Source organism: Saccoglossus kowalevskii, chromosome 17, assembly GCF_978046115.1.
Source record: "Saccoglossus kowalevskii chromosome 17, keSacKowa6.1, whole genome shotgun sequence".
NCBI classification, from domain to species: domain Eukaryota; kingdom Metazoa; phylum Hemichordata; class Enteropneusta; family Harrimaniidae; genus Saccoglossus; species Saccoglossus kowalevskii.
Window position 1 is genome coordinate 13812981 of NC_140657.1, and position 56265 is coordinate 13869245.

Below are 56265 nucleotides of genomic sequence, written 5' to 3' on the forward strand. Positions count from 1 at the left end.
GCTCTGTGTAAACTGTGGTGCTCATATAAGGCTGTATGTGCACTGTGGTGCTCATATAAGGCTGTATGTGCACTGTGGTACTCCCATAAGGCTCTGTGTGCACTGTGGTACTCCCATAAGGCTCTGTGTGCACTGTGGTACTCCCATAAGGCTCTGTGTACACTGTGGTAGTCATATAAGGCTGTATGTGCACTGTGGTACTTCCATAAGGCTCTGTGTGCACTGTAGTACTCAAATAAGGCTCTGTGTGCACTGTGATACTGCCATAAGACTATCTGTGCACTTTAGTACTCCAATAAGACTCTGTGTACACTGTGGTACTCATATAAGGCTGTATGTGCACTGTGGTACTCCCATAAGGCTCTGTGTGCAGTGTAGTACTCAAATATGGCTCTGTGTGCACTGTGGTACTCACATAAGACTATCTGTGCACTTTAGTACTCCAATAAGACTCTGTGTACACTGCGGTACTCATATATGGCTGTATGTGCACTGTGGTACTCCCATAAGGCTCTGTGTGCAGTGTAGTACTCAAATAAGGCTCTGTGTGCACTGTGGTACTCCCATAAGACTATCTGTGCACTTTAGTACTCCAATAAGACTCTGTGTACACTGTGGTACTCATATAAGGCTGTATGTGCACTGTGGTACTCCCATAAGGCTCTGTGTGCAGTGTAGTACTCAAATAAGGCTCTGTGTGCACTGTGGTACTCTCATAAGGCTCTGTGTGCACTGTAGTACTCAAATAAGGCTCTGTGTGCACTGTGGTACTCCCATAAGACTATCTGTGCACTTTAGTACTCCAATAAGACTCTGTGTACACTGCGGTACTCATATATGGCTGTATGTGCACTGTGGTACTCCCATAAGGCTCTGTGTACACTGTGGTACTCCCATAAGGCTCTGTGTACACTGTGGTACTCTTATAAATCTGTATATGCACTGTGGTATTCCCAATAAGGCTCTGTGTGCACTGTGGTACTCCCATAAGACTCTGTGTGCATTGTAGTACTCATATAAGGCTGTATGTGCACTGTGGTACTTCAATAAGGCTCTGTGTAAACTGTGGTGCTCATATAAGGCTGTATGTGCACTGTGGTGCTCATATAAGGCTGTATGTGCACTGTGGTACTCCCATAAGGCTCTGTGTGCACTGTGGTACTCCCATAAGGCTCTGTGTGCACTGTGGTACTCCCATAAGGCTGTATGTACACTGTGGTACTCATATAAGGCTGTATGTGCACTGTGGTACTCCCATAAGGCTCTGTGTGCACTGTGGTACTCCCATAAGACTCTGTGTGCATTGTAGTACTCATATAAGGCTGTATGTGCACTGTGGTACTCCCATAAGGCTCTGTGTGCAGTGTAGTACTCAAATATGGCTCTGTGTGCACTGTGGTGCTCCCATAAGACTCTGTGTGCATTGTAGTACTCATATAAGGCTGTATGTGCACTGTGGTACTCCCATAAGGCTCTGTGTGCAGTGTAGTACTCAAATATGGCTCTGTGTGCACTGTGGTACTCAAATAAGACTATCTGTGCACTGTGGTACTCCCATAAGGCTCTGTGTGCACTGTGGTACTCCCATAAGACTATCTGTGCACTTTAGTACTCCAATAAGACTCTGTGTACACTGTGGTACTCATATAAGGCTGTATGTGCACTGTGGTACTCCCATAAGGCTCTGTGTGCAGTGTAGTACTCAAATAAGGCTCTGTGTGCACTGTGGTACTCTCATAAGGCTCTGTGTGCACTGTAGTACTCAAATAAGGCTCTGTGTGCACTGTGGTACTCCCATAAGACTATCTGTGCACTTTAGTACTCCAATAAGACTCTGTGTACACTGCGGTACTCATATATGGCTGTATGTGCACTGTGGTACTCCCATAAGGCTCTGTGTACACTGTGGTACTCCCATAAGGCTCTGTGTACACTGTGGTACTCTTATAAATCTGTATATGCACTGTGGTATTCCCAATAAGGCTCTGTGTGCACTGTGGTACTCCCATAAGACTCTGTGTGCATTGTAGTACTCATATAAGGCTGTATGTGCACTGTGGTACTTCAATAAGGCTCTGTGTAAACTGTGGTGCTCATATAAGGCTGTATGTGCACTGTGGTGCTCATATAAGGCTGTATGTGCACTGTGGTACTCCCATAAGGCTCTGTGTGCACTGTGGTACTCCCATAAGGCTCTGTGTGCACTGTGGTACTCCCATAAGGCTGTATGTACACTGTGGTACTCATATAAGGCTGTATGTGCACTGTGGTACTCCCATAAGGCTCTGTGTGCACTGTGGTACTCCCATAAGACTCTGTGTGCATTGTAGTACTCATATAAGGCTGTATGTGCACTGTGGTACTCCCATAAGGCTGTGTGTGCAGTGTAGTACTCAAATATGGCTCTGTGTGCACTGTGGTGCTCCCATAAGACTCTGTGTGCATTGTAGTACTCATATAAGGCTGTATGTGCACTGTGGTACTCCCATAAGGCTCTGTGTGCAGTGTAGTACTCAAATATGGCTCTGTGTGCACTGTGGTACTCAAATAAGACTATCTGTGCACTGTGGTACTCCCATAAGGCTCTGTGTGCACTGTGGTGCTCCCATAAGACTATCTGTGTACTTTAGTACTCCAATAAGGCTCTGTGTACACTGTGGTAGTCATATAAGGCTGTATGTGCACTGTGGTACTCCCATAAGGCCCTGTGTGCACTGTAGTACTCAAATAAGACTCTGTGTGCACTGTGGTACTCATATAAGGCTGTATGTGCACTGTGGTACTCTCATAAGGCTCTGTGTGCACTGTAGTACTCCAATAAGACTCTGTGTACACTGTGGTACTCATATATGGCTGTATGTGCACTGTGGTACTCCCATAAGGCTCTGTGTACACTGTGGTACTCATATAAGGCTGTATGTGCACTGTGGTACTCTCATAAGGCTCTGTGTGCAGTGTAGTACTCAAATAAGGCTCTGTGTGCACTGTGATACTCCCATAAGACTATCTGTGCACTTTAGTACTCCAATAAGACTCTGTGTACACTGCGGTACTCATATATGGCTGTATGTGCACTGTGGTACTCCCATAAGGCTCTGTGTACACTGTGGTGCTCATATAAGGCTGTATGTGCACTGTGGTACTCCCATAAGACTATCTGTGCACTGTGGTACTCCCATAAGGCTCTGTGTACACTGTGGTACTCTTATAAATCTGTATATGCACTGTGGTATTCCCAATAAGGCTCTGTGTGCACTGTGGTACTCCCATAAGACTCTGTGTGCATTGTAGTACTCATATAAGGCTGTATGTGCACTGTGGAACTCCCATAAGGCTCTGTGTGCAGTGTAGTACTCAAATATGGCTCTGTGTGCACTGTGGTGCTCCCATAAGACTCTGTGTGCATTGTAGTACTCATATAAGGCTGTATGTGCACTGTGGTACTCCCATAAGGCTCTGTGTGCAGTGTAGTACTCAAATATGGCTCTGTGTGCACTGTGGTACTCAAATAAGGCTGTATGTGCACTGTGGTATTCCCATAAGGCTCTGTGTGCACTGTGGTACTCCCATAAGGCTCTGTGTGCACTGTGGTGCTCCCATAAGACTATCTGTGTACTTTAGTACTCCAATAAGACTCTGTGTGCACTGTGGTACTCATATAAGGCTGTATGTGCACTGTGGTACTCCCATAAGGCTCTGTGTGCACTGTAGTACTCAAATAAGGCTCTGTGTGCACTGTGGTACTCCCATAAGGCTCTGTGTGCACTTTAGTACTCCAATAAGACTCTGTGTGCACTGTAGTACTCCCATAAGACTATCTGTGCACTTTAGTACTCCAATAAGACTCCGTGTACACTGTGGTACTCATATAAGGCTGTATGTGCACTGTGGTACTCCCATAAGGCTCTGTGTGCACTGTGGTACTCCCATAAGGCTGTATGTGCACTGTGGTAATCCCATAAGGCTGTATGTGCACTGTGGTACTCCCATAAGGCTCTGTGTGCACTGTAGTACTCAAATAAGGCTCTGTGTGCACTGTAGTACTCACATAAGGATCTGTGTGATCTGTGGTACTCACATAAGGATCTGTGTGCTCTGTGGTACTCAAATAAGGATCTGTGTGCACTGTGGTACTCACATAAGGATCTGTGTGCTCTGTGGTACGCACATAAGGATATGTGTGCTCTGTGGTACTCACATAAGGATCTGTGTGTTCTGTGGTACGCTCACGAGGCTGTATGTAAATTGGTCATCTTTCTGCTTAAAAGACTGTTTACACAATAGTTTGTTTTTTGTGACATTACTCGACTTTCAGTAAGTTTCACCGTCATGTTGTGTGGTATCACCAGGCCTTTGCATTTTGTATTGTTTTCAACGTTATTGTATTCAGGGTTCCGGATTTCCTTCATACACGTGGACTCGTATTATTACAGCGTTGACTTTCTAATACAGTTCCACAGTTCCACATACACGTCGACTTGATAAGTAAGTAGCGGGCGAAACAAGGATAACATGCCATAGATTCCAGGGTCCGCGGCAGGTCACGCAGTGATAAATGCCAAAGAAAGTTTAAAATGAGCATTTTAAGGCAAATGATGGATGCGTCCCTGATAATTTAATCAAATTAAATTTATAATTAACTATTGATTTCATAAGATCAGTTTGCAACGACCAAATGACAAACGTTTGACAACGGATCAGAGTAACCAGGGAACGAGTGTGTTTTTTTTTAATTAAATAAGGGCGACTGTAGTAAGGTATTACTTTTCAATTTTAATTATAGTCGCCATCAATAACGCATTCGTTATCGCGTTTGGCAGAGAGCGAGATCGGTTAAGAAGACGACAGGGAAAAAACTCGCCAACCGCTTTATTAGGTTTCTGAATGTGCCAGAATAAATGAAGTTAGTATTGTAAATGTAATAAACATTATCCGGAAACCGACATTCATCATTATACTGTCAATTTCAGCGTGATCCAAAATGACAGAAAATATCAAAACGAACGAGTATGCAATAACGTTAAGTAAATGAAGCTGTAGTCCAATTTAAATAACCGGTCATTAAATTACGGGTGGTGTTTATTCCCCCCGTAGTTTCCCATTAAAATAAAGAGTGCTGTGAGTAGAATCGTCCCATGTCGTCATATGTGATGCCTAAAATGCAGTAATATTTATTAGTTTCCATAATGGAGCTAATGGACGCAACATAGTGTCTCATTTAAAAATTGAAGTGGCTCCCTTTAATTAATTCAATTAAATTGTTGAGATGGCTGTATAAGTTTAATTTAAACTCCGACTCATTTTATATTAGTGTACTTTTTACCAGACAATCTTCCAGGAGCCCAGACAATTGGGCTCGCCCAATTTCATCTCCGACGCACGTATATAATGTACATTGCAATAATATTAATATGCATGTACGGTAATAGCGTACAATGCAATGCAACGTAATCGGGCGCTTGTATAATGTAATAGCCACAGCACGTTGATTTCATACCACGCTCAGAGATCGGCCGATGCGAAACGGTTCGGACTTAGAAGGGGATTGAGCTTTCGAGCAACGTGGGTTCATAACAGCCATGATGCACGATGTATGCTAATAAAAAAAACATGAAATAAAAAAAATGCAGTAGAAAATAATAAAATAAGAATAAGACGGACGACATTTCGGGTTTGTTTCTTCTTCAATGATTGAACCCTAACTCAATGTACGATCGAGTGCGTTTCTTTATCGATTACTTAAATTCTGCACCCATTTAGAGGTTTTATTACTGACATTTTCAGGTAAATTACTTGTTTTTTTATTAAATCTAAGTCTAAATGTAGTTAGAGGTTAGTTTGTTCTACCGTTTACGTGTTCTCTAATGAAATTCACTATTTCAATAGAATATTGGAAACGTTTTATAGACGGGCCTAATGTAATCATCGAAATTCTGTAACCCAATTCATGAAGTGTTTTTATTCTGAACAGACCTCTTGCTTTTTCATTTGCCGTAAAGTGCGGAACGCCGAGTCTACATGATTCTCAATAAACTCCATCCCGAAACGAACATGGACATTTCCAGTTAAAAGATATAATAATGACATCGTGGGGCAAAACATATATTAAGGTCATGAATTGAGAATGTGTTCGTTCGCATATACTTTTATGTTACCTGTGTTTGCCAGTTCATGGAAAGTAGTCCGCGCTTGTTCCTACCATCCACGTCACGTAACGTCAAACACAATTGCATCGCAATTCAACAAGAAAAGATACATTCCATTTTTCACCGCGCCAGTGACATTTGTTACACCGTTGTTACATTCACAGTAATCCGATTAATTTCTTTGAATAGAGAAGGTGGGGAATTTGAATAGAGAAGGTGGGGAATTTGAATAGAGAAGGTGGGGAATTTCTATTGAGGGAGGGGTACTTCATTATATGCTACTGCATACACAGGTGTGTTCAACACATAGTTACTTTTTACGCGCAAGCTAAATAATATTCTACGCAGAGAAAAAAAAATCGTGTTCAACAAGTTTCTCTAGAACGGAGCTCTACATTTAGAGATTGGGTGGCTCCAACCTTTGACTCGAACCGTGCCTTCCGGGGTTCCTTCCTATCGGGATCACTCGTTTTCGTTTATTTTCCGGTAATTTTTGCAATGACGACGTTGCGGTCATTACGTTGTTGATACATGGAAAGTACGTCAGGATTTTAAAAAAGTAAAGGAAAACTTGATACGATAATGCCCGAGGACGTAGACATATTACCATGATTATTTTATACTAAAAAAACACGTTTCACTTTGAATTGAAATCGATCTAGTTAACCCATCGATATCAATAAGCAGACCCAACTAATGATTTGAATGTCCTATTTCTGACACCGGACTATTCAACATGCACCGCATCACTGCTTTATTTTTCGACATGTAGGTCCGCGTGAAACTAGGCTCTAAAGTACTTCGGGATCAATAGTGTATGCCCTAATGTCGCGTTAATCAATTACTAAAATGGTTGCTTACTTCCGAATTGTCAATAACGTTTCAATTGTACGTTATGGGGGATGGCCTAATAGTTGTTATGTGAATGCATGAGACAATCACCTCAATAGACGGATCCAATTTACAGATCTTGAAAGCGAGTGGGGGCTCCGGGGCTCAGTAATGATTACCCCCTCCCCTCTCTGCCTGCTTACGTTACAATATATCTCACCGCGTTACACACGGATATGTCTGTAGAAAATATGTCATTAGCATCTCTACTGACTACGGCGACGTAATTGCGGTAAAATGATGAAGTGCATAGTTCTCAGAATTTCTCCTGCCTGTGCCACGTACGTCACTGAAACTAAAGCTAATTCTTCTACATTCAACTCACATATTTTCTGTTATTTATCTGTTTTGTAGCAAAGACAAATTATGTTTACTCGATGCGCACTCGCATTGCCGTATACGCATACGGCCGAAGCTGATCCTCCTCCGTCTACAACAATACAGTAGTTTCAGTTTACACAGCAAATTGGGCAGCGCAGATGTGTTTACGTGTAACCGTGTCTGCCAAATCCGGGGAAGCGGCAGATTCGGTGATTTTACCGTGTAATAATATATTGACTAGATCATACGATGCCGCTAAACCAACTGTGTAATGTTCTAATTTTTGTACATCGATGCCTAATATGCCCGGTCTTGTCGAGTTCTCACACAATAGACTGCCGGATACAGTTTCCATTTAGAGGGAATATCTGAAACTCGCTAGGGATGGGAGAATCAAAGGGAGGCCATGGTTTTCCGGACGCATCTCTCTGAAGATACGGTTCAATTCATCTCGCACACCGCGAAACGCGATGGGTACATCGGAAACTGACAGGCGATTATTTGGGTAAATAAGCCCGGGGCATGTAAACACCCCGAAAGAAATAAGCAACAGGATGCGATACGAGAGGAGAGTACTGTTACGGATTCCACTAAGTCGAACGGCTGCTGGGTCGCCCTCAACGACTGGAATTAATTAATTAATTCTACTCACGCGCGTTTAAATATTGTAAACTCATTAGGCTAATAAGGTTAATTAAGGATAATACATTTTACAAAGTAAAATTAAGACGTAGAGCAATCAATGAAAAGGTAGATTGTATTCCTATTGACGGAAGTCACGGCGTTAGCTCGCTCGCTTGTTTTCTGCAATATCATTTGCGAAATCCGAACTCGGATGAGCTCGGAGCGCCAACGGCGTCAGCTTCCAGCGACGTCACTCAGCGTTACTTCGAAGTTTGTTATCAATTTTTTGTCGTAAAAAAGGCAGGCAATCAAGAAAGGCCTAAATCAGGGGGTGAAAAATCACGTCTGGCGTACATCATTAGGGCCTGTTTTTTTTTTTTTGCCTGATTCTCTCATTATGTCTCGCTCATTAGCGAACTCATTACTTGTCTTCTTCGAAATCAAACCGAACCAGTCTCAAATTTCCAATTTACCAAATTTGGCAAATTTAATGAATTTATTTCAAAACGTAACAAATAAAATAATGGGTCCGGAAAGCTAGATGGAGGGGGGATGCGGTAGGGAGTTTTGAAGGTGACACCGAGCCGAGGCTGACGAGAAGGTCTGCGAAGAGCGAAATTACTTCACGTTGCGCTAGCTGAATGCGGCTAATGAATGAACGACTATTTGCTTGCCCTTATATCAGTTCGTTACTTCGTATTTCACATAACAAGTTACTAAAATTATCGACAATGCCTCGTTATCGGCAAGAAGCGATTAATTAGGCCCAGTTTATCGTGCAGATCCGCAATTTCTATGGCATATTTTCGATTCTTCCCGAACGGGGGTTGATAACAACGCTTATTGTACAGACCAGCATGAGCTAATCAGTTTCGACTCAGCGCCCATTGTGCAACCAAAACCTGATCACTGTTTACACCTATTCACCGTAAGGGTGGCTGTAATCACATCCACTTCATAATTTGTATTGTCTGGCGTGGTATTTGTAATAACGAACTGGGTAACGTAGATCGTATTTTGCACGCTGACTGCCTTTCCCGATTCTTTGCATTTGTCTTCACGAGCCGCTCGTTTCATATCCCGAAGCAGACCGCCAGTATTAACGGCGTGATCCCGGGTCTTGATGAGCTCTCCAAGTCAATTCAGGCTATTTCCCCCCAAGTTTGCATCGCATAATTAGATTGCATGGCTTAACGAGATCCCATTAAATCCGTGAACAATTAAGCAGTGATTGGTACGATGGAAATATACTACCTCGGCATGTCATACGCCGTATTGCCTTGTCAACTATGGAAGGGGGGGGGGGGGGCAACAAAATCCGTCGACAGTCGAACCCATTATATTGACACCAGCAATTAAAAAAAAACTAAAATCGCGCTGCGAACTAGGAGACTATGAATAATAAGACGAGTCGGTTTTCCCCCGAAGTCTTTTAGATAAAAAAAAATCTTTGAAAATTACGTGGATTTTTAGGAGGGATGCGCACAAACATAAATTCGGAAAGTCCAGAAAAACACGTGGGGGTCAAAGGGTCGGACCGAGTGCCTTGTAACGAAGCCAATCAACTTCGCTCACACAAAATTTATGAAGAAAAATCGTGGTTGATAATTCGGCAAAAAGATGACCTTCCACGAAGGAAGAAGTGTCACCCTGTAATTGGGAGAAATATGCACGATTGTAATGAAGGCAATTAGTTGATAGTTAAAACGTTACCCAGAGCCGCGTGGATTACTGATGTCTTGATGTTGTCAACTCGCAAAACATTCATACCCGTGCACGTCAATGAGCATCCAACAATCCAACAGAATTAACACAATAACACATTTTTACGCACATCGGGGGTGGCAACTTTTTTCCCCAGCCATAACACGCACGAATGCGCCGTCAGATCTGGCAATCCTAAGTATCGGAATCAGCACCAATGATAAAAACAATAAAAAATAAACAATATACGCCACTGCAAAACGCACAGAAGTACAACTCACCTGCGACCAAGCTGCTCGACGATGGAGTGAAGTCAACGTTCTGTTGGTCCATATCGATCTGACACCTTGTCCAACTTGTTCGGCGATGAGGGGGGAGTACCACGTAGCAAGTCACGTGCCCTGCGTATCCCAGTCTGCGTCAGTGTGATCTGCTAACACTATCTCACAGCGCTATCGATATGGTGTCACTTCATTACACGTTACACCAAGATATTCCATTTGTGTGAGAGGGGTGTACCACTGTATAGGGATGTGTAGGGATTTGTCCGTTTGGCTTTTCCTTCACTGAAATTTTACGTGATGCGATATTTGAGAAAGTTCGATGAACAACGGAAGCGAAAATAAAACATAACACCCAAAACAAACATGGACGGAAACACGTGTACATATCAACTGCTTCCATGTCATACAACGCTGCAAGTGGAATTGTTAGTAATGTATTGCAAAATACTTTACTTTAGTAAAGCGAGCATTTAGATTAACTTATATTTATATATATATATATATTTATATTGTTGCACAATAAAAGAACACACGTGTACACAACCAATGTGAGCGTTAGAACTGCGGTATGTTTACATTACATTACGCACCTTGGCAACTGTCGTTGCTGTGGCACTGTGAAATATATCAAATTGTATTAGCATATGTATTAGAGCGTCAAATGAGATTGCGGTGATCGTGTTTTTTTGTAACGCGACATCAAGACAACGCTGTCTCGTCATATGGCGACATCATCGATCATATTCCATGGTATCCATGGTGATACATCAATAAACTGTGTAATTGAATCTGGATCGAATTAAACCAGACAGAGAGGATTACACATTTTCATTGTTTTAAAACATTCAATAAATTTCAGTATCCGTATATTCAAGTGATGATTCGTCTAATATAGTTGCTTTTATTGTATATACTGTAGTTTCAATTCCGGGCACACTTGATACGGGACAGTCCATCCCGTAGTCCAGGGTCGTACTAACGTGGCACTAACGCAGCCTAACTGTAATACACTGCACCAGTCCGTAGCTCGAACTACATGCTCGTCGTTACCTTTTCTTGGGCGTCCACGTGGTCACTGCCATCACGCAACATATTCGATCTCGATTTCTAGCAAATGTCGAACTTTTTTCGACATAAAACATAATATATCATTTAACTGTGTTGTTTGAAACAATGAATATGTTTTGAACTTCGCAGAGAACAGGTCTGTGCTTTTGAAAATTATTGTTGCAGAGTTGGCGTTATTAAAACTATGGATTTCACGGGAATTCATCCCTGTTATAATGTAATAGACCCATTAGCATATGCGTACAAATGACTGCACCCCGAAAATATGAAATGTAAATTCTGATATAAATATACATTTTGAATGAAGCCCTACAACCAGTGTACCCTCTAAGTACAAACAGTTGTTGTGACGGAACTAGATGTACTATTTCACTGGCTCGTCATTATAGTGATCTTGAAAAAACATTTTACTATAGTTTTGTAATTTGATAAAATATAATTCACATTTTATAAAAAATATGTGTAAATACGACGGAAATCAGGGACTACAACGTTTCTGTTTGCGTCTCAAGTCATCTAAATGCAGTCACATACAATGTTACATTTCTTTTTCTTGAAGACCGACCTTCCCAGCAGTAAACAGGACCGGGAGAGAGATTCCATTTTGGGAGATTCCATTTTAAATCGGGACTACTACAAAATCAGCTCTGGTAAAGTCATTCTGCCTACAACCATGTCACTTTTACGCACTTCCATAGTGCCGAATATGACCATGCGTATAGAACGGTGGTCACGAAATCATTATACGCGCAATTTCTTTTTGAGAAAGACAACAAAACATTTACGTTGCTATGTAAACATTCTGTTATCTCTCTAATCGGAGACTTAATCATTCTATTGTTCTCCCTACAAGTATCCCAAAAGTAGTTGTTTTTTTCAGGGGTTTATAGTTCCATGAATGGTCCGAGGAACGGAATCAATAGCTGCCACATTAGCTGAGTTGATTTCCTGTAAAAACTATCAGGGGTAAATTCTCTTCCTCCACGGGGTTCTCCACACGCGTCAGGGGGAAATCTCGTCTCGTCTCTCTATCTCGTCCCCTTGAGGTACGGGATCGGGAAAGTCACTTATACTTTACAGTCAAATAAGACACACACAACGAAATACGTTTCAGCTCTCGTCTTAGTCGGTCAATCGAGCACTCTACCAGACACAGCGCCCTGGGGAAAAGTCCCTAAGACTCTCACAAGGCTGAACCAAGATTCGCCCAAGACTGGACTGCCTTAAGGCTCGCCCCAGGACTGGACTCTCGACTGCGTCTGTCGTGGAGTATTCGCCAAGACCAACTCAAACTCTCTTTATTCATTTTCAAAACTCTAACCAATTACAAAACAGTAAAAGACTCTAGGGCGTAACCTTCAATCATAAAGCCAATCATACTAAGTACTGAATACGTCATATCTTTTGATTAATCGTTCACTACATTAATAACTATGGATACCAACTGTCAGAATCGCGACGGATATCTCGTAATTAGTTCCAAACCACTGAGCCAAGTTCCGTCCAAAACTTCAAATAGACCTGAACGATGACAGACATAACACAGCAATTCGCTAATAATCAGTTAATTAAGTCGGTCAACAGATACGCAAAAACAAATTCATGACACAACATTGGCATTATGATACATATCATTATATATAATATACAAATATATATATATAAATACAAACAAAAACATTAGAAACTGTCGATATGTTACTAAGTGTTTATGGCAATGGCTGCCGGAACGTTAGGCACCCCAAACCCCGGGGTGCAAACATTTGTTTTGCAATGATCGAACAACTAGCGGTCTGGGGTCCTTTTCTAATCGTTCTTACAGTTATGATCATAACATAGCACAGCATAGCGGAGAGCAGCGCAACACAGCATGGCGCAGCACATCATAGCACATCACAGCACCGTAGCACAGCGCAACATAACACAGCACAGCACAGCATAACATAGCACAGTGTAGCATACCAATAGCACATTACAGCATATCATATCCACGGAACTCACAATCATTACGGTGGCAGACGTTCGATCTCCGCAAACAATTTATTTTTACTCGTATATACGCTTGGGACCCAAGCACGCGACGTGGCGCGACCACTGCCACCCTTTAAAACTACCTAATAACATTGTTTGATTACTTTAGAATTAAAGTACGTACTCTAAAAACCAAACATGTCGGTAGTTGTCTTTGTACTTAATTGCAAGACGTCGGGACTCTTTGTGGCAATCTATACCTCTGTTTACCCTTAATGAAACAATATATGGTTAGGATTAGACGGGAATTAGTCCAGGTGTGGTTGACTATTAAATAGGCGCGAAGAGTCGACTGTGCTTATGTTTGAAATGAGACATCTATTGTTCTAAATTAAGCTGTTGGTTTTTAATTTAGAAATGTTGTACAGTGTTTACAAACACTAAATCAAGTTAAGTACGGAATACTAATTACAAATTCAATTAAACTTTACTTACCGAGTGTTTCTTTATACTTCCGGGATACCGCAAAACTGTTTATCGTGACCTTACCGCTGTACTTTTCTAAAGTCAATGTTGTTTTTTTAAATAAATTATACTGCCCGTTACGAGTGCAAGTTCACCACGTGTGTGTGTTTTGGCCCAGACAACCTAGCTTTACAACTTTCCGCTTGGCTGCGACTTAGTGTGGACAGGTGAAATGATTCGAAACAGTGGGAGGCGGGGGGGGGGGGTCAGTATTGTCATGGTCCTGGTATTCTGAACTGGGGTAAATCAGGTCGCGTTTTTCTCATGTTTTTTTTTTTTTTTTCCTGCGACCAGCAGTGGTAAAACGATATTTTTTTTAATTAATACACACAACTGACGAAGAAAAAACGCCCCACTCTCGCATTATAAAATACATTTATGCATGGAACGCCAGAACTGTGATATATTATTACGGTACAGGGGCTGTGCGGTCTTTTTTCACACAGACCAATAACCCCTTCTGGTTTCTGAAGCACTTTTGTTTTTACAATATTAATTATATGGAGTTTTCAGTAGAGAACGGTCTTTCTATACGTACCACAGTACTGTGTTACTGTAACATTAGAGACGACAGACAGAAATATAATGAGTACTACTTATTACCAAGTTGCAAATGCAATGGAATGTCACTTCACACTTCTTGGCAAAATACGTTTTTTTTTGTGAGTATTGATATCACAGATGGGAAGCCGAGTTGGGATGGGGTGGGTGTTGGGGGCGTGGTAAAAATTTGCAACAAATAATGCGACTGTAACAGAAGTCGTCATTGAACAGCCAAACACGTTTGGGTGTGGATGTACCAGTACTTGACATGAAATTTTACTCGATTGGAGTAGAACTGTTATTGTTTTGTTGTGTCCATCGGGGGTTATTTAGTTGATTTAGTTTAATTCCCCACTTGTAGCGCACACTTTCTTGCGTGAATTAGTCCACACATGGTCTACCCATGGTCAATCCATGTTATACCGATAGTCCATATGTGTTCCACCCATGGTTTACCAATAGTTCATCAATGGTCTACTAATGATCTATCAATAGTCCATCCATGGTCCATACATGGTCTACCCATAGTACACCTATGGTTCACCCATAGTCTACTCATGGTACGCCCATTGTACGCCCATGGCCTACCCATAGACCACCTATGGCCTACCAGTACTTTACCCATAGTACACCCATGGTCTATCCATAGTACATCTACGGACCACCCATGGTACACTCATGGTGTACCCATGTCACACCCATGGTTTAACCTTGGCACATCCATGGTCTACTTATGGAACACCCATGGCACACCCATGGCCTACTCATGGCACATCCATGGTCTACTCATAGCACACCCATGGTCTACTCAAAGCACACCCATAGACCACCTACGGTCTACCAGTAGTTTACCCATAGTACACCCATGGTCTACCCGTAGTACATCTACGGACAACCCATGGTACACTCATGATGTATCCATGTCACACCCATGGTTTAACCTTGGCACATTCATGGTCTACTTATGGAACACCCATGGTACACCCATGGCCTACTCATGGCACACCCATAGTTTACTCAAGGCACACCCATGGCACACCCATGGCCGACTCATGGCACATCCATGGTCTACTCATAGCACACCCATGGTCTACTCAAAGCACACCCATAGACCACCTATGGTCTACTAGTAGTTTACCCATAGTACACCCATGTAAACCCATAGTACATCTACGGACCACCCATGGTACACTCATGGTCTACCCATGTCACACCCATGGTTTAACCTTGGCACATCCATGGTCTACTTATGGAACACCCATGGTACACCCATGGCCTACTCAAGGTACACCCATGGCCTACTCATGGCACACCCATGGTACACCCATGGCCTACTCATGGCACATCCATGGTCTACTCATGGCACACCCATGGTACACTCATGGTCTACCCATGTCACACCCATGGTTTAACCTTGGCACATCCATGGTCTACTTATGGAACACCCATGGTACACCCATGGCCTACTCAAGGTACATCCATGGTCTACTCATGGCACACCCATGGTACACCCATGGCCTACTCATGACACACCCATGGCCTACTCCCGGGGGTCTACCCATGGTACACCCATGGCCTACTCAAGGTACATCCATGGTCTACTCATGGCCCACTCATGGTACACCCATGGCCTACTCATGACACACCCATGGCCTACTCCCGGGGGTCTACCCATGGTACACCCATGGCCTACTCAAGGTACATCCATGGTCTACTCATGGCACACCCATGGTACACCCATGGTCTACTCATGGCACACCCATGGTACACCCATGGCCTACTCATGACACACCCATGGCCTACTCCCGGGGGTCTACCCATGGTACACCCATGGCCTACTCAAGGTACATCCATGGTCTACTCATGGCACACCCATGGTACACCCATGGTCTACTCATGGCACACCCATGGTCTACTCATGGCACATCCATGGTCTACTCATGGCACACCCATGGTCTACTCCCGGGGGTCTACTCATGGCACACCCATGGTCTACTCCCGGGGGTCTACTCATGGCACACCCATGGTCTACTCCCGGGGGTCTACTCATGGCACACCCATGGTCTACTCCCGGGGGTCTACTCATGGCACATCCATGGTCTACTCCCGGGGGTCTACTCATGACACACCCATGGCCTACTCAAGATACACCCATGATCTACTCATGGCACACCCATGGTCTATTCATGGCACACCCATGGTCTACTCAAGATACACCCATGATCTACTCATGGCACACCCATGGTCTATTCATGGCACATCCATGGTCTACTCATGGCACACCCATGGTCTACTCCCGGGGGTCTACTCATGGCACACCCATGGTCTACTCAAGATACACCCATGATCTACTCATGGCACACCCATGGTCTATTCATGGCACACCCATGGTCTACTCAAGATACACCCATGATCTACTCATGGCACACCCATGGTCTATTCATGGCACATCCATGGTCTACTCATGGCACACCCATGGTCTACTCCCGGGGGTCTACTCATGACACACCCATGGCCTACTCAAGATACACCCATGATCTACTCATGGCACATCCATGGTCTACTCATGGCACACCCATGGTCTACTCCCGGGGGTCTACTCATGGCACACCCATGGTCTACTCCCGGGGGTCTACTCATGGCACACCCATGGTCTACTCCCGGGGGTCTACTCATGGCACATCCATGGTCTACTCCCGGGGGTCTACTCATGACACACCCATGGCCTACTCAAGATACACCCATGATCTACTCATGGCACACCCATGGTCTATTCATGGCACACCCATGGTCTACTCAAGATACACCCATGATCTACTCATGGCACACCCATGGTCTATTCATGGCACATCCATGGTCTACTCATGGCACACCCATGGTCTACTCCCGGGGGTCTACTCATGGCACACCCATGGTCTACTCAAGATACACCCATGATCTACTCATGGCACACCCATGGTCTATTCATGGCACACCCATGGTCTACTCAAGATACACCCATGATCTACTCATGGCACACCCATGGTCTATTCATGGCACATCCATGGTCTACTCATGGCACACCCATGGTCTACTCCCGGGGGTCTACTCATGACACACCCATGGCCTACTCAAGATACACCCATGATCTACTCATGGCACATCCATGGTCTACTCATGGCACACCCATGGTCTACTCCCGGGGGTCTACTCATGGCACACCCATGGTCTACTCCCGGGGGTCTACTCATGGCACATCCATGGTCTACTCCCGGGGGTCTACTCATGACACACCCATGGCCTACTCAAGATACACCCATGATCTACTCATGGCACACCCATGGTCTATTCATGGCACACCCATGGCCTACTCAAGATACACCCATGATCTACTCATGGCACACCCATGGTCTATTCATGGCACACCCATGGTCTACTCATGGAACACCCATGGTATACTCATGGAACACCCATGGTCTACTCATGGAACACCCAAGGTGTACTCATGGAACACCCATGGTATACTGATGGCACACCCATGGTTCACCAATGGTCCACTAATATTTCGTTTGGTTATTTGAAAATCAGCATGTATAAATTCCGCCATGGATTTTGAATTCTAGATACCCCTTCTCGGAGTTGTAGTATCCAATTTTGTTATCAGTGTCACCTTGTCTTTGCATATTATATATCAAATTCAACATTGGGTCGATAAATAGATTATAAATCTACCAAATATACAACTACCGTTATCATAAAAGTAATTTATGTGAGCGACATTATAATCATATCGCCCTCGATGGCCGGGGTGGAGAGGGAGTGGGTAACTCGCATCGCTGTGCAATGGCTCTTATAGTAATATACTTTTTTTAACACAGTTTCTGACGGCCACGATTCCTATACAGTTAATTTCGGATCCATATCGCGCTTATTCAAAAAAAATCCCGACATCTGACTTTATTACAAATGAACGTGTCCTGTATTCAATGTTTTGATTGTGTGATTTTGTATATATATTGTTATAATATATTGACCGCGCGAATATCATAGCTTTGTGATTGTCCAATATCATGCCAGGTCACTCGTGGTGTGAAATATCAATAACATATTTATGAAAAGCACGCTATATTAATAATTTAATTAGTATATAACATAGCATAGTAATAGTAGTTTCTATGAATAATTTCCAGTGATTGATTACATTTGCTCAGCATTCTGGGATTGATGAATTACAATTTGTATCATGTACAATATTTCCAATATGTAATTAATTACAAAAATAATTAATTAATCAGTATTAATTATGCATCTCGGCTATCCAGGATACTTACATAATTACAAATGGTCTTTATATGGCGGTTGATCAATTAATCTGTGAATCAACATATTACAACAATGTCTCAGTTTAAGGGGCAATTTGATAACATATCGTTCCAAGATGGGAAAAATAAATGAAATGTGATTGTTTTGATTAGATTAGATTCACTTCTATACATTGCATTGAAATTACCCAAAGGTGCTCACTGTGGGCACGTTGTCCTTATGTAAAGATGGTCGCCGCTATGGGCTGGTGGTCTTTATATCAATTTTAAAAGTAGGCACTGTGGGCAGGTGAACTTTTTATAAACACGGTCGCCGCTATGAGTAGTTGGTCTTTATATAAAAGTTGGGACTCTTGGCAAATGGTCACCATATAAAGATGGTCGCTATGGGTAGTTGGTCTTTAAATAAAAGTGGTCATTGTGGGGAGGTGGTCTTTAAATAAAAGTGGTCGATATGGGCGGTTTGACAGTATTGCATTTTTTTATTTTTAAGATATAATTCAAGAACTTCTTATGATATATTTAATTACATACAGCGGTTAAAATAATCGAATACATGCATATTAAGTATATCATTTACATATTAATTTTATGAATTTCCATAGTATATAACACTGATAACGAAATTCATACAGACTCAGCTATACTATTACGTGATATTTTTTTTTAAAACATTTTTTAATTAATTGGAACTTAATTAATTACTCACTAAACTAATAATTGGATGGATATTTATTGATAGGGCAGGGCGCCGTTCTGCAATTTTAGGCTAATACGAAAATCTGCAAGTGCGTTTTTTTCAAATTGACTCTATTCTAGTGGTATGTGGAAGCTTCAGAGCGATTGTTTCGAATGACATAACTGTATCCAACATATTTATCGCTTTCTAAAGTTTTCGTTATAGGTTAAAATTACGTTTATTGTTTAAACTGGAAATTTTTCTATATTTTTTAAATCATGGCAAAGCGTCATCAGTCAGCTAAGTGCCGTTTTTGAACCTGTCGATTTTGACTGCGTGCTAGTCCTCACTGAAATATGCTTAACCAGCAAAAATCGGAAAGTGGAAATCAAAATGATGGTTTTCTTCTGATAACGAACGCTAAAATCGAAATACGAAGGCAGGGTGACAAAATGGTTAACGGGCGAACAGTTGATCGGTTGAACGCCCTCTGTAGTTGTTAAATGACACCAGGTGTAGGTCCTCTTTAACGTTTGCGGCGCTCTACACGCCAAACGCCGGTGATGAAAAAGCTGTAGCAATCTCGTCTATTTGGTGTTATTATACCGCTCTGTATCTTTAAATAAAAAACACAAAATTTCTGCAAAAAGCTGTCATGTCAAGGTTAAACGACGGTGTGCTTCCCGTGCTTGCTTTCATAAGAGTAATTTGCTTAGTAGAACAATAATTTGTTGGTACAACTGCGCAAACAGTTACCATGTCCATACTACTTATGCAAATTAATACATAAGTATGCTAATAAAATGCCATGTACCATGTTACCATACCACAGTTACCATGTCCATACTACTTATGCAAATTAACACATAAGTATGCTAATAAAATGCCATATACCATGTTACCATACCACAGTTACCATGTCCATACTACTTATGCAAATTAACACATAAGTATGCTAATAAAATGCCATATACCATGTTACCATACCACAGTTACCATGTCCATACTACTTATGCAAATTAATACATAAGTATGCTAATAAAATGCCATATACCATGTTACCATACCACAGTTACCATGTCCATACCACTTATGCAAATTAACACATAAGTATGCTAATAAAATGCCATATACCATGTTACCATACCACAGTTACCATGTCCATACTACTTATGCAAATTAACACATAAGTATGCTAATAAAATGCCATGTATCATGTTACCATACCACAGTTACCATGTCCATACTACTTATGCAAATTAACACATAAGTATGCTAATAAAATGCCATATACCATGTTACCATACCACAGTTACCATGTCCATACTACTTATGCAAATTAATACATAAGTATGCTAATAAAATGCCATGTACCATGTTACCATACCACAGTTACCATGTCCATACTACTTATGCAAATTAACACATAAGTATGCTAATAAAATGCCATGTACCATGTTACCATACCACAGTTACCATGTCCATACTACTTATGCAAATTAACACATAAGTATGCTAATAAAATGCCATGTACCATGTTACCATACCACAGTTACCATGTCCATACTACTTATGCAAATTAACACATAAGTATGCTAATAAAATGCCATGTACCATGTTACCATACCACATTTACTATGTTCATACTACTTATGCAAATTAACACATAAGTATGCTAATAAAATGCCATGTACCATGTTACCATACCACAGTTACCATGTCCATACTACTTATGCAAATTAACACATAAGTATGCTAATAAAATGCCATATACCATGTTACCATACCACAGTTACCATGTCCATACTACTTATGCAAATTAACACATAAGTATGCTAATAAAATGCCATGTATCATGTTACCATACCACAGTTACCATGTCCATACTACTTATGCAAATTAACACATAAGTATGCTAATAAAATGCCATATACCATGTTACCATACCACAGTTACCATGTCCATACTACTTATGCAAATTAACACATAAGTATGCTAATAAAATGCCATGTACCATGTTACCATACCACAGTTACCATGTCCATACTACTTATGCAAATTAACACATAAGTATGCTAATAAAATGCCATGTACCATGTTACCATACAACAGTTACCATGTCCATACTACTTATGCAAATTAACACATAAGTATGCTAATAAAATGCCATGTACCATGTTACCATACCACAGTTACCATGTCCATACTACTTATGCAAATTAACACATAAGTATGCTAATAAAATGCCATATACCATGTTACCATACCACAGTTACCATGTCCATACTACTTATGCAAATTAACACATAAGTATGCTAATAAAATGCCATGTACCATGTTACCATACCACAGTTACCATGTCCATACTACTTATGCAAATTAACACATAAGTATGCTAATAAAATGCCATGTACCATGTTACCATACCACAGTTACCATGTCCATACTACTTATGCAAATTAACACATAAGTATGCTAATAAAATGCCATGTACCATGTTACCATACCACAGTTACCATGTCCATACTACTTATGCAAATTAACACATAAGTATGCTAATAAAATGCCATGTATTTCATCAAAGAGCGCTTCAAAATACACATTACTATGAAATCCAAAACAATCTAAACTTGGCTAATTATTATGCAATTTATTATGCAAATTGGATAATTAATAGTCATTTCAAATCTTCTCCACGTACAAGTTGTTCGTGATAATTTACCCTATTTATATTAACAATTCAGAATTATTATACAAATTACGAAATTAATTATACACAAATTTGAACCAATAATTAATAAAATCTGTGGGGTTTTCTGAAAGAAATTATGAATAAAACAACAATGAAACCTAATAAGCTGATTATTATGCAAATTAGTAATTAACATGCAAGAATTTCAATTAAAACTAATCTCCGGAATATCCCAGAGCACATATACAGACAGGATAACCTCAAAGACAAAAAATATAATGACTAGAAATAACCATTATTTGCCAGTTGCTTTTATTTTTTCCATCACAACTTCGTTTGTTGACACGAACAAAATGACGAGCAGAACAGCCGCTTCGCTGCGATCTATTGAAAGTAAGCCTCCAAGACCCGTTGGATTCGTTTTTGTTTTTTGTTTTTTGAAGAAGAAAAAAATGATATCCCTATTTTTTGCAATAAAAATATATGTAGAACACAGTGACATACATACCAGCCCACTCCAGGGAATCACAGATTTATCCATAAAGAAACTGACTGGCTTCGTTTGTTGAATGCAAACATGATATACACATGTTTGTCTGTCCGTCAATCTGAAAATAACGTAAGGAAATTAACATTTCCGCTCAGGTACGATTGTGATATAAACTATACCGGTAACTTGTTATGGACCGACGTCTACGTTCACGATGGGTCATACCATTTCGGACACGGGGTCCACCGGCTGTTTTATATACACAATAATTATTTCTTTGGCTTTATTTTCAAAACCAGAAACAACAAACCTCTTTCGTTTGTCAATTCGATTATGGTGAAGACTATCGCAAAAAACTACCGACTCACTGGCTTTAAATATTCCTGATTTTCAGACTTAGTGTAAGACCTAGTATGAGACCTGGTATGAGACTTAGTGTGATACTTAGTATGAGACTTAGTGTGAGACCTAGTATGAGACCTTGTGCGAGACCTAGTATGAGACTTAGTATGAGACTTAGTGTGATACTTAATATGAGACTTAGTGTGAGACCTAGTATGAGACCTCGTGCGAGACCTAGTATGAAACTTGGTATAAGACTTAGCGTGATACTTAGTATGAGACTTAGTGTGAGACCTAGTATGAGATCTAGTATTAGACCTAGTATGAGACATAGTATGAGATCTAGTATTAGACCTAGTGTGAGACCTAGTATGATACCTAGTATGAGATCTAGTATGAGACCTAGTATGAGACCTAGTATGAGACTTAGCGTGAGACTTAGTGTGAGGCCTAGCGTGAGACCTAGTATGAGACCTAGTATTAGACCTAGTGTGAGACCTAGTATGATACCTAGTATGAGATCTAGTATGAGACCTAGTATGAGACCTAGTATGAGACTTAGTGTGAGACCTAGTATGAGACTTAGTATGAGACTTAGTGTGAGGCCTAGTGTAAGAAGACCTAGTATGAGACCTAGTGTGAGACCTAGTATGAGACATAGTATGAGACTTAGTGTGAGACCTAGTATGAGACATAGTTTGAGACTTACTATGAGACTTAGTGTGAGGCCTAGTGTGATACATGGTATGAGACATAGTATGAGACCTAGTATGAAACCAAGTATGAAACTTAGTGTGAGGTCAAGTGTGAGACATTGCGTGAGGTCTAGTATGAGACTTAGTATGACCTGGTATGAGACCTAGTGTGAGGCCCAGCATGAGACTTAGTGAGAGACCTAGTATGAGACCTACTATGAGACTTAGTGTGAGGCCTAGTGTGATACATGGTATGGGACATAGTATGAGACCTAGTATGAAACCTAGTATGAGACTTGGTGTGAGGTCTAGTGTAAGAGTTTGTGAAGCCTAATGTGAGACATAGTATGAAGCCTGGTATGAGACCTAGTATGAGACTTAGTGTGAGACCTAGTATGATACTTAGTATGACCTGGTGGGAGACCTGGTGTGAGAACTAGTATGAGACTTAGTGTGAGGTCTAGTGTGAGACTTTGTGTGAGACCCAGTGTGAGACACAGTATGAAGCCTGGTGTGAGACCTAGCATGAGACTTAGTATGTAACTTAGTGTGGGACCTTGTATGAGACTTAGTATGAGACTTAGTGTGATACCTAGTGTGAGACTTTGTGTGAGACATGGTATGAGACCTAGTATGAGACTTAATATGTGACTTATTGTGAGAACTAGTGTGAGACCTAGTGTGAGACTTAGTGTGAGACCTAGTATGAGACCTGGTATGAGACCTAGTATGAGACCTAGTATGAGACTTAGCATGAGACTTAGTGTGAGACTTAGTGTGAGGCCTAGTATGAGACATGGCATGACACATAGTATGAGACCTCGTATGGGACCTAATATGGGACTTAGTGTGAGACTTAGTGTACGGCCTAGTAATAATAATAATAATAACTTTATTGAAATCGTATCCACAATGGGGAATTGATAAATACAATAAAGGTAATGTATATAAAAATAATGACAAAACAAAATTACAAATATAACTAAATATAACTAAAACTACTAAAATACATAACAGAAAAGAAGATAATTTATAAAGACATGTATGAGACCTAGTGTGAGGCCTAGTGTGAGACATGGCATGACACATAGTATGAGACCTCGTATGAGACCTAATATGGGACTTAGTGTGCAGCCTAGTATGATACTTGGTAAGAGACCAAGTGTGAGACCTTGCATGAATTCATTTCATGCGATGTTATTCATTGCACTCATCGGAACCCAAGTTTGAACTGGCATACTAAGTTAGGAAAAGTGTGGAATTGAGAAGGCCATAAAGATAAAAAGAATACCATCATGCAAGTTCACTACTAATATGGATAATCAGTATACAAGGAGGAAAACATTTATATCAACAACAATCGGTTTCAATGGAATGTGATCTCTTGTGGGAGATGTGTGTAAGTATGCAACACAGGACAGACCCCCTAGTTAGTGCGAGTTAAACGTCACGAGTTGTTGATGAGCACGTGTGGGGCTAATGACATGCAAAAATGTCTGCGAGAGTTGGGTGTTTGTTTTTAGCCTGGTCAACGGACTTGCTTCCCTTGGCCTTCCAATAGTGGCGTTTGTTCGATAAATTCGAAACCAAACAGTAGTGTTTGTATTTAAGGTCTATGAGCCATGATAACCTCCAGGTGTTCATATCCTGGTGTACATCTTTAGATCAATGAGCTGAATTTTTTTTTAACTGATAAGAACGGCCCAAGCACAACATTCTTCATTTATTTGACGCAAACTTCTAGAGTTAGAGAATCATAATTAATTTTCACCTTGAAGTTGTGTGTTTGATTATTTGGCCTTGTTCTCATTACCTCCGGGCCACGTGTCAGCGTCCCCTTCGTGATTTTGAACTTGACTTCTACAAAATGGCACAACAGATCAATTTATCGACGTCTCGAAATAGTTTTCAGGCAAGATGAAGCAAAAACAACAATAGACACGATAAGCAGGTTAATGATTTGTTGAACGATAATAAGGTTATCAACTTGCTGCCCATGGAGCAACAACAGGAACACACACAGATAGCCTAAAATATCTGGACTAAATACAGATCTTACCACGAGGGAGAAGGAGGGTCAAGGACTCGGACGTCGGCCAGGGATACCATAATAAGTTCAAAACAGTCAACAAAACATGTTTATTTTCCGGCCTGGCAGAATTTTATGAAACAATACAACGGATATTTCCATCATCGCTTCTTCGCGTTGGGAAACATCCTCCGACTTGGAACCAATCCAATCCTCCGCGTGCAGTGGATTGGTCCAAGATTAAGATCAGTGGCGACCTTTCAACACGTTGGAACACTTTTCTTCATCACGACGACGTTGAACGTTGGCTCGACAATTTAGTGATATTCAAGTCAGATCGCAGATCAACTATAAAGGATATACACGTTACTTTTCACAAGATGTTTGGGCTCCAACTGACGGCGATCACAATCGTGTGTATGTGTGCCGCGGTTTTGAGTAGACCGTCTTCTCGAACTCTCCAAGAAACCTGTCTGGTAGACGAAATTCAAGTTCAAGAAGATTTTCAAGTGGAACGGGTGAGTTCAGAGATACAGTAGCAATTAGTAGAATTTGACAACAACCCGCACTCCTCAAACCAGCATAAATAACATAGAAGAGGTGAAAGCACTATTATAACAAAGTTGTTATTTCGAAGTTTCAATTGAATTCAACAGATAACATTTCTAGATACGTTACGGTTAATTCGCCACAGTTGTCGGGTTAGAATTGCGTGTAAACAAACAGCGTTTAGGCTCATTGGGTCCGGAGCCTAGAAATGTACAGTAGGGCTGACAAGTTCATGAGCATGCTAGCTTATGAGTGTGTTGATGACTGTGAACATGATAAGTATTTCTTATGATGACATTTTTTTCTTAGAGTCATCAGAAGTACACTTTATATTTTTTGTGGTCGTATATATTTTACTTTTGCACAAAACAACATTCATGCGAGGTCAACAACCTTTTCAACTTGAGGTTTCTGTCGACCATCAACTCTTTGACACTCGTGGCAAACATTGCGACCCACATCGAACAGGATGCGACGCAACGCGGCGACCACCGCCCTTTAAATTTCAATCTGACTGTTTAAGTGCATTGGGAACTTCAATGGGTCATCCGACAACTTCTGTCGTCTGTTGTAATATAAGTGTGAGACATAAAACCCACGAAGAACGACACAAGGGGCGGGATATACTCCTCGCAGGTTCCAGTGATTGTATGAGATACACAACTACGACACCGACCTAATCTAGTTGACACAGGTCGATCGTTTCATCATCACATATGCGTTATCAGCGCAATGCTGACAGCAGTGGTGTAACTGATTCATGTACGCATATGATAACCAGGTTACGCATCAAGGAGAGCCTAGCCAGTGTGAACAGATCTATTGACGCGTCCGCCATGATAATCAGTGGCCCGTTCCTAAACATTATCATCAAAAATCGACTTTTAAGATATTTGATACACCATATTTGGGGTGGGTGGGTGAGGAGGTGTATCACACTCAGTGCATGGCAACATAAATTCACTGTTAGAAAGCTGGACAATCGAAGCTGCCACATTTTGTCCATTTGATGTTTCTAATGTTAGCCGTCGACAGAGGGCGCACATCACGTGACTTTCTGAGTAGGATCCTCCGTGTGTTCAGGCCAGTATTGTTCGGATGGCCCTGATTCTAATCAGGTTTAATCAGTGTAACACCGATTACAATATTGAATTGAACGGTTAATATTAAACTCTCATTGCCAATATTTATTCTTTGTCTATATCGGTTTTTCGAAAATTGTATCAGTCTTTGTAACAATTCTTATATAAGTGTATGTTTACTACCAGAATATAGATTACTGAATACACACTAATCACCGTTTCTATAAAAAAAAAAAAAAAACCTTATACAAATCGTCATAACGGAACTCATAAAAAAGTGACGGAAGTTAGTACTCCCAGTGCAACAAGATTGGTTGGATTCAACTTCCACTGAAATTTATACAAATTTATAAAGATGAAGGAATGCTCTTGTTCGAGAGTACAAGTAGTTATCGTGATCTTACGCCCGTTGTACTTTGAGCGTTCGATGTGTATTGCATTGTAGTATGTTTAACGTTGTCGTGATTTTTATCAGTTTTGAAAAATTGTAGTCAAACTGCCTGACTTGTTATACACCTATAATGTACACCAGGAGTCGACTAAAACTTTGATCACCTAAGGATGCTGGTATGTGACGTATATTTTGGCGTCACCAAGTCTACGGGTTAGGCTCATCTCATACAATGTTTCAAAACTGATAATATAATTATCACACCAATGTTTATCTAAGCATATTTCTTCCATGACACTCACTGTAAAACGGATGTACTAGACCACTGGCGTTAACGTTTCTTTATATGTTTGCAAAGGGACGATTGTTACAGTTGATATGCATAATAATATGATGTTGATGTTAGGATACCGCAATGTGTGCACGATGCAACGGTGTAATGTCTGAGTGCATACTTTGAGGTATCCTCGTAATAGCCTTATTATTATACATCTTTTACTTCCAAGTATAACAACTGCACCCTCACACAAGGATGCATCATGGGAATGCCGAAATCCAAAATGTTTAGAACAGAATCAGCGAACTTCTTTGTGTGGAGTCAGGTTAAACCGTTGTGGCAGCCATGTTTGTTATTATTATTAGAGGACGCTTACGCGCGTAATCATTCCATATTTGGAATTCGCATTTCCTTATATGGTAGAATGAAAATAACTTATAATAACTTATGGCGTTACGGTGATATATGTATAATAATACTACATATATATAATATTAAAACAAATGGGAACTTTACAATTTCGTTGTGAACTATTGCCACGCCTAGAAGCGTCTTACATTGGAATACTTAATGTGTACTTCGTCGCCGGAGGGCACAATTATATCTAGTCGTATAAACTACTTTTCCGGAAGTCGAAGTTACGCCATTTTGCGTGCGCGCGCATGCCGGATATGGGGTGTAACCTAAACATGCACGCGTGATTTTGTGCTTCTGGGTGTGCCAATCGGCGTCACAAAAATAAAATTGCCTTCCATCTATGACATTGTTTGTATTTTCTACCATGACAAAGCAGGCGTATTTCTGCACCAGCTCTCGCTACAAGTTAATCTAAAACAACAGTAATACACGTTATACCGATATAAGATCACATAGTGTGCCATTTTGTATAATTTCATTGTTTTTTTTTATTGGGATGTGACGCACAGTTTAGGGCATACCAAACAAATTAGCAAACATTTGCTGGATAAAAGAGAAAAAAACGAAGCAATGTGAGTTTGAGGAAAATAAATTTGGAAATTTAATTTACTAAAATGCCTAATCCTACCCCTGTTATGCAAGGTCGAAAACATTAGATGCATATGAAAAGTTTTCATTTTGTTTCTAGAATTAAACGTAATAGAATCATTTTTTTTAAATATATTAACGTAGCCAGTGAATATGATGACATCTGTTGTTGTTCTGTAGATAATACACTGCTTGGTACGTATACAGTTTATGTATGGCAATATCTCTAACAACTGTTACACTCATATAATAAATAAGTAAAAAACACACATGGGAATGACCACAATTTTAAAAGTTATCCACAGACCAAACACTATTTTGTTGGAAGTTATACATAATCCCCGTTCAATTTTTCGAGGACTGTGTTGATTAAAATCATGAAAATCTAAGTACATTATTATACAGATGTACATATAAAAAATCTACTTGCAGTATTCAACGCTTGAAATTGTATTTTCGCATCAGAGGTGACTACGCATCCATTTTAGCATTTTGAAACGCTGATTACTCTAAGTAGATTTTTTGACAAGCTTTTTTTTCTATTTAGAACCAGTCTTTACTGTTATATTTTGAGAATTATATTTGAAAAAGGTTATGTGTAAGAAAAATGCGGATGTAATACATTGCATTGCCATCTGTGCGAGTTTGTAATGAATTCTCATCTGTGTGATCGAACTTTATTTTGTCTAAAATCCTATATTGTATCGTACCGACGCAGTGTACGTTACTGTGATTTACGCAATTTACACAACGACCTCAAATAAAAGGTAAAGAACAGAATTATTTTCGAAAATAAAGTTGCACAAAGCAATACGGCTTTTCTATATATTGCGCCCTCCAGAGACGACGTGCTTATATGGCGTGAATGGATGACAGGGAAGTCGTTCAAAGCGTCAATGTCGTTTTTGAGAGATTTTACAAAATTTACACAAGCAAACAGAATTGTTGATTTAAACGGCAATGACAGTTACAATAGCTTGAAGGCTGATCGGTGACCTGGTGATCGGTTCACTTTCATTGTTAAAACATTTAAGTTCCGCGATTATATTGTTTATTAATAGATTTTAACAATTTAGAGAAGCCATTTTTCTCGACTGTGTTCACACGTTTGAGAAGTGGACTATGTAAAATAGCCTCACATGTTTTATACTGTCGTCGATTGTGAATTAAAGCCGGGGAGTCGTCACTTGCGCATGCGTCACATGGCCATAATGTGTCATTGTTTACAAACAAGCGTCTACCCAAGAGCCTTAGCGTTTTTAACGTGTGTTGTTATCGTCGCTTGGGACTCAATTCCCGCGCGTGCGCAGGTGACGACCTTCCCGCTTTAACTGATATTTACCGGTACTCTATATTGAATTCCCAACACTATACTTCATTCAAAGGTATGCACACAGGAATTTAGAATATTTATTACACCAAAGTCCCATCGATGACATTTGACCTTTTTTTTGTCATTCTATTTCAGTACATGGGGACGTGGTACGAAATACACCGTCGCTACACCGAAGAGATCTTCCCTGATAAACAATTGTCAGAATATCATTTGCGTGACGATGGTAAAATAGGAATGGATATACGAGGCGTCAGTATGTAAGTTACGATATAGTATAACATTTGATGTCGATAGAGACTTAAATACTGCAAACAACAACACTTACTGTGTAGAATGAAATAAGTTATTTACCGCGTTTATTTTTTTTAAATATTAATTTATAATTTAAAAAAAAATATCGTACTTACATATAACAAATCTTAATCGAATTTATCTCAGATTGTGCAATTGTGATATATTATATTCGAGTCTTCACCTTAAAAACTTGAAAACAGTGAATTTTGATGAAACGTAAATCAAATATTTGTGAATTGAATTTAATAGGGACCAACCATTCATATGGGGGTAGGTAGCTGGAAGAGTGTAACCAGTGCAATTTGTTTTTTTCAGTGTCTTATCTATACATTTTTATTTTTATTGAAAATGTTTACCCTGCAACATCTTTCTTGCTTTTTTTTGTTAAACAAATTGTGGTGCCGCCACCCCATATGAATTCATATGGTCGACACCTTACCTCGTTTAATACACATTAGCATGTTATCGGAACGTGCCTCGAGCCTCAGTGATTCGATTGCAATAAACCATCGGAGTTGAACTCCGAATAGACTGGGCTCCAACATGGCCTGACTGTCTGGACGACAATCCCAAGTCAAGAGCGCTTTTCCAGCTCAGTTCCGCTAGCGAACCAGACCGAACCGTTTCGGACCACGTTCGACCACAACCTTATAAACGTACAAGATATACAATAGATACCGTTTGCATTTTTAATAAAAGTGGGAGGGTCGTCACCTGTGCACGCGTGGGAATTGAGTCCCAAACAACGATAACCACACACGCTAAAAACGCAAAGGCTTATGGGTAGACGCTTGTTTGTAAAAAATGACATGCTAATGGCCATCTGACCCATGCGCAGGTGACGACCCCCCCCCCGCTTTAAATAAAGAGTCAAAATAAAGTTGTGACTAGACATAACACACAATGACTCAGAAAAAAATCAGAGATAACGTAGCTGATGATTATTATAAACGTGATTGACTTTGATTACTCTAAATAAAAGAAGTCACGCTATCAAAACGTGCTGCGTGTGTTTTTATTAACACTAGGACTCGACTGTTGATAAACACGCGCCACCTGTTTGACTACACAAAATATTATACCAGTGGGTACAACTGCATTTTTCTGGTAAGCGTCCAAATAATTCATTAAATCACCAAACAAATCAAAATCTATTCTATTCTATTCTATTCTATTCTATTCTATTCTATTCTATTCTATTCTATTTTATAGGAGAGACGCCTGCATGCCAGTCGACAGTCTCCACTTTATCGGACAGGCGATGGGAGAGGCAGCAGCTAAACTAACTGTGAGTATGCAACCTCCGAGATCAGGAGGTCACGGTCCACGTCCAGATGGACAAGGGCCTGGACCAGCCCATGGACCACCAGGGCAACATCGGCCACCAGGTCAACGACGTGGACAAGGTCCGCCACATGGTATCGGAACCGGAAACTCCCCAATGTTTCCTGGTGGCGCTCAACAACCATCGATTGAAAAAGAAGGTGGGTGTATATATTTGCGCAAATGAGACTGTTAAGCCTGGATGAACCTGGCATTCATAAAAAAAAAGCGTTTACTTTGCAGGTGTCAGTAACTTTCGAATTCGAATTCGAATTTCGGTTCAGTTTTGGTCATAATTGTTGAGATTAATACATGTAAGATTACTATTAGAAACTCTAGAAGAGGCGATAGAGGGAAAAAATGCTTTTCTTCACTTTGATCTCAAGAAATAGGCGATTTGATTTATCTCTGTAGTTTGTTTTGCTATGATTTATTCCTGTGCATTTTTTTTCTTCAATTCATCGCCCAAATGTTTCTAATGGGTAGAATCAAGTATACCATGATTTCAAACAATTGAGCAAAATAGAAAACTGACCCCAACATAAATCTGTGTCGCTGTGTAATTGAATCGTGATGTTATTGTATTTAAAGGTAGTTATTGGGTGCTGGCCACGGACTACGAGCAATATTCCGTTGTTTACAGTTGTGGGGCTGTCTTGGAAGATGGTACCTGTGAGGATGGGAAAACAATGATATGGGTTCTCAGTCGAACTGTTCATCTCCCAGATGACGTCATCGACACGATTGATGACATCGTTCGGTCAGTTTGCGTTGATCCCGCCCAAGTGAACATCGCGCCAATGGGTATGTACAGACAAAAGCCACCTTTCATTTCTCCTATGGATTTATTGACTGAGACATTTGTCGCTAGAGGGCGCATATGTGTTAATGGTGGTTGCGACTTGCACACTTTTGGGACAATACTTTCAGGAAACTTTGTTAAACTATTTTTTGTGGTCGGCTGTTTAAATTTCGAAGGAAAGAATAGTTTTTGAATTATGAACCTCGAAAATATGCATTTTTGCTAGTTTTCTGAACCAAGTGGCCACCATAGTTTTAAAAAGGTCAGGTAATCGTGATTTTTTCTTCTTCTTACCAAGGCAAATATACTGACACTACGATATCATATTCCTAAAATTGTTTACTACTATATTTCACTAATTACCCGCGTCCATTTTTACCGGAAAATAAATTACTTCAGTTTGACCATTTCTATGATATGTTCTTCAAAGGAAACAGCTGAAAGTGCCACATTCTTGCAGCTCGATTTAGCATTTCGAACGCACAATGCATTTGCACAATCGGTGTACGTGCGTGTAAACAAACACTTTCAGAATACGTGTTTTATACACTCTTACACTCGACTGTTTGATATCTAACAAGAGCGACGGACAAAATCATGTTCGTAGGACGCTTCCCGATCAATATGTTTTAGTATTTTTAAGCTATCTTCGTTTCATTATAATCGTATATACACCACCACCATAACAAATAATATCATCCGAATGCATTGTAAATATCTGCATTCCTTTCTCTGTTTAGAATGTACCCAGGACATACCCGGCAGAAGTTGTCGTGTAAATGAAGATATAGCGGCACAGCCTAACTTCGACATCGAGAGGGTAAGTTGCGAGGTAGTGCGTGGGCTCATTCAAAGCCGGTCACCGGCCCATGCACATCCCATCATATCCCAAACGTATACAATATTTGTCAGTGCCTCAATCCAAATATTCATCTATCAAGTCGTCGTGCTGATAGATATATCTGTTTGTATTGATTTACAACACGGTTATTCACGAAATAATGTAAACAAAATGAAACTGGTGATGACGTAAATAGACACAAATCTCTCGCGAGACTGAACCCCACAAATGTTATGTTAGGAATTCAATATATGGGTGGTGTTTTCTTACTGTAAGGACATTTAGCCTACCGTCGTAGAATTTGGCTTGGATCCAGGAGAACCGACGATTCTTCCCCACGGGGTCCGACTTAGAGAAAACATCCTTAGGTCGACCAACCGACTCAAACTTGACGTACATCGACATGCGATGGGCAAAACGAACCAGTAAAAGTAAACATGTTTAAGAACTTCTTGGTTCGATTGTGTATTCCTGTGCATTATTTAACATTATTTATCTACAATAACATTATTTATCTACAATAACATTATTTATCTATAATAACATTATTTTGGCAAATATAAAAATGGTTTTAATTTTTTGATATTTCAGTATATGGGTACATGGTACGAGATTGCCATGACAAAGAGTCCGTTGTACCCCAACATTCCCAACACTCAAAAAACTATCTTATCCATGCGCGATGATGGTAACGTGTCTGTCACAGTGTCCGGAATTATGAGGTGAGTTTTTCAGCCCAGTTGTCCACGGTCGTCTTTATCGAGCGGAGCTTATCATATGAGTGACTGTCCGTCGTCCGTATCAACTTTTTAGCTCCACTGTCGACTTTGTCGAGCGGAGCTTATCATATGAGTGATTGTCCGTCGTCGTCTGTCGTCGTCCGTCGTCGTCGTCCGTCGTCCGTCGTCCGTGTCAATGTTTTACTTTTTCGACTTCTTCTTGAAAACTACAAGCCTGAATGCTTTGATACTTGGTGTATATGTACCTTGGGTAGACCTCTCTCAGATTTGTTCATTTTGTGATGATATCTTCAGTTCTCTAATTTTGGTGAATATTTTTGTCATTTTTGGTAAAAAGTGATATTTTCGACTTCTTGTTAAAAATCGCAAGTCCGATTGCTTTGATATTACATATATAGGTACTACATGTGGACCTCTCTCAGATTTGTTCATTTTGTGATGATATTTTCAATTCTCTAATTTTGGTAAATATTTTTGTAATTTTTGGTAAAAAGTGATATTTTCGACTTCTTGTTAGAAACCAATAGTTCAATTGCTTTGATATTACATATATAGATACTACATGTAGACCTTTCTCAGATTTGTTCATTTTGTGATGATATCTTCAGTTCTCTAATGTTGGTGAATATTTTTGTCATTTTTGGTAAAAAGTGATATTTTCGACTTCTTGTTGAAAACTGTAAGTCCGATTGCTTTGATATTACATATATAGGTACTACATGTGGACCTCTCTCAGATTTGTTTGTTTTGTGATGATATCTTCAATTCTCTATTTATTTTGGTGAATATTTTTGTATATTTTGGTAAAAAGTGATATTTTCGACTTCTTGTTAAAAATTGTAAGTCCGATTGCTTTGATACTATTCATATTGTTCATTTTCTAAAGATGTCTTCAGTTCTTTAATTGAAATGTGCATTGCTAACAGCGGAGCTATCTCAGCCGATAGGCTGCTTGTTAGTTTTTGGACTTCTTCTTAAAAACTACAATTCTTATTGCTTTGATACTTGGACATACCTCTCTTAGATTTGTCCATTCCGTGATGATATCTCTAATTCTCTAATTTTAATAAATATTTTTGACATTTTTTGGAAAAAAGTGATATTTTCGAATTCTTGTTAAAAACCGCAAGTCTGAATGCTTTGACATTATACATATAGGTGCCTCAGGTAGACCTCTCTCAGATTTGTTCATTTTCTAATGATATTTTCATTTTTTTAATTGAAATGTGCATGTTTTCATTGGCCAATATAGTAACAACTATTTGTTATTGGCAGACGAATTATCATTTTCCTATTGTAAACCTAAAGTTACACTTTTGATTTGCAACGTGAAATAACATCGAAATTAAGATCAGTGCTGCATATAAACCAGATGTTGTTCTGATCAAACACGGAAATTTGTGCGTATGCTCAGTGATTTTTTGTCTCACTGTGTAGGTCCTCGCATTAAAGGCCGGCAGTCATCGTGCCGCGTCCTGTTCGATATGGGACTCATAGCGACGTATACAACGCGTGTAAAATACATTGTTTGTTAACATGAAATTCGAACACGCGCCACGTGACGACTACCGCCTTTCAAGGATGCCACAGTATAGTTTTTTGTATTGACTGCCTCTCGCCTGATGTGAAACCACTCCCCAAAACAACCCTGTAGGCATCAGTCGGTAACACTGCGGCAGAAATTTGGCGATCGGCACCATCTTAAAAACTGTTCCCAGCATAGCGGTGCCGCGGATGGCAACGATGCGCGACGTGCAATTGAAAACGGACAAGAATGCTCACCGCCGGAAAGTGGTGGAATGAAAATCGCTTTGATATGAGCCGTGTCGTTCCGAATAAAAATCCTATTTGGAGTCGAAATGTTTGACTAAATGTATCGACAACATAATTTATTCAGTTTGTGTGAGTTTTTTTTTCAATGTTAAACTGTGTATCGCTGCCTAAAATTCAGACAATATTTCGCTGAGTCTTCGTGCCAGTTGACAAGCCTCTGTGGTCAAGACGGTCCGCAGGTGTTCGATGTGTCGCCGGGATAGCGCAGCCCACGACAAACACGGCCATGTAACTTAGTCTCGGGCATAGACAATGATTTCAATGACAATATTCAATTTCTAGCCTATTACACATACTGCAAAATTATTTTTAAAAAAATCATTATGTTTGTTTTACAGTGGCCCACTTTGCTTTGACCTTGAATTACCAGGCGTGGGTTACATCGTTGATCCACAAGATTCCATGGCGAAATGGCTTGTAGAAATGAACATACCAGGTGGATTTGACATTGGAGATAGCGGTAAATATTGAACAGCGAATGATACGAACAATTACAAAACATATTATGCTTTGATGTATTTCCATTATGTTCCACGAAACTTTTTCTTCTGAAATGTCACCGACAATTACTTTTGAAATACTTCCTTGAAATTACATTTGGACAAATTATGCTATCGACTGGGCCCACATATAGCGTCAATTATCTAACCAAAAAGTGTGTAGTATTCTCTGAGTCAGGCTGTTATCTCAGATCTACAGATGGCCGACACATAACAACTCGCAAATCCCGAAGTAGGTGGCGCTATCTGTCATCACATTGTTAGTTTATAGCGGGAGGGTCGTCACCTGCACACGCGCGGGATTTGAGGCCCAAGCGATCATAACAACACACGCTAAAAACGCAAAGGCCCATGGGTAAACAATTACGCGCTATGGCCATCTGACGCATGCGCATGTGATGACTCCCCTGCTTTAACGTCTCGGTATTTCTACTGTAGGACCATATTGGATAATAGAGACGGACTATGATAGATATGCTATCGTTTATGGATGCAATCGTGTTCTGGAAGATGGCACTTGTCACAGAAACCACAGCAGCGCATGGCTGATGAGTCGTACTCCACACCTACCTGATAACGTCAAACGACGACTACACTATACATTGCCACTACTTTGCATGAGTCCATCGAGAGTTAGACACACACCGCGAGGTAAGTGGAATAAAACCCAGCGTTCTTCTTTTCACATTGTCGCAGAGTTGTTATTTATCATGATCAATTTCTCTGTCGCTTGCTTTTGTGCGTGTGTACGTCTTCAAATCCGCCATCTTGTTCACCCTCGTTCATAGTTTTGTCTATCTACAATATTTATTTATCAAAATAAAACGGTGAGATATTGTAACAGTTCATACTATACTTTTTCTCATTTTTCAGTTGACTGTTGTAACGATGATATATCGCTATTAGCAGCAGGTTAGTTAAATCTTTGATATTCAGGACACTATTTACTTCGAACCAATACTGCTGTCTGTGCAGTGTAATTGTGATTTTCCATGCCAGGGCAGAAATAGTTCTTTCACCATAATGCAAACACTTTCATTGCAGCTGCCGCTGGTGGAGGAAGCCCTGGAGCTGGCGCCCCTGGCAGTGGGGCACCTGGGGGAAGACCAGGTGGACCACCTCAAGTTCCACCCGAAGTAAAGAAATGCCAAGTGTCAAACTTGCGATTACAAAAACCGTTTGATATGGAATCTGTAAGCTAAATACAAATACATTTACTGCGTATTAATTTGAATTTTCATTGGAAGTTATATTCTTGTTTTAATCCATATCATAATAAGTTCAAATAACTTTTGAGGAATGTACCTTGTGTACAATTTTAAGATGTTCAGTTTGTGTGGGTAAACATCACCAAGACACCCTAATTCTTAGCTGCCTGTCTGCATGCCATCAAACATGACATGCATGTATTACCATAATGCTCTGTTACCATCATCATATTGACATATCACAGTACATGTCCCTTTAATATACATATACATACACAGGCGAGTGACTGTGCTTCATGTTCACACACCTTGCCTTATTCAAAAGGCGGTGGTCGTCGCTCGACATTTGTGTTGATAAACATTGATTTTCCCACAATGCAATGCGCTTTTCTAATGAAATCACGAGTACGAGTTTTGCCCCGGGCGCTATTTCGATACCTTCCAATCACCCAAAAAAATACCTCAATTTTTACTCGTTGGTCTGTCAAACTCGCCATCTTTGTTTATATGAGACCATATCTAGCGCATGCGTGGGGCGACGACTACCGCCCTTTAATTACGGCAGGTGACTCCTTCGATACCTTCCAATCACCAAAGCAATTACACAGTTAAAGCTTAGAAAAGTATCACTTTGTACTCGTTGGTCTGCTCAACTGTCAAAGTCGCCATCTTTGTTTATATGAGACCCATATCTGGCACATGCGTGGAACGATGACGACCACCACGAAAAACAAAGCAATGAATCGGCTCGCGAATGTTCCCCTTGTCTACATAGTAAAACTGGAGAGTATTTATGTTTGTATTGTACACATTTCCTTCGCAGTACATGGGTGTGTGGTACGAGGTGGCTTCCCATCACCCCGGCGAATCACACGAGGAATCGTATATCGAAAAATTAGTTTACACATTAACACTGGATAGCATCGTTGATATTCAGAAGACAGGAGTAAAAGAGTAAGTGCAAAACAAATAAATTAAAATTGAAAATGCTAAATGCGCTAAAATATGTACACATACCAAACATGCGTGAATAGCATTCTCCCTTGGGGATATATTAGAGTTTCGAGGAAATTTAAGAGATTAATTTTAAGCCTTATTATTTTACTGAATGTTTAATAGGCATATAATATACATACACATTGGATTGAGCACTGGCACTTTTCTTTTGGAATAGTCGATCTAGGATATATAGATAGATATATAGATGTAGCGTAGCGTTATTTTTTTTTATCTCTACATGTGTTAATCATTATAATTCTATTACAAACACAAGTAAGGGAAATCATATACATACACATTGGATTGAGCACTGGCACTTTTCTTTTGGAATAGTCGATCTAGGATATATAGATAGATATATAGATGTAGCGTTATTTTTTTTATCTCTACATGTGTTAATCATTATAATTCTATTACAAACACAAGTAAGGGAAATCATATACATACACATTGGATTGAGCACTGGCACTTTTCTTTTGGAATAGTCGATCTAGGATATATAGATAGATATATAGATGTAGCGTAGCGTTATTTTTTTATCTCTACATGTGTTAATCATTATAATTCTATTACAAACACAAGTAAGGGAAATCATATACATACACATTGGTTTGAGCACTGGCACTTTTCCTTTGGAATAGTCGACGCTCGTATCTAGGATATATAGATAGATATATAGATGTAGCGTAGCGTTATTTTTTTTTATCTCTACATGTGTTAATCATTATAATTCTATTACAAACACAAGTAAGGGAAAACAATTTCTTCCACTTATGCTTCCTGAGATAACGTTTTGCTATTCAGTCACATTGCTTTCATTTATTTGTCATCTGCGACACTGTAAGCCATGCTTCTTATGTATAGAATACTGTGTAGTTGCGTTTGCTTGATTTGGGTGTTATGAAAATATGCAAGAACTTTAAAACTATGCATTATATAGGAAATGTGTTATTAATTCATATAATGAAGCATATTTGTACATTCACTCGAAGCTGAGTTGTAATTAAAATATGATTTTGTTCACTTTATTTGCTTTATGGATTATGTAAATGTATAGTCAGATTTGGTTAAAACCTACCGTAATATGTATACCTTACGTTGAACATTTAGGTAAATGTTCATAAAACTCTAAGAACAGTCGTCTATTGATTTTCTGCAATTTTCAACACTCGCAAAACAAGACGATTTCGAATTATAGTATTTTGTCGACCGGTCGCCAGACTAATGACACATTTAGTTATTACGTAATAGGTTTCTCACAAAACATCTATAATTTAAAATACAGATTGACATTGGTCGCACCTACAGTCATGTTTTATTTTGTATATTTGCTCTCACGAACTAGTATTTAACAAAACATTGTTGTTTAGTTGTTAGTGTCGCTCAGGATTGACGTTAATTGGTGACTGTGTTGTCTGGCTTGCAACCCAGTGTGCACCTCTAGGCATAGTCGCTAGGCCAATAATGTACTAATATTGTGTTATCGTGTGTCCTTATAATAAATGTCCTGAATTAATCGCTTCCACTGAATGAATCAACACTACGTTCACTCATCACATATTTCAACTCGATAACAGCCCCGCGAACGCAAAAGTGACGTAATCGCCACCAAATCGAATAGACGCGCTCGCTTATATATTCAAGTTAATGTGTTAATAGCGAATATCATGTTTATTTCTGCAGAGATGGCGTGTGCACCAAAGAACCCTTGCAAAACAAGGGAAGACCCATAATCAGCAATGATGCCATATGGAGGCTTAAACTTCCAAACGAAGAACGTATGACAATTATTTATTCTTTTCTCTTTGCAAGATTAAAAGTGATTGCATCACTCACTATATCGGCTGATTACAAGGCATTAAATATCGCTATTCCCAGCTTGAGTAAATATGAGTGACACTGTGTTCATCGTTTGTCATACACAATAACTAATTTTAAAGAAAGTCACATTTTGAATTTTCATTTTATTTATCTTACTAGTACATTTTATCCAAATGAAAATGTATGTACGAGTGTGGCAATTCATGAGACGATGTGGGTGTTATCGCATCGATTGAAATCTTGTTTACACTCGTCGAGTCTTCACGACTGTCTTATTCTAATTTCACAACAGCATCTCTACTGAGAATTGTTCACACCGACTACAGCCGATATGCTGTAGTGTATTTCTGTACACAACTAACTCCACTGGGCACGTGTGCCGAAGACCACGCCGGCGTGCACGTGCACGCCCGAAGTCCCAGTCTTACAGATGAAGAGCAAGCAGAAGTAGCACTTATAATAGGAGACCTTTGCATAGATACCCAGATACTTGAATATAAAACCGAGTTGAATGGTAAGCCATAAAATGACGGTCATCAATAAGTGATTAATGTTATGTACTTTCATATGGGAAATAATTTTACCTATACATCTATACTTTTTAATTTTCTGATTACACAGAAGCTTTTTGTGATCCGAAGACACTTTTGTTTATTTGAATGTGCATGTATGTTTTTCAATTGTATACGAGAATTATGTTTTTGGTAATGATTAAATATCTTCGCTCACAGATCCCTGTACGGAAGAAAATTCCAACGTTGAAGAAGGTTAGTTTATTAATTAATGGTCTGTCAATAATAAACTTAATTTCAACAAATTAAACGTGTTTAGAATTTTGAGACTTGACATGTTCACACGCCAGTAGGCCTCCATTGATGGTGTTGTTAAGTTAATCACTTAACTAGTTACTGTAAAATGACTAATTTTCAGTGGGTTTAAAATTTCATGGTTTCATCATTTAGATAATGTGTTCTATGCTCAATTTTACATATTCATCGGGGTTTAATTTATCACATTTTCCAGTCAGAGAAATAAGCTAAATTGAAACCAAGTAGATAATCAATCCTTTTACAGTTATATATTTAGGTATTTTCGATTTGATTTCACATAGTACATGTAGGGTATAGATGCATTGTATTCGTGTATTCGATGTTACCATTAACAAACTTCTTCAATGATGGAAACTATTTTCAATTTCTTAGTCTCTGAATGTGGAGAGGATGAATTCCATTGTAACAGTCAAGAATGCATAGTAACTGATTGGGTGTGTGACCGTGAACCTGACTGCTTAGACGGATCCGACGAATCACCGGAGCGCTGTGGTAAGTATGTACATTCTATGTTCATTCTAAATCGAAATGATTGGGATGTCGTGTGTCACCAATACTTTAACAGCCATGTAGCTGATTCTACTAGACAGTGCATGCTCCATACCAGGTCGTATCGTCTGATGACATCTTTTTACAATGCTGCTACTAGTGTTTGGTCATCACGTATTATAGAACGTTTATCGTCGCCTGCGTCACTCAAATCTTAACACCGAATGCATCCCAACACTTTTCATAGCTTTTATGGGGGAGCACAGTGCACCTCCAGTTTATTCGAAGCTGTTAATCCATTAAGTAATATTGTTGTAATGTTAATAAGATCTGGTTAGCATTACTTGTATTTAAAGTAACCTACCGACATACCGATGAACAAACCAACCAACAAATAAAACACCAATCAATGTTATCGTACACTGTCTAAATCATCTCTTATGTATCATCTAACCATGATGTATTATTTTTCAGGGCCGCCATGCATCGTGGAGGATATACAATTGAAAGAAGACTTCGACATAGAAAGGGTAATATTTACGATCAATAATTTTAGATTATTAAGAGATAAGACCATTTCCAAAAAAATCCCTCAAATTAACTAAATTTGTTCAATTCTGAATCCTCCACAATATTGAATCCCCCACAACGTCATATTTGATTCGGAGAACAGTCTAGACACGATGATGTGTTCAACATCTCCTCTCACATTATCTATCTATGTCATACCATAGACCTTGCTCCTCGTCCAGTATGGTGCTGTTGTGAGTGATTGTTTAAACAGGAAAAAATTTCGTTCGATGAACGCTGGATTGTGGAAGAACGCGTACACTTATAGCGGGAGGGTCGTCACCTGCGCACGCGCGGGAATTGAGTCCCAAGCGATGATAACAACACATGCTAACAACGCAAAGGCGCATGTTTGTAAACAATGACACGCTATGGCCATCTGACGCATGCGCAGGTGACAACCCCCCCCCGCTTTAACTGGCGTTCGCTGATCGTAAACAAGGAACACTCCAAATGCTTACAAACTGACACATAAATACCAACATTTTAATTATTGCCACATGTTTCAACGTGCCATTTTTTGTCCTTTTACTTTTACTTTTTAGTTTACTGGTGAATGGTTTGAAATCGCCCACAATTTTCCAGGAACTGTATCTCTGCCGGACATCAGAAGTATGACTTACAGCATTACAGATGACAGGGAACTGACTCTTATGATGAACAGCGTCAAAATGTAAGAACTCCGTCTCTGACAGAATGACAATTCTCAGTTTATAGCACAATACTGTTCTCACATTATGAAAAATGATTTTCAGGGGTCTCTTTTTGTATATATACCTTACAGGTCTTATATAGGTAAACTGTTTAGAGGTCTCATTTGAGGTATACTCCTCATAAGTATCATGTTTATGCAATTTAGATGTAGATGTCTTATTTTGCTATACTATTTACAGCTCCTATTTAGTGTACAAGGAGAACTGTCCTAACCTGACCTGACTCTCGTAGATTCTCATACTGTCATCGAGATCCAGACTGTCATTTGTGTTTAAGCACGTATATTAAAGAGTTATAGTCGTGTCACACATGTGCGAGATATATGGGTCTCGTATAAACAAAGTCACCGGCGGTAATTAGTGGAAGTCGTGCCCAGATTGAACCTCACACTTGTGATTCCTTTAGAAGAGCGCATTGGATTGTGGTAAAATCAATGTTTATCAACACAAATGTCGCACATGCGCAGTGTGACGACCACCGCGCTTTAAACATGAAATTGCATTGTCACCTGCGTCTGTATGTAAATAATAACGTAATGACGTTGATTTGTGTTACAGGCACGGTGTATGTACAGGTCATTCTATGCCAGGCAGAGGACGCATGAATGAAAACAATCCTGCCAAGTTAACCATCGCGTTTCCACATATACCAAAAAAATTTGGCAACTTTTCAAATGGTAGGTTTCCAAAGTGTTGCAAAAAAAGGTCTATACAATAAATCAGTGAAGATTTATTGAATAGAAGAAATCATGATAAAGTTATGCCATGTGGGTTTTTTCATATTTCAGTTCGATACTGGGTGGTGGACACGGATTATGAGTTATATGCAATAGTTTACACGTGTATGCAGGTGAATCACGATGGCACGTGCAATCCGCAAAGTGAGTTAGTGTGGTTATTAAGCCGACAGGAAGAACTGGACGAAGACGCACACGATTTGGCAAAGCTTGTACTGAGAGACCGCCTATGCATGCATCGCGATGACCTTAGGGATGATGTGGGTGAGTTGGTCTTGATGATCTAATAGTTTTCATCTTGGTGTTTATTAAAGGGGAACCGCTCAATCCCATGGATTGCACCAAAGAATCATGGGACACTATTGTTTATGTTGTTTACAATGTTAATCTATCTTTTGTTATCCATTGTTATTTTAATCCAGAAAGTAAATTTGTTGTAAAATTAATCTTAACTGGAAGGTGCCCCTTTAAGTTCTTATTTATTTTATAAAACGCCTTTTCTATAAGACGTGTTCCCAAGCGATGAAGCGCTTATAGATGTGACGTGAACATTACGTAGAAATAATAATAATTGTTCTCTGCTTAAAATGTCGGGAGTACATTTGTGAATTCTGTATAAAATATTTCTCTTTCAGTATTATAAAAATCACACCCTGTGTGTGAATATACGTAAACAAAATATACAAACAGTTCAAGAATGGTATTTATTAACTAATTCGTCTCATTTTATAGGTCGTTGTCCAGCTGTGGTACCTCAAGAACGCCCTCCTCCAAAGAAGCCATGTAAGTAATGGACACTTTGTTGTTTGGAATTAATTACAAGTGATTCGCTGTTTTTATATAGATTCGTTGTTTTTTATATTATTTTGTCGCTGAACCACGCAATAAAAATATCTCATTGTTATCTACCCACCAGGTCCCAGACCAGAAATCATGTGCACTGAACACGAATTCCGATGTAACAACGGAGAATGCGCCCCTAAAAGGTGGAAGTGTGATGGTGAAGTTGATTGTGGTGATGGTTCAGATGAGAACAAAGAAACATGTGGTCAGTAATATCAACCGTGACGACGTACCGGCATATGATATTGATTTGTTTGTTTGTTGTTTATTTCAAAGCGAAAGGCCATTGGCTCATTTGCACTAACCCCACTTACAACACATTTAGCTTGCTTGTGAGTTCAAGATTGATACCAATTTAATCGAGAACTTGAGTGTATTTCATTGTTACGATTTTATGCACTTAATGCTGTTAAATGAAATTGCATTTGTTCTTTAGGCCAATGACCTTTGAAATAAACAAACAAATAATATTGATTAGCGTTATTATGAAAACCAAATTCACTGTGATGACTCAATTTCAATTTTTATCATATGAACATATATATATATATAAATATGATTTACATTACATAAGTGTATATATATACCTAATGATATTGACATTCACACCAAATCATTACGTCTGTTATTCGAATTTCGGGCACACTATTGTATTAGCAGAGCCTGCAATTACTTGTAACATTCAAATAGCAAGATATAGTATTTTCCACAACTGAAAGGGCACATAATCTCTCAGGGATATCGTTTATTTGATAGTAGTACATGTAACATGTTTTGTTTTGTTAACAGAAAGAAACGACGATATACGAAATCATTGTAATGTGGATCATTTTAAAGCTCAGCGAGATTTCCAAATATCCGAGGTATGTACGTAGTTACTGCGAGCCTATGGCTGGCAGTGCGATTGTTATTGTAGTGCGATTACGCGCGAGTTGCGCCCTCCGCGGTGCTCCAAACATAACACAGGTCTGATGCCGTTCGGCTGGCGAGGGCGCTACTACGCTTACATGTCAGGCTATGTGTGAAGTGACGCGTGCCATTCGCGTGCGTCATTCCACCTTCACACATTACTTTATAATAGTGATACGCACTATTGTAAAAGAATACAAGTATATCAAATTTATCAAAAAAATGCTATTTAATAGATATAGTCACGAGCCACGAGTAATTGCAAGTGATTTTTGTCGAAACATCATTATTATCAATCCCACTACTAACACCGATACTGTTATTTTTAGTGTGAATATGCATAGCTAAATCGTGACTAAAAAATGACACCCACTCGTGACCTCTAGAGACAAAGTGCTCCTATGACGTAAAAATGACGTAGACAGGTAGTCTGGCAACTTTGGTTATGTATAAGCGTTACACATATACGTCACAAAACGCTTCACCGCCAGAGGGCGCGACTTAATTTGAATAGTGTATTAATAGTTCGTGTGAACACAAATATACTCCTTCGTAATATTCTTCTATATTTATTTTAGTTCATGGGTGACTGGTTTGAAATTGCTCACATCAAAGGCCCACGATTCTTAAAAGTACCTGACACACGTTCCTCCACTTTTACCCTGCGTGATTCGATAGAACCAAACAGCTACAATATAGAGGTGTCACTCAATGGGCTGAAAGTGTAAGCATCTTTTTTTTCAATTATAATATTTGTCGTGTGTCATACCCTAAGTCAGATGTATTTTCTAGCACTGAGGGTATTTTCTTCAAACGTATTTGTACTTGGAGCACTCCTGTGGAAAACGAGCACCCTAACATGATTGACAATTTGCTATGGATGTTACGCCTCGTTGTTTATTATTTAATTAATGTATTATTTGTAGACGTGGTCAGTGTACCGGTCGTGATATGTCGGGAACTGGACATACACTAATAGATCAACCATCAAAGTTCCTCCTGTCGTTTCCAATGATACCCAGCAGTTTTGGCAGCTATGATTCAGGTAAGAAAACAATACAGTGAGACCAAAGGTGTCCGACTATGTTATATAATTTTGTCCAATCAATGTATCAATGAAATGAGACAATGGCAATGATCAAGTATAATAATCTCGTAATCTCTTAGTATTTTTGAGACGTATGCTCCCGAAAACAGTCGAGGTAATCACGAGCCTATTCTAAGTTATTAATGGGTCTTTAATTTTGATATCATTACTAGCGTCTCCAGATCACAATGATCAGTCTAATTTCACACAAAATGTCCGCCTTTATTTGAAAATAAAATATATTTAATTACAATTACGATACTTGCAATACATTTAACTATTTTAACAATAAAATAGATTTCTCATAGGTGAACCTCTTAACATCTGTTAAAGGGCAGTAGTCGTCGCGCCACGCATGCGCAAGATATATGGGCCTCATATGAACAAAGATGGCGACTTTGACTGTTGCGCAAATCAACAAACTGAGACGTTACCAAGCTTTAATTAGGTATTTTGTAGGTGATTGGAAGGTATCGAAAGAGCCACCGGCGGGAATTAGTGCAAGTCGCGCCCAGGTCAAACCCCATATTTTTCAGTGATTGCCATTAGATGAGCGCATTGGATTGTGGGGGAAATGAATGTTTATCAACACAAATGTCGCACATACGTAACGTGACGACTGCTATCGGAAATATAACTAGCCGAGCTTGATGTCGATTTAGGATTCTGCTTACAAATAATTTAGCCAATCATAGTACGTTAATTTTAGCCAATACAACAACCTCATTAATAGTTATTTACCTATCAGCTCGTCTCCCTATTACCCAATCATGTACAAGGCCAAAGTCACTTTCCGCCAAAATGCAAGGAATGTAAACTTGTGTATATAAGTGGGTGCTTTGACACATCACGGCAGAAGTTTCAATAAAGTCATATGTTATAGTGTACACCAGTTCGTCTCTTGTTATCCACCCCTGAACCTTATCTTAACAATTACACACAACTGCCGCCCTTTAAAATTATTAAAATCAATAATTCGTAACTCAAGTTCAATGAGTCAAATTGTTGATGGCCAACTATAGCCACGTTATTTATACATGTAATCCACCGAATTTCCCGGAGTCGTTACTGAATTGTTAAAAAAGTCGCACACCAGCTCAAAAAATGGACCACAGTACAGTTTTAAGGGAAATTAATGAATATCTCCACCTCACTATCAATGTGATTCACATGCATAACATACTAGTACTGTTTTATATTTTAACTGCCTGGACTCATAACATCAAAAGTGTATAACCTGGTCTCGATTTAATGAGGGGAGGCAAGGGGGGTAGCTGGTACAGTTTTACGGGAAATAAAAAGGGCTTTTTACAATTTACAAGGAAAAAAAAGACGTTTTTACAGTTTACAGTGAAAATTGAATTTTGCAGTGAAATGTGTCATCTGGCCGTTTTACAGTTTCGAAAATGTAATTTCCCTGGATTATTCTTTACGACTTTTTTATTTTGGATGTAAATTCTTGTACGTACCGAGAAAATGACACATTTTTACAGTGTACGAAACAAATATTTGATTGATTACGTTGTACGTCTAGCTTGTGATTACAGAATTACGGAATTTATTTTTTCAATTTACGTTGTACGAACAAAAAAATATTGCAATTACGTTGAACGAAAATAACCCTTGCCCCCCCCTTTAATTGATTCTAAGAAAAATAGAAGATTGCCAGGGAAAAAAATAAATGTCCAATTTGCCATTAGTTAGAGAGTCTACGAACGTCTATGAAATTGTAGTTTTTCATTTCAGTGGAATATTGGGTGATGAAGACAGACTACGTCAGCTACGCCATTACGTATAGTTGTCACATGCAAAGGCCGGACGGGACCTGTAGGAGTGACAAGACAATGCTTTGGGTGCTATCGCGTACTCCAACACTAAGCGATGATGTCAGAAGTCAGCTTGACGACGACATCAGAGATCTATGTGTTGATCCAGACATTGTTATTGACTCAGAAGGTATACATCAACTTTAATGTTATCTTGTACTGAGCGATTAGGGGTAACTGTACTATTAAAGATAGTACGGTCAAAGATATGTTTGTTTGTGCCTGGTTTAGTGTGCTCTACTCATAGTAGCGGGTATATTTTTCCCCGGCTTAAAGGTCTCGTCAGCGCGACTGCGGTACAAGATTACTTCATTTAATGTTTTATTTTCTTCAGATCCATGCCAACCAGAGACAACCGATATGCTCGGTAAGTACTATAAAAACAAATAACACATACTTACAAATATATGTGATTAACTCTTTTTCGCCTTAGATGAGAATATTGTTTTCACTCAAGTGTGGCCATGTGTTATCTCGTGTTTTGTACAACGTCCATGCGGCTGACTGATCCTTGCAGCCAAACATTCTAGTTAACTGATACTTTACTTGCCGCTCATAGACGACTTTCCCGGAAGTCGAAGATACGGCGTTTCGCATGCGCGCGTATGTCGTTTTGGGGTGTAACGTAAACTTGCAGGCGTGATACTATATGCTTCTTGGTGCACCGATCGTTGTCACAAAAATAAAATTCCCTTCTATCGACTATCAGCAAACTGAAATGTTTCAGCTGTGACAAAGCAGGAGTATTTTTGCACCCCAGTCTCACTACTTCCGGGAAAGTCGTCTATATCCTCGGGGGCGGAGCTACGTCACGGACGTTCTACGTTGCTAAGACGCGCACCACTGTACAACGTAAGGGCTTTGTGTGCGCTGCTGTGGAACGTCTGTGGAGGCGGTGAAAACTCGAGAAAACAACACAAACTCAACTTTGAAGTAATCCTGAACAACCAAATTCATATATGTTACACATGTAGGGCTAATCTTGTTACACTGTTCAGAGGACTTTCAACAACCATCGCAAAGTACCGTTTTCTGCGAGTTTTTGGTCTTTGTTTTCACCACGAGGGTTGCCAGGCGGTAGAAAATGCCCGGATGTCCGCCCCCAAGGATACCTTTCCTATAATAATAAGTGGCGCCCTCTTGCCCATAGTGAGACGGAGGCCCGTTTAAAATTGGCATGGTTTGCAGTAGTGCATCATAAAGATTATTTTTTGAAGACATTATTTTTTTACTGTATTTATTACGAATAACACAGTTTCACCCATATCCTCGGGGGCGGAGCTACGTCACAAGACGTTCCACGTTGCTACGACGCGCACCACTGTACATGCATTTCTATGAGCTCTGTGCGCGCTGCTGTGAAACGCTGGTCGAGTCGGTGAAAATTCGAGAAAACAACACAAACTCAACTTTGAAGTAATCCCAAACAACCAAATTTATATATGTTACACACGTAGGGCTAATCTTGTTACACTGTTCAGAGGAGTCTCAACAATCATCCCAAAGTACCGTTTTTTGCGAGTTTTGGGCCTTTGTTTTCACCGCCGCGGGTTGCCAGGCGGTGAAAATGCCCGGATGTCCGCCCCCGAGGATACGTCATGTTGATGTCACAGTAGCGCTCTGCCACTAGATGGCGCTATAGGATTGTATGGTCGATTATATTTATGACAAGTTTATGACAAGGATTTGGTTAATTGAAATTCTCAAACGGAATGTAAATGTTATTTTTTCTAACTATTCCCTTACCGACAGTGTACATACATCTACATTCATCTTCCTGGTTACATATTTGGGACGAATTTAAAAAGTTGTGTGAATGGAGTTTATTGGATTCAGCATCGTACCCAGAACTCCCAGAATTCCTAGAATTTGACGATAAAAAAATCGTCATTCCTGGTAAAGGAAATGACGTCAAGTGTTTAGGTATTTGTTGTCTTACATAAAACTCCCCAATAAATAGCAATATGATCCCAAGTTGACCCACTTTTATTTTACTCTTATTCAAAGAAGAAGAAGATTTTTGATTTTTAAAATGTACATTTATTAAAAGACACATTGTCGTTATACATAAATCGATAAAATACAGGTGAGCGTCACTTCTAAATTAACATTCAGATAAATTAATTTTAAAAATTGTGAATATATTGTTAATGACTTTACATAATGCACTAAATATAGCAACTGTTGAATTTGGAAAAATTATTATAATGTTTGTACTTAAATGATATATCTTGCATTAATTAGCTGTTCACCATCATATCTAACAATGGCTTCATTGATGCACCACTTATACGTAAAACATTCTGTATTTCCGTTGCTCAAGTAGTAGTTGAAGAAGAAGAAGAAGAAGAAGATGTCGACGATGTTCCAAAATGCACGCAACACGCTCGTACGGTGACACGAAGAATGAACAGAGCCAAATCAATGGGAACGCAAATTGCTGATTTGACCTTGCCGCGCTGTGATGAGAATGGGAACTACAGACGAAAACAGTGTAATCCGTTCTTGTGAGTATTATAGTAAAATTATAATTAACATAAACAACTCAATATCAAAATTCCTAGTTAAACTAGGTATTTTGCAAGTCCATGAACGCAAAACAAACGAGTGAAGAACAATCTACATGTACAAAACAGCAACTGAAAAGTAACCTCCAACACATGGCTGGGTGAGGAAAAATCACACGAAGAACATAAAACTCTTTACCGATGTATTAGAAACCGAAATTTTCATCTAACTATAAGGCCGTCGCTGATTGACTGCTCAGCTGGAATGACAAGTTTTGGTTTCAAATACCCCAAGAAAATGTTCTATGTTCTTCGTGTAATTAAGTGTTCGTATTTAAGGGATTTTTCCACACAAAAACGACAAATTCGGCCGAATTTTGTTATCGGTTGGCTTAATATTATATTCAAAGATTGGCATTTTTGTCCTAATTTGTAGGAATCTGAAAAACGCGTTTCACAATTTGTCTCATTATTTTTTGTCTTATGCCGCATTCAAGATGGCGGCCCCCATATAGTAAATATTGCATTTATTTTATTATCACGCGTGCGCCAGCTGACTGTGGGGAAAATATAATGAAATCGAAGTCAAGACATAAAGCCATGGCCTGGTGCCAGGTGTTTTGTAAAGAGTGAGCACATTCTTCTCCACGTGGGGCATCTGCCATATATAATTCATTCGTGATTACAGTGATATTAAATATTTTGTTTGTATTCTTGTATGTGAAGTGAGTATAATGTAAGCTCATTTTTCGTGTTACAGGAAACATACAATGTTAAACAAAACAGAAATATATGTAGCCCGTAACTCGAAGCTTTGTTAACATGCTTATTGAGCATTGTGTCACAATTTGGGCGTGTTTTTTTCCAAAAGTGGGCGTGGTTTCAAATCAACTATGTTACCATGTATCAGTGTGTAAACCTAGATGCTGAATTGTTCGAGTTACGGACATCGAGTTACGAAAACGCTCTCAAGGCCTTGGATTGCACTAAATAAACGTCATACAATATACTACACGTCCTGGCATAACTAGGCAAAGCTATTCTCGGGTCGGAATCAGAAAAAAAAAGATTGTCGATAAAAAACAAAAAGAAATAATCCACACGATTTCACAAAACACTCAAATTGTCTGACTAACACACTACCAAGTAAACGATAAAATAATCGGCTCATCTAAAAATATTGCATTTTATTTTTAGCTGCCGTTGCGTAGTTCCAGAGACTGGTGATACAGTACCCGGCACAATCAAACGTGGTTTAGACACAGTCGACATGGACTGTGGTAAGTATCAGATATATAAGGGATGAACCATTGTTTTTTTGCTCTAAAGAGGGGGTAGTTATGTTGTACAAAATATTATTTCTCTCACGTCACGTTGTTTTTTAAGGCGGCATATGTTTTTTCAATCCCATTTTTCTCTCGATTAATTTGTTGTACAAATAATACTAAAACGCCTCACAAAGTTTGCTCTCTCGATTGAAATGATTGCAGTAGGCGAGTTTCGAAACCGATATTATAACATCATTTCAACAAATTCAGTTGTTGACAGAAACAATTATCTTTGTCTCACAGTTTTCATTGCTTCATTTTATTATTCAGACCCTGGCCCACCCGTGGCAGGAGGACGCGGCAGAGGAAACAGCGAGCGGGGAAGAGGTACATTTATATAAAAAACAAATTTTTATTTTCAACGCACACCATAAGTTACACAAAAGCCTTGATTTCTTCAAAATGTATTACGCACAATAGACCTACAACCCTGAAAGCACCATGCGATAAGTTAGTTATCCAACAAAGAGAAGCACTGTAAACATGATCAATTATAATTGGCCGGCTATGTCTGTCGCCAAAAGCCTAGACCCCGACGACCGCACATCTTATTTTCTGGGACATACATTCACTATCAATAAACTTTTTCTCAATTATTTCCTCCCCTAAAATAATGCAATTTATAAACGAAACTCAAACACACTTTAACATAACAAGTATGTTATAATGCTGTTGTAGGAAACAATGTCCCAAAAGTATCAGCACGTGTAATTAAGTTTCAGAAGTTGAATCAAATATTTCTATCGGACGAGATTACGGGGCGTGGGTCGACGGTTTTAGCTGTTACTATACACAAGCGAATTTAGTGGTGGCGCCCCATGAAAAAATACTTGATTACTTGTACATTGCATCACCGTCCCTGATTGTATGTAATACAGTACGGTGATATTGTTAAGTGCACGTCCTAATCAAAATGCCCGTCCCCGCAAAAGATTGTATTCGACCTTCGGCCTCGGGCGTTTAGAAAATACTGGCTACATCTATGGCGTTTACAACAAAGCGACCTGTGCAATCACCTATACATATATGATTACATCGCATTTAAACACATGAACATGTCACATGGTTATGATCTGGCATAATCAGAACCGTTTTCGTTTAAATGTAGGTGTATGTGAAACTCACCCCATTCGTTGCAAAATGTCCTGTTCAACTGGGTTTAAAGTGGAAAATGGGTGCGAAATATGCCAGTGCAACTAGACATGGGAAGGTAGAATTGTTTGAAAAACTCTTTATTTTCGGTGCTTCAGAACAGAACAGTGGTACATGGTATAATTTGTATAGTTGTCATAACTGTATTCACTCACCCTCATATAATTTACATAATTAATTAAACATTAACCAATCAACCAGTTTGAAGCTGAGCAGGCACCAAGGAAATATTATATTACAATCTAAATCAATAAATCCTATCTATGATAGCACCATAGATTGTTTGTTTACACAGTTAAACGAAACCATTATTATCCATCTATATATGTATAAACGTCTTCATTCCAACTAACATAAAGGCACAGGAGCTGTGTTAAGTCCTTCGGGAAAACCAATGTATTTGTTTTGTGTGTGTCTTTATCTTGGCATTTATATCCCCAACATATAGTGGTGTTGTTGTTGGGGGGTGTATGTGGTTACCCGTATGTTCATTAGTCATAATTAAAAGAAAAAAAACATGTTCATTGGAACTTTCCTCGGGAGTTTGCTAACGCCCAATCTGATTAAAATCTGATGTAGTGTACGGGCTTTAATTATTTTAGCTATGAAGTTATTTTAATTTTATTTTTCATTACTTTTGTTATTAATGCCCTTTTATTTTATTATTTTACTTTGATTTTTTTTTAAAATTCCGCCCTACCTACATCTGATCCGACGCCTATGTAAGTCCCGTTCAAATCTCGCGTAAGTAACTGCCAATCACAGACCCCCTTTTATACAGGCTGTCGGTTGCTTATTTTTCAATGTATCTTTCTGTACATTATATTTTGCCCACTTGAATAAATAAACCATTAATAGAAAATTGCTAGTATATTTTTATTTGCAAAAGAAATTCCACAGCATTTTACAATTTTTGTCATTACATTGAATATTTTTTTCACTTCCAACAAATGTGTACACTTCCAGATACATCTTCGCCAGCCAAGGTTCGTTCATTCAGTCATCGCTTCAATTTTACATCACTGAGCATAATTATCTAGAATGGAAGCAAAAAAATAAGTAAATCGTAATGATTAGAACACTGTAAACAGCTATAGAAAACAATGCAAACTGATTTTAAATTGTATAACGGCCCACGGCATCGACGCAGACAAGTGGAGCAAAATAATATTTCCTGATCAATTGCGATGTGTTCCAAATAAAAAAATATTTTATTCCAGTCCAAATCAGCTCAATTACTTTAATAAAGAGTTATTGTATAATGTACAAAACATTGATACAATTTGATGAATATTTACAGCTACGGCTTCAATACCGTAGACGATTTTGGCCCGATCGTCAACAAAACATGGACTGGAAAAAGACACCGGTGTTCGGTGGAACCGGTGGAAACAAAATCGTCACTCCCAGAATAACTATGCAAAATAACGATCTAAAGTCGAACCATTCGAGCCACAATATTAACATAAAAATGACTTTCGTTGCATTTTACAATGATAAACTTACCGAAAAGCCGTGTCATTCTCGGTCGCTAACGTCGGTATAATCCGCCATTTTATTTGAGTCTGTTTGCTACCTGACTCTGCCCGGTGACGTCATCATGTGCGCTATAGAAGGAGGTCTGTGATTCGTTGACTAAAATCGTCGATAGTGGGTCTCGTTGAAATCTCGTTACATAGGCATCGGCTCAGATGTAGGTAGGGCGGAATTAAAAAAAATCACAAAATCAAAATCAAAGTAAAATAATAAAATAAAAGGGCATTAATAACAAATATAATAACAAAGAAAATTAAAATAAGTTTATAGCCAAAATAATTAAAGCCCGTACACTACATCAGATTTTAATCAGATTGGCTAACGCCCCGTACGAATCTTGTTTGCACCCACTGTAAAGAAATTTAAAGCGGGAGGGTCGTCACCTTCGCACGTGCGGGAATTGCATCCACAAACCATCCATGTTGCTGTGATTTATATTTTACATTATGTTGATACTTTTTTTATACAACATTGCGACATACGTTGATGATACAACTTTCTTTCTCGTTCCAGGCTAATCGTGGCGTGACGTACAAATGATGAAAAAAAGACGGAATGATTTTTTTTATTATTGTTAGTACTATTTCCAAACTGATGTAGACAAATTAAAAATTCAAATCATTTCAATCAAGTTACGAGAAAAAAGCACAACAACGAATGCTTAATTTGAGAATGATAATTGCATTTTACTTCCCGAAAATAAAAACATTTTTCACACTAATCTCGTCGTGTGGGCATCCTTGCGGCGCCAGTCATCTTCCAATGCGAACAGTCACACTAAAATTTGTTTGTGGGGGATTTTTGAAGTGGTCATCTAAAACTGCGAACATCATTATTTGTTCATCTCATATTATTCTGACAAAGTTAAGCTAAGTTGCACCCTCTACCAAAAAGTACTATTCGCAGAACATTGAGATAGCAGCTCGCACGAGTTGACCACGTCACGCATTGTAGTAGTGGATGTATTTATGTATCCGATTACGTATACTATATCATATTTTGTCTAAGTTAGACAAAGTGGGGCCCGGCAAGTTAATGGTACCAGGCGTACTGCACTTCCGAAAATTATGGGTAATCTCTTTAGTTTTGTTCGACTCTTCCACGCTGAATCACAATAGTGTGGTACAGCTCGCTGGTGAATGTTGATTTCGCTCTGTTTGGCCAGTGAACAGCTGAGCCCGAGGACCCCTGGACACCAGTGCTCACTTCCAGTAATGCCAGAGCGCATACACTTGGCACAGGTTCTGCTGCCTCCTTGATGTACCAAGAGCTTCGTTCAGCAATCGGGTGCATATAGTTTACCAGCTGGGGCACAGGGGCGATAAAAAAGATGTAGTAGGTATTACCGTCAGTGGCCCGGTATAACCATATTGTGCTATCTTAGAGAAACTGGGGCACAGTGTTTACCAAGCCCTCTGAAGTTGTATGCATG

General features: G+C 39.3%; 1 protein-coding gene and 1 long non-coding RNA gene across 4 annotated transcripts; one reads left to right on the plus strand and one right to left on the minus strand.

Annotated features, from left to right (window-relative positions):
• Positions 1-25574: 25574 nt before the first annotated feature.
• Positions 25575-55554, plus strand: LOC100368303 (uncharacterized). Of its 3 annotated transcripts, none has more exons than XM_085492170.1 (31): positions 25575-25823; positions 30078-30202; positions 31452-31723; positions 32154-32366; positions 33105-33184; positions 33797-33927; positions 36117-36238; positions 36717-36929; positions 37152-37190; positions 37323-37471; positions 38310-38440; positions 40169-40263; positions 40599-40820; positions 41038-41073; positions 41509-41628; positions 42100-42155; positions 42741-42868; positions 43467-43585; positions 43697-43909; positions 44378-44428; positions 44562-44693; positions 45278-45351; positions 45976-46121; positions 46324-46442; positions 48231-48440; positions 48645-48677; positions 50640-50817; positions 52015-52097; positions 52416-52472; positions 53254-53355; positions 55347-55554. In XM_085492170.1, exons 1-30 carry the CDS (start codon positions 25686-25688, stop codon positions 53343-53345), a joined length of 3777 nt encoding a protein of 1258 aa, XP_085348296.1. In that variant the 5' UTR covers positions 25575-25685; the 3' UTR covers positions 53346-53355; positions 55347-55554. The 3 variants fall into 3 exon arrangements, with proteins under 3 accessions (XP_085348296.1, XP_085348295.1, XP_085348298.1); XM_085492169.1 differs by having other exon boundaries at positions 25576-25823; positions 50637-50817; XM_085492172.1 differs by lacking the exon at positions 53254-53355 and having other exon boundaries at positions 25581-25823; positions 50637-50817.
• LOC146732672 (uncharacterized) lies at positions 54155-54943 on the minus strand. Its single transcript, XR_014926841.1, has 2 exons — positions 54804-54943; positions 54155-54333 (listed from the first exon to the last, which is right to left on the minus strand). It is a non-coding gene; the product is annotated as an uncharacterized LOC146732672 (long non-coding RNA).
• Positions 55555-56265: the final 711 nt, after the last annotated feature.

Coding starts and splice junctions, on each gene's coding strand:
- LOC100368303 (XM_085492169.1), top strand. CDS start 25,686: ATGTTTGGGCTCCAACTGACGGCGATCACAATCGTGTGTATGTGTGCC. Junction 36,239..36,716: donor ATTTGACATTGGAGATAGCG/GTAAATATTGAA, acceptor TTTCTACTGTAG/GACCATATTGGATAATAGAG. Junction 48,441..48,644: donor CATTGTTATTGACTCAGAAG/GTATACATCAAC, acceptor TATTTTCTTCAG/ATCCATGCCAACCAGAGACA.